Source organism: Carcharhinus amblyrhynchos, chromosome 14 (assembly GCF_965287045.1).
Source record: "Carcharhinus amblyrhynchos chromosome 14, sCarAmb.v2.hapA, whole genome shotgun sequence".
Classification (NCBI taxonomy): Eukaryota; Metazoa; Chordata; class Chondrichthyes; order Carcharhiniformes; family Carcharhinidae; genus Carcharhinus; species Carcharhinus amblyrhynchos.
Genome location: NC_137337.1, coordinates 2495067 through 2565659, shown reverse-complemented (window position 1 = coordinate 2565659; position 70593 = coordinate 2495067). Strand labels below are relative to the sequence as shown.

Genomic DNA, 70593 nt, shown 5'->3' with positions numbered 1-70593 from the left:
CGCCAGACCCCGCCCACCCAGCGCTCCACCAATCCCTGTGCACCGCCAGACCCCGCCCGCCCAGCGCTTCACCAATCCCTGCGCACCGCCAGACCCCGCCCACCCAGCGCTCCACCAATCTCCGCGCGCTGCCGGAACAGGCCGGCAGCTTTCGAAGTCCCGCCCCACCGGATGCGGCCAATCACTATCGAGCGTACTGCCCCGCCCACCCTAGGCCCCGCCCCATTGTCCAGGTGTTGTCCAGAGTTAGTGGGCAGGTTGGTCTGGGGATCGCTGGTGATTCCCTCCCTGCCCTCACTGACTGACCAGCTGGAGCACACACCGCCTTTGTGCTGCTTTGACAAAGCTGGAGGCTTTTGTGGTAGATGTGGAGGAGAGCAGTGTTGGCCAGGTCAATGGGACAGGTGATGCACCAACCTCATGCTGTGCCCCTTACCCCAGCTTCCACTCTCAGAGGCCAGTGTGCAGGGTGCACATGCTGATTCCCTGAGTGTGAGGGCAGCACGGTCGTTAGCACGGCTGCCCCACAGCACCAGGGACCTGGATTCGATTCCCGGGGCTTGGGTGGAGTTTGCGCATTCTTCCCGTGTCTGCGTGGTGCTCCGGTTTCCTCCCACAGTGCAAACATGTGGGTTAGGTGGACTGGCCATGATAAATTACCCCTTAGTGTCAGAGACTAGCAAGGTGAATATGTGGGGTAAAAGAGATAAGGCCTGGGTGGGATTGTGGTCGGTGCAGACTCGATGGGTTGAATGGCCTCCTTCTGCACTGTAGGGATTCTATGGATTCTGTCATTCAGCAAGGCCAGGAGAATGGATAGTGTGTGCCAGCTCACTGGAAGGTCTGTTGCAGGGGGATACTTTGTGGTAATGATTTTAACGGGGCAGCCAAACAGGACAAGGCTGAAACCCCTGACTCGAGGTCTGGCCTGTCAGGCAATCTATTGTCACAGAGCCTGGAGGAGCCTGGCCGAGGATTTCATAAGAACATAAGAAATAGGAGCAGGAGTAGGCCATCTAGCCCTTCGAGCCTGCCCCGCCATTCAATAAGATCATGGCTGATCTGTCGTGGCTCAGTTCCACTTTCCCGCCCTCTCCCCATAACCCTTAATCCCCTCTCTTATCAAAAACCCATCAACCCGCTTCTTAAAAATATTTAGCGAGGCAGCCTCCACCACTTCAACGGGCAGAGAATTCCAGAGATTCACCACCCTTTGAGTGAAGAAGTTCCTCCTCAACTCCGTTCTAAACCGCCTCCCCTTTATCTTGAGGCTGTGCCCTCTAGTCCTACTGTCTTTTTTGAGCGGGAAGAGTCTCTCTACCTCTATCCTATCCCATTCATCATCTTATACGTCTCAATGAGATCTCCCCTCATTCTTCTAAACTCTAGCGAGTTTGGAGAATGTCCTCTCCAGTGTGGAAATGGCAGCCAACAAACCGATAGAATTTACAGAGCCACCCCTGGTGCAGCAGCTCGTTGTAGATGCCCCTGCTTCCACTAACGTATGGGCAGAGTCCTCCCAACATCAGAATGCTGCACAGACAGAGATCATGGGATCTTTGCATGTTTCCTGATTAGTTCTCCCTGTAAACACTGTAAATCCACCCTGGAAAACCCCCATGCTCTTGCCCTGGCAGTCCCAGTGGGCTGTCCCATTCCAGCCACTATTGTTTCACATTGAGTTTCCCCAATGTTGTGGGATCTAATTCCATGGCCATTCTCCCCGTGTCTGTGTGGGTTTCCTCCTGATGTTCTGGTTTCCTCCCACACTCCAAACATATATCATGTGGAGTTGCCAGCTTTGGACTGGGCTGGGCACTGTGAGAAGTCTCACAACACCAAAATCCAACAGGTTTATTTGGAAACAGGTTCCATCAGGTGAGATTCACCTGATGAAGGAGCAGCGTTCCGAAAGCTCATGATACCAAATAAACCTGTTGGACTTTAACCTGGTGTTATGAGACGACTTACTGTACTGCAAAGATGTGCAGATTAAATGGATTGGCTATGCTAGATTGCCCTTTAGTGTCCAAATATGTGTCGGTTAGGGGGATTAGCAGGGTAAGTATGTTGGGTGAGGGGGTAAGCCTGGGTGAGAGTCAGTGCAGACTCGATGGGCTGAATGGCTTCCATCTGCTCTGTAGGATTTCTATGATTCTATATTCTAATTGGCAGTGAACTAAGGGATTTACTTGCAAAATGTATAAACAGTTTGATTGGATACCCAGGAAGTGCTGTCTAAGGTTATCAACTAATGGAATGGTGGTCTTAATATGTGAGGGATAATTACAAAGGGAAGGAGGAACATGCATTTATATAACACCTTTCATGATCTCAAGACACATATAAATAGGAGCAAGAATAGGCCATTCAGCCCCTCGAGCCTGCTCCTTCATGACTGATCTCACTGTGACCTCACCTCAGCATTTCGGTCTACCTGACAGCCTTTACTCCATTGTCAATCAAAACTCGAACTGAGCTTTGAATATATTCAGTGACTCTGCCTCCACTGTTCCCTTGGGGACAGATTTCCACAGACTAACAGTCACTGTTGTAATGCAGGAAATTTGCAACGACCGATTGTGCACATCAGGTTCCCACAATCGTGCGAGTTGACCAAATTATCCGTCCTTTATGTTCCAGTTTCCTGACATGTTAACACTCTCTCTGAGTATTTCCAGTGGGAGGAAGCCGGAGCACTTGGAGGAAACCCACGCAGACATGGGGAGAAGATGCAGACTCCACACAGACAGTGACCCAAAGCCGAAATTTATTATTCATGGGTGTTACTGGCTGGCCGGCATTTATTGCCCATCCCTAGTCGCCCAGGGGCAGTTGAGAGTCAACCACCTTGCTGTGGCTCTGGAGTCACATGTAGGCCAAACCGGGTAAGGACAGCAGATTTCCTTCCCTAAAAGACATTAATGACCCAGATGGCTTTTTCCAACAATCGACAATGATTTCATGGTCATCAGCAGATTCTTATTTCCAGATTTAAAAAAAAATTGAATTAAAATTCCACCATCTGCCGTCAGGGGATTTGAACCCAGGTTCCCAGAACATTAGCTGAATTAATAATCTAGCGATAATACCCCTTGGCCATCACTTAGGTCATCAATACTTTTAGCAGAGAGGTCAATAATCGGGGACATAGATTGAATGTAACTGGTAGAAGGTCGAGAGGTAAATTAAGGAGAACTTTTTTTACCTCAAAATAAAGCCAATGGTGAGAATCTGGAACTCAAAGACAAAGGCAAGAACCGTCATCACTTGAAGATATGCTTGGATCCGCACTTGAAGAGTCATAATCTACAGGCTAATGATTGAGGCTGGTAAGTGGATTAGGTTGCTTAGCTGTAATTTGGCTTGCACACATTTGATGGATTGAATGGCCTCCTTTGGGTTGTAACTCTCTATAATTGTACCAATAATTGTACATCTCTGTGGTTGTCTAAGGTTTCAGAATTGTTTACATTGGACCTCGCTCGTTGAGTTCTTTGTGATGATATTGCCTCACCCTTCACCCAGCAGAATAAAATGGAAGTAAAACCTGTTTATTTAGAACAGTCAGTTCAGGCAAGCCTGGACTTGGCAGACGTGATAAGGGGCAGTATCCTCTTGTAAATACTGATACACAGGTTAACACACTCTCTGCATTGGGTAACCAATAAAACCTCCGGAATCTCCAACTAAAGTGTCACCAGCCAATTAAACGAATCTGTAAGCTCTCAGTAGTCACAGTTATCGGCCTGGGGAAGGCAGAAGATCATTGATTCCACAAGGCCAGAAAATGCACAACTCCACCCGCAGAGATCATTGGCAGCAGCCGGGTCTCACTCAAATTCCACATGCCCCCACGCAATCAGAACATTGCACAACACTCACATTGTTAACATACACCTTACACAACAAGTTGAGGAAAGTTAATTAATTGCAACATTTTTATATTTGAGGCTCCTGTTTGTGGACCAAGCTGGATTGTGTAAATATTCCCTCAGGGCTTTTCTCCTCCCTAACCAAAGCAGAGGGACGCAGAGTAAAAGTGGCAGCAGACAAAGCGGGGGGGCCCGTGAGGAGAATTTGTCCTTTACGCAGTGAGTTATGCTGAGCTGCAGCGAGCTGTCTGGAAGAACGGAGGAAGCAGATTCAGCACCCACCTTCCAAAGGCAATTGGACAAACTTGTGGATTAGGAACAGGAGAAGGCCACTCGGCCCATCGAGGCTGCTTCGCCAACCAATAAGATCATGGCTGATCTGGCCTCAACTCCTCATTCCCACCTACCCCCCAATAACCCTTTCACCCTCCCTTGTTAATCAAGGGGAGCAACGCAATGGTAACAGTGGTCAGCACTGCTGCTTCACAGCACCAAGGACCTGGGTTCAATTCCCGGCTTGGGTTACTGTCTGTGCGGAGTCTGCATGTTCTCCTCGTGTCTGTGTGGGTTTTCTCCCACAGCCTGAAAAACACATTGGTTAGGCTGCATTGGCCACGCAAAATTTTCCCTCAGTGTACCCCAACAGGCTCCAGAGTGTGGCGACTAGGGGATTTTCAGTGTAATTTCATTGCAGCATTAATGTAACTTGTGACACTAATAAATAAACTTAAAACTTAATCAAGAATCTATTTAGCATAAAAATATTAATTGACCTTGCCTCCACCACACTCTGGGGAAGAAAATTCCAAAGCTCAACACACAGAAAACCATTTGCAGAGTCATAGAATCCCTACAGTGCAGAAGGAGGCCATTCAGCCCATCGAGTTTGCACCGACAACAATCCCACCCAGGCCCTATCCCCGTAATCCCACAGATTTACCCTGTTAATCCCCTGACACTAAGGGGCAATTTAGCATGGCCAACCCACTGAACCCACACATCTTTGGAGTGTGGGAGGAAACCAGAGCACCCGGAGGAAACCCACACAGACACGGGGAGAATGTGTAAACTCCACACAGGTAGTGTATCAAACCTGGAATCGAACCCGGGTCCCTGGGTTGAACCCAGGTTCCTCGCAAGAAGAAAAAGCAATTACTGGGACTAAGTGGATTGTTGTGCTGATGACAGCAGCCCAGGAGGTCTGAGCCATATGTGCTTCTACTAGAAAGAAGGCCTGCATTTCCCTAGCGCCTTTCACAATCTTAGGGCATTCCCAAAACTCTTCAAAGCCACTGGATTACTTTAAGGTGCAGTCAGTGTGATCCAATGTTTTGTTTGAAAACATCCCGGGAAGCGCATTAAAGGCTCTGTATAAATGCAAGTTGTTGTTGTCGTCATGCAAAGTAAATAAAGTCACCACAGTCCCCGATGACCACAGGTTGACTACTAGTGATTTAATTTCAAGCAAGGGACAAGGCAGAGCCTCAGCTAGTATGGGAATTGAACCCACACTGTCGGCATTGCTCTGCATCACGAACCAGCCATCCAGCCAACTGAGCTAAACTGACCCACCAGGTAAGATTGTGCCAATAGTTTTGAGCTGTGGGGTTGAGGTTGTAATTTCAAATGGCATGAGAACAAATCAGAGAGGAAGATGCAAACCGAGAGAAAATCAGGCAGAAAATGTCTTTCTCGGAGGGTGTGGAGAGTCTGCAGAAGGATCTAGATAGGCTGGGCGAATGGACCAGGAACTGGCAAATGGAATTTAATGTTGGCAAGTGCGAGGTGGTCCACTTTGGTAGGAATAATGGTAGGAAGGACTATTACTTACGTGGCGAAAAACTGCAGCAGGCGACGGTGCAGAGGGACCTGGGGGTCCTTGTGCATGAGTCGCAAAAACCCAGCCTGCAGGTGCAGCAGGTGGTCAGGAAGGCGAATGGGATGCTGGCCTTCATAGCAAGGGGGATTGAATATAAAAGTAGGGAGGTCTTGCTGCAGCTGTATAGGGCATTGGTGAGGCTGCAGCTGGTGTACTGTGTGCAGTTTTGGTCGCCGTACTTACGCAAGGATATTTTGGCCTTGGAGGGAGTGCAGAGGAGGTTTACTAGGCTGATACTGGAGTTGAGAACATAAGAACATAAGAAATAGGAGCAGGAGTAGGCCATCTAGCCCTTCGAGCCTGCCCTGCCATTCAATAAGATCATGGCTGATCTGTCGCTGCTCAGTTCCACTTTCCCGCCCTCTCCCCATAACCCTTAATCCCCTCTCTTATCAAGCTATGAAGAGAGGCTGAATAAACTAGGCTTGTACTTGTTAGAGTTTAGAAGAATGAGGGGAGATCTCATTGAGACATATAAGATGATGAATGGGATGGATAGGATAGAGGTGGAGAGACTCTTCCCGCTCAGAAAGGACAGTAGGACTAGGGGGCACAGTCTCAGGATAAAGGGGGGCGGTTTAGAACGGAGTTGAGGAGGAACTTCTTCACTCAAAGGGTGGTGAATCTCTGGAATTCTCTGCCCGTTGAAGTGGTGGAGGCTGCCTCGCTAAATATTTTTAAGAAGCGGGTTGATGGGTTTTTGATAAGAGAGGGGATTAAGGGTTATGGGGAGAGGGCGGGAATGTGGAACTGAGCCACGACAGATCAGCCATGATTTTATTGAATGGCGGGGCAGGCTCGAAAGGCTAGATGGCCTACTCCTGCTCCTATTTCTTATGTTCTTACGTTCTTATGTTCTAAGATTTTTTAAATAGAAGGGTTGAAATTTCAAGGGAAACGGTTGGGAAAGGAGGGTGCAGAGAGGGGGAGGAAGGAAGTGACTCAAAGGGGAAGTAGGTTTCGAGGCTCATATCACTTTTTCCCCTTTGGGAATAGTCTTATTTGTTAATCAGATGTGAGTGCCCCTAGCCCATCCCCAGTTGCCCCTTGAGAAGGTAGTGATGAGTTCTTGAACCGCGCGAGTCCATGTGGTGTATGTAGGTACACCCACAGTGCTATTAGGGAGGGGGATCCAGGATTTTGATCCAGCAACAGTGAAGGAACGGCGATATATTTCTAAGTCAGGATGGTGAATGGTCTGCCTTTGGTGGTGTTCCAAGTATCTTCTATCATAGCTCTCAGCTACAACACGCTTGTAAAAATGCATGTTGCCACAATAACCCAGACCCTCTGAGTGACCTGTAATCACATGTACACACACAGTGATGATACTGTGCCTTTAAGAAAAGTATTTGTGTCATGTATTTTGTGCAGGATTTTTTTAACAGGCAGATCTAGGTATTGGTGCCACTTTGTCTGTATGTTGCTATTTTTGTTCTTTACAAATTCCAAAACAGCAACTGACTTGATCTTTCTCTGTGAGTCTAGTCCTGTCCAGTCACATGACTTCTGCTGTCACAACTTAATCAAGCCCCACTCTGAAAAACCCCAGGGGAAAATACTAAAACAACAATCCTGCATTAGCTCTGATTAAAACAAACACGTTTGCAATTAAGATCAATAATGCAGCGGCATATATTGCAGTTGTTACTGCCACTGCATAATCAGAGCTAATGCAGGGTTGTTGTTTTAGTATTTTCCCCTGGGGTTTTTCAGAGTGGGGCTTGATTAAGTTGTGACAGCAGAAGTCATGTGACTGGACAGGACTAGACTCACAGAGAAAGATCAAGTCAGTTGCTGTTTTGGAATTTGTAAAGAACAGAAATAGTTCTGTGTCTCTTTGAATTCTGGAGACTGGGATCTGCCAGAAACTAGGTCTCTTTTTGTGAAATTCTGCTGCTTGAAGGTAGATATTTTTCTGGAAACTGTTGTATCGGAATAAGAAGGCAGGTGTCTGTCTGGATCTCTGTCCAGAGGGTTTAAAAGGCTGGAACTCCAGCATCAATGTGAGCATATCTGTTTTTTGGTGCTAATTGGTATTAAAGTAGGATTTAAATCTATGGGGATATTGTTTAAATTGGAACTATGGAGATAGCCAGCTGTTAAGAATTATACTTTGTTATGTTTAAATATTTTGATTGGTAAAAGTTGTGCTAATTATTACTTTGATTTGATTTGATTTATTATTGTCACATGTATTAACATATAGTGAAAAGTATTGTTTCCTGTGCGCTATACAGACAAAGCATATTGTTCATAGAGAAGAAAAGGAGAGAGTTCAGAATGTAGTGTTACAGTCAGAGCTAGGGTTTAGAGAAAGATCAACTTAGTGCGAGGTAGGGCCATTCAAAAGTCTGACAGCAGCAGGGAAGAAGCTGTTCTTGAGTCGGTTGGTACATGTCCTCAGAGTTTTGTATCTTTTTCCTGATGGAAGAAGGTGGAAGAGAGAATGTCCGGGGTGCGTGGGGTCCCTAATTATGCTGGCTGCTTTTCCAAGGCAGCGGGAAGTGTAGACAGAGTCAATGGATGGGAGGCTGGTTTGTGTGATGGATTGGGCTATATTCATGACCTTTTGTAGTTCCTTGCGGTCTTGGGCAGAGCAGGAGCCCAGACCAAGCTGTGATACAACCAGAAAGAATGCTTTCTATGGGGCATCTGTAAAAGTTAGTGAGAGTCATAGCTGACATGTCAAATTTCCTTAGTCTTCTGAGAAAGTCGAGGCTTTGGTGGGGCTTTCTTAACTATAGTATCGGCAGTGGGGAGACCAGGACAGGTTGTTGGTGATACAGAGACCTAAAAACTTGAAGCTTTTGACCCTTTCTATTTCATCCCTGTTGTTGTAGATAGGGGCATGTTCTTCACTATGCTTCCTGAAGTCGATGATCATCTCCTTCATTTTTGTTGACATCGAAGGAGAGATTATTGTTGCCGTACCAGTTCACCTGATTCTCCATCTCATTCCTTTACTCTGTCTGGTCATTGTTTGAGATCCAACCCACTACAGTATTGTCATCAGCAAACTTGAAAATTGAATTGGGGGGGAATTTGGCCGCACAGTCATAGGTGTATAAAGAGTATAGTAGGGGGCTGAGGATACAGCCTTGTGGGGCACCGGTGTTGAGGATTATCGTGGAGGAAGTGTTGCCTCCCTTACTGATTGTGGTCTGTGAGTTAGGAAGTTCAGGATCCAGTCATAGAGGGAGATGCCGAGTCGCAGGCCACGGAGTTTGGAGATGAATTTCATGGAAATAAATGGTGTCGAAGGCTGAGCTCTCGTCAATAAATAGGAGTCTGACATAGGTGTCCTTGGGTTGAGTGTAGGGCCAGGGAAATGGCGAGTGCAATGGATCTGTTGCGGCGGTAGGCAATCTGTAATAGATCCAGGCAGCCCGGGAGGTTGGAATTGATTCGTGCCATGACTAACCTTTCAAAGCACTTCCAAATGATGGATGTCAGAGCCACCAACCGATAGTCATTAAGGCACGCTGCTTGGTTTTTCTTAGGTACTGGGATGATGGTCATCTTCTTGAAGCAGATAGGGATCTTGCAGTTTGGTAACGAGAGGTTGAAGATGTCTGTGAATACTCCCGCCAGCTGATCCGAGCAGGATCTGAGTACACGTCCAGGTACCCCATCCGGGCCAGTCACTTTCCATGGATTGACCTTCTAGAAAGCTGCTCTGAATTTGCAATGGTGACCTCAGATACAGGTTCATTCAGAGCTTCCAGGGTGGGAGGGTGTGCTCTCTCTGACCTCTTATCAAAACAGGTGTAGAACGCATTGAGCTTATCAGAGAGGGGTGTGTTGGAGCCGGCAATTTTGCATGCCTTCATCTTGTAGCGTGTTATGTCTTGTAGACCTTGCCATAGTCGGCAGTGGTTCGTGTGGCTAGCCTGGGACTCTAGCTTGGTCTGGTTCTATCTTTCAGCATCTTTGATGGATCTCCTTAAATCGTATCTGGATTTCTTGTATAGGTCAGGATTACGTGACTTGAATGCTTCAGACCTGGACTTCAGCAAGCAGTGGATTTCCCTGTTCATCCAATGGTTTCTGGTTGAGGAACACATAGATTTGCTTCTTTAGCACACTGCCTTCTACACACTTACTAATGAAGTCAGTTACTGTAGTGGCGTTACTCTTTCAGGCTGGCCACAGAGTTTTTAAATACTGACCAGTCCACTGACTCCGAGCAGCCCTGTAGGAGATCACCTGATTCCTCAGACCAACATTGCACGACTCTCTTTGATGGATTCTCCCACTTCAGTTTTCACTTGTAAGCCAGGAGCAGGAGCACAGCCTTGTGGGTGGGCGATACAGTGGTAGGTATGTTTGATATTTGTGTAGCAGTGGGTCTAGGATGTTTGGGCCCCTGGTGGAACAGGAGACTGGTGATAACTTGATAGGTCGCTCTTGAGCTTGGCCTGTTCGAAATCCCCAGCCACGATGAACAAGGCCTCGGGATGTTTCATCTCAAGGCTGTTGGTAGTGGTGTGTATTTCATCCAGTGCAATCTTCACGTCCACATGGGGTGGGGTGTAATCTGCCGTCAGGATAATGGCGATGAACTCCCGCGGAAGGTAGTAGAGGCAGCATTTTAGCGTCAGGTGTTCTAGGAGAGCAGAAAGTTGCCAGTGTTGCTATGTTTAGGTGAGGTGTTGATTAGGAAGCAGACCCCACCTCCCTTAGCCTTCCCTGAGGCCTCTGTATGGTCCATTTGCTGGATTGAGAAGCTCTCTGGGTTGTAGGACATAACGCTATTCTAACTGTATTCTTAAATAAAGTTTGTTTTAATAAAAGCTTCCTGGTTGGTCAATTGAATCACACGGGAGCTAAACACTCGGTGCTCACAGTGATGCCAAAATCAGAAAAAGTTTGAGTTGAGGCTCACCTCACAATCTACCTTAGAATTTCTGATCTGGTTCCGAACACACACACATCTCAGAGCAGACTCGATGGGCTGAATGGCCTGATTCTGCTCCTATATTTTATGAACCTCCTTCAGTACCCTGGTCACACTGACAGCCTCCTACCTCCTTACGTCATGATAGAAGAGGGATTGATAATTAAAGTAAGGAAAGAGTGTATAACTTTATAACAAGACAGAGTCACATTCGCACAGCTAGCTTCAATCTTCCTGCAACTTTCACTGAAGTGAGAGACTCCTGACTAATTTTCACTAAACATTCCTGAAGCATGGTTAACCACACTGGACTTTGTGATTTGATTTAATTTATTATTGTCACATGTATTAGGATACAGTGAAAAGTATTGTTTCTTGCCTTCTCTGCAGACAAAGCATACCGTTCATAGAGAAGTAAAGGAGAGGGTGCAGAATGTAGTGTTACAGTCATAGCGAGGGTGCAGAGAGAGATCAGCTTAGTGAGAGGTAGGTCCATTCGAAACCCTGACAGCCGTGAGTGGGACAGGTTGGAGTGCCAGCAACGGTGACATCAGGGTTAACGTAACTGGTTCCCAAGTGACTGACCCAGTCTCGCTTTCCAGTCATCGCGATGTGACCTCTAAACCAATCCGAGTGTGGAACTGAACTTCGGATGGTGTAGGGAGACTTTAGGGGTTGAGTGTTGGTCGGAAGCTCACTGACTGCCTCCATGCTGAAGCTTATCATAAAAATATAGCAGGGGCTCATTGGCCTACTCTGCATCAGAAGGTTGCTGCGGAGACTCTGAGTGTCCCTCTTAGGAACGATCGGTACCTTCAGCGCTACCGTTATGTTGAACCTCTCGGTAGAGTGTTCCCTGGAGATATGTTTCTTCTGCTTGGTGCATGGCCTGAATATTGAGCTAAAGGGTCTTCGTATCACCTTACCAGCATTGTCCATCTGTTACCCGATCAAAGCCCAGCGTCTTGTACCGCTGCCCTCCCCCATCAGGGAGACACTGCTCAGAATTCCTTATCTTCACCCTTGTAACTTCAGGTGGCTGGCAGAGAGGAGGGCTGCAGCTGGTCGAGGGACATGGAGTTGGGGGGAGGGTGTTAGCGTGGATAGAGGATTGGTTGTCAAATAGGAGGCAGAGAGTGGGGGTCAACGGGTGCTATTCGGATTGGCGGATGGTGACTAGTGGAGTGCCCCAGGGGTCGGTGCTGGGGCCTCAGCTATTTACCATTTATATAGATGATCTGGAGGAGGGAACCGAGTGTAGGGTGTCGAAATTTGCTGATGACACCAAGATAGGGGGAACGGCAAATTGTGCGGAGGGTGTGGAGAGTCTGCAGAAGGATCTAGATAGGCTGGGCGAATGGGCCAGGAAATGGCAAATGGAATTTAATGTTGGCAAGTGTGAGGTGGTCCACTTTGGTAGGAAGAATGGTAGGAAGGACTATTACTTACGGGGCGAAAAACTGCAGCAGGCGATGGTGCAGAGGGACCTCGGGGTCCTTGTGCATGAGTCGCAAAAACCCAGCCTGCAGGTGCAGCAGGTGGTCAGGAAGGCGAATGGGTTGCTGGCCTTCATAGCGAGGGGGATTGAATATAAAAGTAGGGAGGTCTTGCTGCAGCTGTATAGGGCATTGGTGAGGCCGCAGCTGGAGTACTGTGTGCAGTTTTGGGCGCCGTACTTACGCAAGGATATTTTGGCCTTGGAGGGAGTGCAGAGGAGGTTTACTAGGCTGATACCGGAGTTGAGGGGATTGAGCTATGAGGAGAGGCTGAATAAACTGGGCTTGTACTCGTTAGAGTTTAGAAGAATGAGGGGAGATCTCATTGAGACGTATAAGATGATGAATGGGATGGATAGGATAGAGGTGGAGAGACTCTTCCCGCTCAAAAAAGACAGTAGGACTAGGGGGCACAGCCTCAAGATAAAAGGGGGGGCGGTTTAGAACGGAGTTGAGGAGGAACTTCTTCACTCAAAGGGTGGTGAATCTCTGGAATTCTCTGCCCGTTGAAGTGGTGGAGGCTGCCTCGCTAAATATTTTTAAGAAGCGGGTTGATGGGTTTTTGATAAGAGAGGGGATTAAGGGTTATGGGGAGAAAGCGGGAAAGTGGAACTGAGCAGCGACAGATCAGCCATGATCTTATTGAATGGCGGGGCAGGCTCGAAGGGCTAGATGGCCTACTCCTGCTCCTATTTCTTATGTTCTTATGGTCTTATGGTCAGGTGGCCAGAACCAGGGACACTGGATCAGGCTCACAAACGATGCCATCCAACATCTTATAATGGTGGTGCGCGAACCCCGGGGGGGGGGCTTGGTGACTGGGGGATACCCAGGTGTGGTGGGTTCCTGTCTGAGTGCACCCGCCCCATCTGCCCCAGTCCGGAACCCCCTCCTCGGGTGCCAGCACCCTGCAATTTGAGTTACCTCATGCAAAAGCCCTCCCTACCCCTGAGCCCGTTGCGGAGGGCCTCCCTGTACGGGCTGCTGCTGCTGCAAACCCTCCACCCCCTCACCCCTCGCCCAGAAACATCCAGAACTGCCTGGCTGCGTCTGCTGGGGGTCCCTCGATGCGAGAGTGCTTCCCCCTCACCATCAGGGACTGGGTGGGGAGCGTGCAGCTGTCCAAGCTGACCATTGATAGATCCGGGCAGTGGGTGGTTGAGGGTGGTTGTCCATCCTGACTGTCTGTCCTCCTTCTGTGGATGTGTTTGCCGCCGGCTGTCTCTGGAATGGGAGCCCCCAGGTCTGTGATCTCCACCGGGGTCTTCCACACCCTGTGGGCACTGCAGGGGGGGACTGGGGGTGTTCCATCAGTCCCCCTTCCAATCCCATTTTGTGTGGATGTTTGAAGTTTCCATTGAGATTCTGTTCACTGTGACGCGGTATCCCTTTAAAGGGTGCCTCGCCCTCTCTGTTGATTTGGTTGCCACTGCAGAGGGTTGAGGTAGAGGCTGGGATTGAACCATTGTCAGGATAATTGCCCGGCTCTCCGGTGACAGTGTGTTTGTGCAGTTTCTGTAGTGACCAAAGGAGACACCTCCCCCTTTCTCTGTGTCTGCAACACCCTCAGGAAGACTCTGCACGGAGACTGTGTGACTGGCATTGCCGATAGCCAACAAACTCCCCCACACACAGCGGCTTTTACCAATGGAGCCGCTCAGGGGAGGGGCAGGGAGTGGGGGGGGTCAGGGTGGGATTGTGTGCCTGGGAGGAAGTGGGTACTTGCTAGGTTTGGAGTTCAGTTTCCAGGTGTTGGGCTCCGGCTAAATCCAACTTTCATTGGAATTTACATTTCCCTTCTGTAAAAGTGAAACTCGTGATGGCCAACACATACAGACCATTGGATTATTCATCCAGTGTAAAACTTATGGATGTGAGTACTGGCAGGAAGTTAATAAACCTTCTCTGTAACCAACGCCTTCATGTGGGGGGAAGCTCTGGCTTGCAGTGTGCTGCATGGGAAGATCCCAGAGGTGTTGCTGCCCATTGCCATTCACACCAGCTGTCAGTGGTTGAGTTTGTCTTTCTTCCGTTCACAGCTTGAGGAACAACTGAAGGTCTATCAGGAGGAGCTGCTGAAGAAAGACGAGGCGATCAGGACACTGACCCGGCTGAGGTGAGAGTCCGGGAACTCCCAGAGAAACAGCCCCTGTCCACCATTACACTCCCAGGCCCCCACCCCACCTCCCCCTCCCTCCCCACCCTCTGTTCGGTCTTCCAGGCGGAAACTGTGGTTTCTGGGAAGGTTGTTCCACGCGCAGCTGGGATTCAGAGCTGAGGTGGTCCCAGATCCCACACTCAAGCTGGTGTCTCTCAGTCAGGGCTCGGTTGGTGTCACAGCTCAGTCAGGCCACGCTCCTCGAAGCTGGAGTAGTTCAGAGGAGTCTGGAGGTGAGTTAATCACCACAGGATTCCCAGCCTCTGGCCTGCTCATGGAGCCACTGTGTTTATAAGGCTGGGTCCAGTTCAGTTACTGGTCAATGATAACCCCCAGCAGGATTCAGTAAGGATAATGATAATGAATCCCAGGAGAAGATGGTTGGATTCTCTCTTGTTGGAGATGGTTATTCCCTGGTACTTGTGTAGCATGAATACCACTTGTCAGCCCAAGTCTGAATGTTGTCCAGGTCTCGCTGCACGTGGACACGGTTAGCCTACGAAGAGAGACTAAATAGACTGGGTCTGTACTCGTTGGAGTTCAGAAGGATAAGGGGGGATCTTATAGAGACGTATAAGATGATGAAGGGGATGGATAGGGTAGAGGTAGAGAGATTCTTCCCGCTTAGAAAGTATAGCAGGACTAGAGGGCACAGCCTCAAGATAAGGGGGGGGGGCAGTTTAGAACGGAGTTGAGGAGGAACTTCTTCACTCAAAGGGTGGTGAATCTCTGGAATTCTCTGCCCGTTGAAGTGGTGGAGGCTACCTCACTAAATATATTTAAGACGCGGGTTGATGGGTTTTTGATAAGCGAGGGGATTAAGGGTTATGGGGAGAGGGCGGGAATGTGGAACTGAACCACTTCAGATCAGCCATGATCTTATTGAATGGCGGGGCAGGCTCGAAGGGCTAGATGGCCTACTCCTGCTCCTATTTCTTATGTTCTTATGACATATCGGAGGAGTTGTGAATGGTGCTGGACATTGTGTGTTCATTGAGAACTTCTCCAGTAATGATCCTGGAAGGAAGGTTATCAATGAAATGAAAACAGAAAATGCCAGAAATACTTGGCAGATGTGAACCTTGGAGAGTGAAGCAGAGTTAAAAGTTTCAGATCTATTTCTCCAGATGTTCTGATTAATGAGTTAGCAGGAGGAGGAGTAATCCTGGGAGATGTCTTGTTGATATAGTCTCTATAGTGGAACCACAATCCTGGGATTATCCTTCAGTGTCCTCTGGGTGTGAACGTTAATGATTTGTCTGTTTCCCTTCACAGGGGGATTGAGGATTCCACCTCAGGAATGACAGGTTCACCAAAGGTACGTGTCCCTCAGCGACATCACTATCCACCCATAATGAGCTGTGGTCACACAATGTTATAGGTGTCTCTCCCTCTCTACTAGAGAGGAGGCCATTCAGCCCCTCGAGGGGGATAGAATATAAAAGCAGGGAGGTCTTGCTGCAACTGTACAGGGCACTGGTGAGGCTGCAGTTGGAGTACTGTGTGCAGTTTTGGTCACCGCATTTGCGGAAGGATATTTTGGCCTTGGAGGGAGTGCAGAGGAGGTTCACGAGACTGATACCGGAGTTGAGGGGGTTGGACTATGAAGAGAGACTAAATGGACTGGGTCTGTACTCGTTGGAGTTTAGAAGGCTGAGGGGGGATCTTATAGAGACGTATAGGAAAATGAAGGGGATGGATAGGGTAGAGGTAGAGAGATTCTTCCCGCTTAGAAAGGATAGCAGGACTAGGGGGCACAGCCTCAAGATAAAGGGGGGGGCGGTTTAGAACGGAGTTGAGGAGGAACTTCTTCACTCAAAGGGTGGTGAATCTCTGGAATTCTCTGCCCGTTGAAGTGGTGGAGGCTACCTCGCTGAATATATTTAAGATGCGGGTAGATAGGTTTCTGATAGACAAGGGGATTAATGGTTATGGGGAGAAAGCGGGAATGTGGAACTGAGCCACTTCAGATCAGCCATGATCTTATTGAATGGCGGGGCAGGCTCGAAGGGCTAGATGGCCTACTCCTGCTCCTGTTTCTTATGTTCTTATGAGTCTGCTCTCCCATTTAATAAGATTGTGGCTGATCTAATAGTGACCTCCAATCTGTCTCCCACCCACCCCCAGATAACCTTTCACCCCCTGGGTCACCAAGAACCTATCCACCTCCACCTTAAAAATATTCAAAGACTCTGCTACCACCGTCTTTTCAGAAAGAGTTTCAAAGTTACAACCCACAGAGATTTTATTTTGTCTCATCTCCATTTTTAATGGACAAACTCTTATTTTTAAACAGTTCACCCCAGTTCTAAATTCTCCCACAAGTAGAAACGTCCTCCCCACATCCACCCTGTCAGTACCCCGCAGGATCAGATATGTTTCAATCAATTTACCTCTTATGCCTCTAAACTCCAGTGGATACAACCCCAGCTTTCCCCATAGAACAACCTGTCCATTCCAGGTATTAATCTGATAAACAATCTCTGGACTGCTTCCAAAGCACTTACATCCTTCTTTAAATAAGGTGACCAAAACTGTACACAGTGCTCCAGATGTGGTCTCATGAACCTCCTGTGCAACTGAAGCATTACCTCTCTACTTTTGTATTCAATTCCCCCCACAATAAATGATAACATTCTATTAACTTTCCTAATTACTTGCTGTACCTGCATATCAGCTTTTTGAGACTCATGCAGCAGGACACCCAGATCCCTCTGCATCTCACAGCTGTGTAATATCCATTTAGATAAGCTTCTATTTTATTCTTCCGGCCCAAAATGGACAATTTCACATTTTCCTATATTATTATCTGTTTGCTAAATCTTTAACCACCCTGCAATACCATTTTGTAGCCTCCTTTTGTCCTCTTCACAACTTGCTTTCCTATTTATCTTTGTGTTGTCAGCAAATTTAATAACTATCCCTTCAACCATACTGTTATACAAATTGTAAACAGTTGAGATCTCAGTACTGATCCCTGCGATACACCACTAGTCTCATCCTGCCAACCAAAAAAACCCATTTACGTCTACTCTCTGCTTCCTGTTAACCAGCCAATCTTCTACCCGTGCCAATATGTTACCCTCTACACCATGAGCTTTTATTTTCTGCAATAGCCTTTGATGTGGCACCTTACTAAATGCCTTCTGGAAATCTAACTCCAGTACATCCACCGATTCCCCTTTATCCACAGCACATGTGACTCCTTCAAAGAACTCCCAACAAGTTGGTTAAACGTGATATTCCTTTCACAAAACCATGTTGACTCTGCCTGATTACCTTGAACTATCTCAAGTGCCCGGCTGTAATATCATTAATAATGGCTTCTAACATTTTCCCTTTGACAGATATTAGGCTAATGTTCTGTAGTTGTAGAAAATATATTATTAAACTAGAAAGAGTGCAGAAAAGATTTGCTATGATGCTACCGGGACTTGATGGATTGAGTTATAAGGAGGTGCTGAATAGACTGGGACTTTTTTCTCTGGAGCGCAGGAGGCTGAGGGCTGACCTTATAGAGGTCTATAAAATAATGAGGGGCACAGATCAGCTAGATAGTCAATATCTTTTAGACTCTAAAACTAGAGGGTAGAGGTTTAAGGTGAGAGGGGAGCGATACAAATGTGTCCAGAGGGGCAATTTTTTCACACAGAGGGTGGTGAGTGTCTGGAACGAGCTGCCAGAGGTAGCAGTAGGAGGGGGTGTAATTTTACCTTTTAAAAAGCATTTGGTCACATGGGTACGATGGGTCTAGAGGGATATAGGCCAAATGTGGGCAATTGGGACTAGCTTCAGGGTTTGAAAAAAAAGGGCAGCATGGACAAGTTGGGCTGAAGGGCCTGTTTCCCTGCTGTAAACCTCTGTGACTATGACTCTAGTTTTCTGCTTTCTGTCTCTCCCTTTTTGAATAAAGTTACATTTGCTATCTTCCAATCTAATGGAACCTTTCCAGAATCACAGGGATTTTAGAAAATTAAAACCAATCCATCGATTATCTCACTATTCACTGCTGAATCCCACTGCAAATCCCATTTGAATCCCACTGCAAATCCCTGTGAATCCCTTTGTGTGCAGTTACTGTGGATCAGTAAACTGGGATAAGCCCAGGACAGACACTGAAGGGATGTGGGGAAGGCCCATCCTATTTATACAGTAAATGGTAGAACCCTTAGGAGTATTGACAGGCAGAGGGATCTGGGCGTACATGTCCACCGATCACTGAAAGTGGCAATGCAGGTGGAGAAGGTGGTCAAGAAGGCATGGGGTATGCTTACCTTCATCGGCCAGGGGCACTGAGTTCAAAAATTGGCAGGTCACTCCGCAGCTGTACGGAACCTTAGTTAGGCCTCATTTAGAATATTGTGCATAATTCTAATCGCCTCAGTACTAGAAGGATGTGGAGGCTTTGGCGAGGGTACAGAAGGGGTTTACCAGGATGTTGCCTGGTCTGAGGGGTATTAGCCATGAGGAGAGGTTGGAGAAACTTGGTTTGTTCTCGCTGGAACAACGGAAGCTGAGGGGTGACCTGATGGAGGGTTTCACGATTATGAGGGGTGTGGACGGAGTGGATAGTCAGATACTCTTTCCTAGGGTAGAAAAGTCAAGTACGAGAGGACGTAAGTTTAAGGTGTGTGGGGAAAAGTTTAGAGGAGATGTGCGAGACAGGTTTTTTACACAGGGGGTGGTGAGTGCCTGGACCGCGCTGCCCCGGGAGGGGGCGAGTGCAGGTACGATAGTGACATTTAAGGGGTAACTAGGCGGATACATGAATAGGATGGGAATGGAAGGATACGGACTCTATAAGTACGTACGGTTTTAGTTTAAGAAGGCGCCATGATCAGCACAGGCCTGGAGGGCTGAATGGCCTGTTCCTGTGCTGTCTTTGGTCTTTGGATCAGTTTCTTTAGATTCGGATCTCGGCCAGAGTGTAAAATGCTCCGTTATCCAACCACACGCTCTGCTGAATGTTTCTCTGATTGGTGGTTTACGAGTGCAGCAAGTTCCAAACGATCAGGCAGTGAGCGCCACAGGCTCAGTGTGGGAGCCTCAGACACACGGGCTCAGTGTGGGAGCCCCAGACACATGGGCTCAGTGTGGGAGCCTCAGACACACGGGCTCAGTGTGGGAGCTCCAGACACACGGGCTCAGTGTGGGAGCCTCAGACACACGGGCTCAGTGTGGGAGCTCCAGACACACGGGCTCAGTGTGGGAGCCTCAGACACACGGGCTCAGTGTGGGAGCCTCAGACACACGGGCTCAGTGTGGGAGCCCCAGACACACGGGCTCAGTGTGGGAGCTCCAGACACACGGGCTCAGTGTGGGAGCCCCAGACACACGGGCTCAGTGTGGGAGCCTCAGACACACGGGCTCAGTGTGGGAGCTCCAGACACACGGGCTCAGTGTGGGAGCCTCAGACACACGGGCTCAGTGTGGGAGCCTCAGACACACGGGCTCAGTGTGGGAGCCCCAGACACACGGGCTCAGTGTGGGAGCCTCAGACACACGGGCTCAGTGTGGGAGCCTCAGACACACGGGCTCAGTGTGGGAGCCCCAGACACACGGGCTCAGTGTGGGAGCCTCAGACACACGGGCTCAGTGTGGGAGCCTCAGACACACGGGCTCAGTGTGGGAGCCCCAGACACACGGGCTCAGTGTGGGAGCCTCAGACACACGGGCTCAGTGTGGGAGCCCCAGACACACGGGCTCAGTGTGGGAGCCTCAGACACACGGGCTCAGTGTGGGAGCCTCAGACACACGGGCTCAGTGTGGGAGCCCCAGACACACGGGCTCAGTGTGGGAGCCCCAGACACACGGGCTCAGTGTGGGAGCCTCAGACACACGGGCTCAGTGTGGGAGCCCCAGACACATGGGCTCAGTGTGGGAGCCCCAGACACACGGGCTCAGTGTGGGAGCCTCAGACACATGGGCTCAGTGTGGGAGCCTCAGACACACGGGCTCAGTGTGGGAGCCTCAGACACACGGGCTCAGTGTGGGAGCCCCAGACACATGGGCTCAGTGTGGGAGCCTGAGACACACGGGCTCAGTGTGGGAGCCTCAGACACACGGGCTCAGTGTGGGAGCCTCAGACACACGGGCTCAGTGTGGGAGCCCCAGACACACGGGCTCAGTGTGGGAGCCTGAGACACACGGGCTCAGTGTGGGAGCCTCAGACACACGGGCTCAGTGTGGGAGCCTCAGACACACGGGCTCAGTGTGGGAGCCTCAGACACACGGGCTCAGTGTGGGAGCCTCAGACACACGGGCTCAGTGTGGGAGCCTCAGACACACGGGCTCAGTGTGGGAGCCCCAGACACACGGGCTCAGTGTGGGAGCCTCAGACACACGGGCTCAGTGTGGGAGCCTCAGACACACGGGCTCAGTGTGGGAGCCTCAGACACACGGGCTCAGTGTGGGAGCCTCAGACACACGGGCTCAGTGTGGGAGCCTCAGACACACGGGCTCAGTGTGGGAGCCCCAGACACATGGGCTCAGTGTGGGAGCCTGAGACACACGGGCTCAGTGTGGGAGCCCCAGACACACGGGCTCAGTGTGGGAGCCTCAGACACACGGGCTCAGTGTGGGAGCCCCAGACACACGGGCTCAGTGTGGGAGCCTGAGACACACGGGCTCAGTGTGGGAGCCTCAGACACACGGGCTCAGTGTGGGAGCTCCAGACACACGGGCTCAGTGTGGGAGCCCCAGACACACGGGCTCAGTGTGGGAGCCTCAGACACACGGGCTCAGTGTGGGAGCCTCAGACACACGGGCTCAGTGTGGGAGCCTCAGACACACGGGCTCAGTGTGGGAGCCTCAGACACACGGGCTCAGTGTGGGAGCCCCAGACACACGGGCTCAGTGTGGGAGCCTCAGACACACGGGCTCAGTGTGGGAGCCTCAGACACACGGGCTCAGTGTGGGAGCCTCAGACACACGGGCTCAGTGTGGGAGCCTCAGACACACGGGCTCAGTGTGGGAGCCTCAGACACACGGGCTCAGTGTGGGAGCCTCAGACACACGGGCTCAGTGTGGGAGCCCCAGACACACGGGCTCAGTGTGGGAGCTCCAGACACACGGGCTCAGTGTGGGAGCCTCAGACACACGGGCTCAGTGTGGGAGCCCCAGACACACGGGCTCAGTGTGGGAGCTCCAGACACACGGGCTCAGTGTGGGAGCCCCAGACACACGGGCTCAGTGTGGGAGCTCCAGACACACGGGCTCAGTGTGGGAGCCTCAGACACACGGGCTCAGTGTGGGAGCCTCAGACACACGGGCTCAGTGTGGGAGCCTCAGACACACGGGCTCAGTGTGGGAGCCCCAGACACACGGGCTCAATGTGGGAGCTCCAGACACGGGCTCAGTGTGGGAGCCTCAGACACGGGCTCAGTGTGGGAGCTCCAGACACACGGGCTCAGTGTGGGAGCCTCAGACACACGGGCTCAGTGTGGGAGCCTCAGACACACGGGCTCAGTGTGGGAGCTCCAGACACACGGGCTCAGTGTGGGAGCATCAGACACACGGGCTCAGTGTGGGAGCCCCAGACACACGGGCTCAGTGTGGGAGCTCCAGACACACGGGCTCAGTGTGGGAGCCCCAGACACACGGGCTCAGTGTGGGAGCCCCAGACACACGGGCTCAGTGTGGGAGCTCCAGACACACGGGCTCAGTGTGGGAGCCCCAGACACACGGGCTCAGTGTGGGAGCTCCAGACACACGGGCTCAGTGTGGGAGCCTCAGACACACGGGCTCAGTGTGGGAGCTCCAGACACACGGGCTCAGTGTGGGAGCCCCAGACACACGGGCTCAGTGTGGGAGCCCCAGACACACGGGCTCAGTGTGGGAGCCCCAGACACACGGGCTCAGTGTGGGAGCCTCAGACACACGGGCTCAGTGTGGGAGCCCCAGACACACGGGCTCAATGTGGGAGCTCCAGACACGGGCTCAGTGTGGGAGCCCCAGACACACGGGCTCAGTGTGGGAGCTCCAGACACACGGGCTCAGTGTGGGAGCCCCAGACACACGGGCTCAGTGTGGGAGCCTCAGACACACGGGCTCAGTGTGGGAGCCTCAGACACACGGGCTCAGTGTGGGAGCCTCAGACACACGGGCTCAGTGTGGGAGCCTCAGACACACGGGCTCAGTGTGGGAGCCCCAGACACACGGGCTCAATGTGGGAGCTCCAGACACGGGCTCAGTGTGGGAGCTCCAGACACGGGCTCAGTGTGGGAGCCCCAGACACACGGGCTCAGTGTGGGAGCTCCAGACACACGGGCTCAGTGTGGGAGCCCCAGACACACGGGCTCAGTGTGGGAGCCTCAGACACACGGGCTCAGTGTGGGAGCCTCAGACACACGGGCTCAGTGTGGGAGCCTCAGACACACAGGCTCAGTGTGGGAGCTCCAGACACACGGGCTCAGTGTGGGAGCCTCAGACACACGGGCTCAGTGTGGGAGCCCCAGACACACGGGCTCAGTGTGGGAGCCTCAGACACACGGGCTCAGTGTGGGAGCCTCAGACACACGGGCTCAGTGTGGGAGCTCCAGACACACGGGCTCAGTGTGGGAGCCTCAGACACACGGGCTCAGTGTGGGAGCCCCAGACACACGGGCTCAGTGTGGGAGCCTCAGACACACGGGCTCAGTGTGGGAGCCTCAGACACACGGGCTCAGTGTGGGAGCCTCAGACACACGGGCTCAGTGTGGGAGCCCCAGACACACGGGCTCAGTGTGGGAGCCTGAGACACACGGGCTCAGTGTGGGAGCCTCAGACACACGGGCTCAGTGTGGGAGCCCCAGACACACGGGCTCAGTGTGGGAGCCCCAGACACACAGGCTCAGTGTGGGAGCCTCAGACACACGGGCTCAGTGTGGGAGCCTCAGACACACGGGCTCAGTGTGGGAGCCTCAGACACACGGGCTCAGTGTGGGAGCCCCAGACACACGGGCTCAGTGTGGGAGCTCCAGACACACGGGCTCAGTGTGGGAGCCCCAGACACACGGGCTCAGTGTGGGAGCCTCAGACACACGGGCTCAGTGTGGGAGCCCCAGACACACGGGCTCAGTGTGGGAGCCCCAGACACACGGGCTCAGTGTGGGAGCCTCAGACACACGGGCTCAGTGTGGGAGCCTCAGACACACGGGCTCAGTGTGGGAGCCCCAGACACACGGGCTCAGTGTGGGAGCCTCAGACACACGGGCTCAGTGTGGGAGCCCCAGACACACGGGCTCAGTGTGGGAGCCCCAGACACACGGGCTCAGTGTGGGAGCCCCAGACACACGGGCTCAGTGTGGGAGCCTCAGACACACGGGCTCAGTGTGGGAGCCTCAGACACACGGGCTCAGTGTGGGAGCCTCAGACACACGGGCTCAGTGTGGGAGCCTCAGACACACGGGCTCAGTGTGGGAGCCTCAGACACACGGGCTCAGTGTGGGAGCCCCAGACACACGGGCTCAGTGTGGGAGCCTCAGACACACGGGCTCAGTGTGGGAGCCTCAGACACACGGGCTCAGTGTGGGAGCCCCAGACACACGGGCTCAGTGTGGGAGCCTCAGACACACGGGCTCAGTGTGGGAGCCCCAGACACACGGGCTCAGTGTGGGAGCCCCAGACACACGGGCTCAGTGTGGGAGCCCCAGACACACGGGCTCAGTGTGGGAGCCTCAGACACACGGGCTCAGTGTGGGAGCCTCAGACACACGGGCTCAGTGTGGGAGCCTCAGACACACGGGCTCAGTGTGGGAGCCTCAGACACACGGGCTCAGTGTGGGAGCCCCAGACACACGGGCTCAGTGTGGGAGCCCCAGACACACGGGCTCAGTGTGGGAGCCTCAGACACACGGGCTCAGTGTGGGAGCCTCAGACACACGGGCTCAGTGTGGGAGCCCCAGACACACGGGCTCAGTGTGGGAGCTCCAGACACATGGGCTCAGTGTGGGAGCCTCAGACACACGGGCTCAGTGTGGGAGCCTCAGACACACGGGCTCAGTGTGGGAGCCCCAGACACACGGGCTCAGTGTGGGAGCCTCAGACACACGGGCTCAGTGTGGGAGCCTCAGACACACGGGCTCAGTGTGGGAGCCCCAGACACACGGGCTCAGTGTGGGAGCTCCAGACACATGGGCTCAGTGTGGGAGCTCCAGACACATGGGCTCAGTGTGGGAGCTCCAGACACACGGGCTCAGTGTGGGAGCTCCAGACACATGGGCTCAGTGTGGGAGCTCCAGACACACGGGCTCAGTGTGGGAGCCCCAGACACACGGGCTCAGTGTGGGAGCTCCAGACACACGGGCTCAGTGTGGGAGCTCCAGACACACGGGCTCAATGTGGGAGCCTCAGACACACGGGCTCAGTGTGGGAGCTCCAGACACACGGGCTCAGTGTGGGAGCCTCAGACACACGGGCTCAGTGTGGGAGCTCCAGACACACGGGCTCAGTGTGGGAGCTCCAGACACACGGGCTCAGTGTGGGAGCCCCAGACACACGGGCTCAGTGTGGGAGCTCCAGACACACGGGCTCAGTGTGGGAGCCTCAGACACACGGGCTCAGTGTGGGAGCTCCAGACACACGGGCTCAGTGTGGGAGCTCCAGACACACGGGCTCAGTGTGGGAGCCTCAGACACACGGGCTCAGTGTGGGAGCTCCAGACACACGGGCTCAGTGTGGGAGCCTCAGACACACGGGCTCAGTGTGGGAGCCTCAGACACGGGCTCAGTGTGGGAGCCTCAGACACACGGGCTCAGTGTGGGAGCTCCAGACACACGGGCTCAGTGTGGGAGCCTCAGACACGGGCTCAGTGTGGGAGCCTCAGACACACGGGCTCAGTGTGGGAGCCCCAGACACACGGGCTCAGTGTGGGAGCTCCAGACACACGGGCTCAGTGTGGGAGCCCCAGACACACGGGCTCAGTGTGGGAGCTCCAGACACACGGGCTCAGTGTGGGAGCTCCAGACACGGGCTCAGTGTGGGAGCCCCAGACACACGGGCTCAGTGTGGGAGCCTCAGACACACGGGCTCAGTGTGGGAGCCCCAGACACACGGGCTCAGTGTGGGAGCTCCAGACACACGGGCTCAGTGTGGGAGCCTCAGACACACGGGCTCAGTGTGGGAGCCTCAGACACACGGGCTCAGTGTGGGAGCCCCAGACACACGGGCTCAGTGTGGGAGCCCCAGACACACGGGCTCAGTGTGGGAGCCTCAGACACACGGGCTCAGTGTGGGAGCCCCAGACACACGGGCTCAGTGTGGGAGCCCCAGACACACGGGCTCAGTGTGGGAGCCCCAGACACACGGGCTCAGTGTGGGAGCCTCAGACACATGGGCTCAGTGTGGGAGCCTCAGACACACGGGCTCAGTGTGGGAGCCTCAGACACACGGGCTCAGTGTGGGAGCCCCAGACACACGGGCTCAGTGTGGGAGCTCCAGACACACGGGCTCAGTGTGGGAGCCCCAGACACACGGGCTCAGTGTGGGAGCCTCAGACACACGGGCTCAGTGTGGGAGCCCCAGACACATGGGCTCAGTGTGGGAGCCTCAGACACACGGGCTCAGTGTGGGAGCCTCAGACACACGGGCTCAGTGTGGGAGCTCCAGACACACGGGCTCAGTGTGGGAGCTCCAGACACACGGGCTCAGTGTGGGAGCTCCAGACACACGGGCTCAGTGTGGGAGCCTCAGACACACGGGCTCAGTGTGGGAGCCTCAGACACACGGGCTCAGTGTGGGAGCCTCAGACACACAGGTGTGAATGCTGGTGGGTCACTGATAGCAGCTGGCACAAGGTCGATGCCACTATTTCCCCATGCCTCATTAAATCCTGCCTCACATCCGCTCAGATTCCTCACACAAAGAACCACCCAGAATGGGAGCTCTGACAATCCCACTTCATCATCAGCATTCCACACCGTATGTCCTGAATCCATCTGCATCCTGGCATTCAGTGCACCGTCTGTATGAGGAGAGCAACAAGAGGCAAAATCCAAAGGTCAGGAATGGCCAGAACACAACACAGTCTGAAGCAGAAACTGAACAAACTGAGTTGAAGTAAATCCCAATTTGGAGCAGTTTTCAAGTCTCACCACCAGGAGACGCTGTATCATCATACATATATCCCATACATGCAGCAGACACCATATCAAACTACACTGTCCCCCCGTCAGACACTCCCAGGACAGGTACAGCACGGGGTTAGATACAGAGTAAAGCTCCCTCTACACTGTCCCCCCGTCAGACACTCCCAGGACAGGTACAGCACGGGGTTAGATACAGAGTAAAGCTCCCTCTACACTGTCCCCCCGTCAGACACTCCCAGGACAGGTACAGCACGGGGTTAGATACAGAGTAAAGCTCCCTCTACACTGTCCCCATCAAACACTCCCAGGACAGGTACAGCACGGAGTTAGATACAGAGTAAAGCTCCCTCTACACTGTCCCCCCGTCAGACACTCCCAGGACAGGTACAGCACGGAGTTAGATACAGAGTAAAGCTCCCTCTACACTGTCCCCCCGTCAGACACTCCCAGGACAGGTACAGCACAGGGTTAGATACAGAGTAAAGCTCCCTCTACACTGTCCCCATCAAACACTCCCAGGACAGGTACAGCACGGGGTTAGATACAGAGTAAAGCTCCCTCTACACTGTCCCCATCAAACACTCCCAGGACAGGTACAGCACGGGGTTAGATACAGAGTAAAGCTCCCTCTACACTGTCTCCCATCAAACACTCCCAGGACAGGTACAGCACGGGGTTAGATACAGAGTAAAGCTCCCTCTACACTGTCCCCCCGTCAGACACTCCCAGGACAGGTACAGCACGGGGTTAGATACAGAGTAAAGCTCCCTCTACACTGTCCCCATCAAACACTCCCAGGACAGGTACAGCACAGGGTTAGATACAGAGTAAAGCTCCCTCTACACTGTCCCCATCAAACACTCCCAGGACAGGTACAGCACGGGGTTAGATACAGAGTAAAGCTCCCTCTACACTGTCTCCCATCAAACACTCCCAGGACAGGTACAGCACGGGGTTAGATACAGAGTAAAGCTCCCTCTACACTGTCCCCATCAAACACTCCCAGGACAGGTACAGCACGGGGTTAGATACAGAGTAAAGCTCCCTCTACACTGTCCCCCCATCAAACACTCCCAGGACAGGTACAGCACAGGGTTAGATACAGAGTAAAGCTCCCTCTACACTGTCTCCCATCAAACACTCCCAGGACAGGTACAGCACGGGGTTAGATACAGAGTAAAGCTCCCTCTACACTGTCCCCATCAAACACTCCCAGGACAGGTACAGCACGGGGTTAGATACAGAGTAAAGCTCCCTCTACACTGTCGCCATCAAACACTCCCAGGACAGGTACAGCATGGGGTTAGATACAGAGTAAAGCTCCCTCTACACTGTCCCCATCAAACACTCCCAGGACAGGTACAGCACGGGGTTAGATACAGAGTAAAGCTCCCTCTACACTGTCCCCATCAGACACTCCCAGGACAGGTACAGCACAGGGTTAGATACAGAGTAAAGCTCCCTCTACACTGTCCCCCCATCAAACACTCCCAGGACAGGTACAGCATGGGGTTAGATACAGAGTAAAGCTCCCTCTACACTGTCCCCATCAAACACTCCCAGGACAGGTACAGCACGGGGTTAGATACAGAGTAAAGCTCCCTCTACACTGTCCCCCATCAAACACTCCCAGGACAGGTACAGCACGGGGTTAGATACAGAGTAAAGCTCCCTCTACACTGTCCCCATCAAACACTCCCAGGACAGGTACAGCACGGGGTTAGATACAGAGTAAAGCTCCCTCTACACTGTCCCCCATCAAACACTCCCAGGACAGGTACAGCACGGGGTTAGATACAGAGTAAAGCTCCCTCTACACTGTCCCCATCAAACACTCCCAGGACAGGTACAGCACGGGGTTAGATACAGAGTAAAGCTCCCTCTACACTGTCCCCCCCATCAAACACTCCCAGGACAGGTACAGCACGGGGTTAGATACAGAGTAAAGCTCCCTCTACACTGTCCCCCATCAAACACTCCCAGGACAGGTACAGCACGGGGTTAGATACAGAGTAAAGCTCCCTCTACACTGTCCCCCATCAGACACTCCCAGGATATATAACAAGCTCTGGAAGTTGTTCTTCAATCTTTACAGGCCTCACCCTAATGAAAATGGACAATTCATTGAAGTTCCCCAAGATAAAAAGAGTGTATTTCTGCAGCAGCTCGGGAGGTCAGAGCCAATGGAGCAGGCTGTAAAGTGTAGATTCTGCCAGTATTGAGCGATTGTCAGGCTGGTAATGACTCTGATTCAATGTCCTGTGCAGGTCACAGAGCCTCGAGGTAGACTGACAGTGAAAGAGGCTTCATTGCTGCGTCTGAGGGAACAGGAGAGGTACAAGGAGTTTGATACTCATCAACACTCGCTCATCCAGTCCCTGAACCAGAGCCTGAGGAACACCCAGGAGCTGCCAGGCACTTTGACCAGACCACGATCCCCAGCAAACTGCGGCATCCATCACCTCCAGGATGAGAACAAGGAGCTGAGAGAGAGGATCTCTGAACTGGAGGAAAGACTCAGGTGCTGACTCTCACTGGGGTACAGGGTTCCCCTCCTCTCCTGAAGGTGCCGACTCTCACTGGGGTACGGGGTCTCCCTCCTCTCCTGAAGGTGCTGACTCTCACTGGGGTACAGGGTCCCCCTCCTCTCCTGAAGGTGCTGACTCTCACTGGGATACAGGGTCCCCCTCCTCTCCTGAATGTGCTGACTCTCACTGGGGTACAGGGTCCCCCTTCTCTCCTGAATGTGCTGACTCTCACTGGGGTACAGGGTCCCCCTCCTCTCCTGAAGGTGCTGACTCTCACTGGGGTACAGGGTCCCCCTTCTCTCCTGAATGTGCTGACTCTCACTGGGGTACAGGGTCCCCCTCCTCTTCTGAAGTGCTGACTCTCACTGGGGTACAGGGTCTCCCTCCTCTCCTGAAGGTGCTGACTCTCACTGGGGTACAGGGTCCCCCTCCTCTCCTGAAGGTGCTGACTCTCACTGGGGTACAGGATCTCCCTCCTTTAAGTTTAAATTTTAAGTTTAATTTTATTTATTAGTAGGCTTACATTAACACTATAGTGAATTTACTGTGATTGTCCCCTACACTCCGGCGCCTGTTTGGGTACATCGAGGGAGAATTTAGCACGGCCAGTGCAGCCTAACCAGCACATTTTTGGAATGTGGAAGGAAATCGGAGCACCCGGAGAAAACCCACACAGACACAGGGAGAATGTGCAAACTGCACACAGTGTCCCTGGTGCTGTGAGGCAGCAGTGCTAACCACTGTGCCATCATGCCGCCCGCCCCCCCCCCCCGAAATTGGAGTCACAGGTGGACAGGATGGTGAAGAAGGCATTCGGCATGCTTGGTTTCATCAGTCAGAACACTGAATGCAGGAGTTGGGACGTCTTGTTGAAGTTGTACAAGACATTAGTAAGGCCACACTTGGAATACTGTGTCCAGTTCTGGTCACCCTATTATAGAGAGGATATTATTAAACTAGAAAGAGTGCAGAAAAGATTTACTAGGATGCTACTGGGACTTGATGGATTGAGTTATAAGGAGAGGCTGGATAGATGGGACTTTTTTCTCTGGAGCGTAGGAGGCTGAGGGGTGATCTTATAGAGGTCTATAAAATAATGAGGGGCACAGATCAGCGAGATAGTCAATATCTTTTCCCAAAGGTAGGAGAGATACCTCTGCTGCCTCTCACAGGGCTTTGATATCGAGGTCAGGGTGTTGGGATCAGTGAGGTTCAGGCATGCCCCACAATGTGACACGGTTGCCGGTTACTCCCACAGGCTGCACCTGAGAGAGAGGGAGCAGAGTGAGCAGATGGCAGCGAGTATGGAGAAGAGATTGAGCACAGGCATCGAGAAACTTGCCCGTGGCCTGAACGCTGACACCGAGGGCCAGCGAGATCCGCTTGACTACCTGGCCAGCAAGGTAAGATGGGGAGCTCAGTGCAGTGATATGAGGTGTGTCAGCCTCTCTGAGAGTGATCACTGTCAGGAATAGGAGGAGGCCATCCAGCCCCTCAGTTCTGTCGCATTGGAACAAGTCAAGGGAACACGGCAGCTGTAGTGGGGGAGGTAGTTGGTCTTCCTTCATGACTTCTTCGGGATGGAGTGGGATTTTCAAGCTAGCATAGTGCTACTCCCTGGATTGAGATGCTGCCTCCCCCCTCCCCCCTCCCCCCCGCCCCCCCCACCATCATTCCCTGCTTCCCACTGCTTGGGGGTCCCAAATGGAAACGCCCCCCCCACCCCACTAGCAGCTACAGACCCCCTTCCTTGTGGCGGTGATTTGATTTTCATCCTAATGAAAAATTCCAAGCAGACCACAAAATACCAGGAAAACCTGACCACATTCTGTCTCTCCTCACTGTCCACCTACCCACCGTCACCATCCCTCTGTCCCCTCTCACCATCTCCCCCCCCACCACTCCCCACACCCACCCCTGGGTGTGAAATCCAGCTGCTGCCAACCCTGAGGCCCTGGGCGTGTGTCAAAAACTTGCTGAAAGTCAATAAACCACAATTAAGATGTTTGGTTTGTTGGATTCTGAGATTCACGTTGCTTTAACAACAACAACTTGCATTTCTATAGTGCCGTTAATGTGGTAAAACGTCCTGGGGTTCTTTATGCGGGTGACTGTAATCTCACTGGGGTGGGACTGCACACAGTGTGAGTGTCTCTGCTCTCAGTACTTCGCCAATGATCTCTTCCTGATTCTGTCTCTGTGGCTGCTTCCTGTGCCCGGACCTGTCTTGTTTTGAACGAATGGCGTGGATGTTCTCCGTGTCTAGGCCTCCGAGCTGTTCCAGGAACATCTCCTGTGGGAGGCAAGGATAGCCACGCTGGAGGAAACGTTGGCCAGTCAGGAGCTGGAGTTCAGGGCTGGCCGGCAAACCCTGATGAAGCTTGTCTCGGACGCGGGTAAAGCCCAGCAGACAGCAGCCTCCTACAGTCAGGACATGAAAACCACCAGAAAGGTACACAACACTTTACAATAACCCTTCTACACACAATTACTGAGTGGACAGCAGAAACAGGCCATTTGGCCAACAGATCTACATCAGTGCTGATATTCTACACCACCCTCATCCACAATCTACCATCAACACTTCCTCCTAATCCCACCTCTTATCCTGTGTCCCTTATATGGATCTCTATTATTCACCTTAACTATTCCTCGAGGTAACAAACTCCACATTCTCCACACTCTCTGGCTAAGGAATTCTCCTGAATCCCTGGTTGGCTTTACCAGTGACTGTCTAATGAGGTCCCGCACCAACCGACACAGGAACAGCTTCTTCCCTGCTGCTGTCAGACTTTTGAATGGACCTACCTTGCATTAGGCTGATCTTTCTCTACACCCTCGCTATGACTGTAACACTACATTCTGCGCTCTCTCCTTCCCTTCTCTATGAACGGTATGCTCTGTCTATTTAGTGTGCAAGAAACAATACTTTTCACTGTACACTAATACATGTGACAATAATAAATCAAATTATATTTGTGTCCCCTGGTTTTTGACTCCCTCAAATCTTCACACTATCTGCACTGTCAAATTCTTATATTGTCTTAATGACCTCGCCCTCCGTCTTCTCGTTTCTGGAGAAACCCCCCCTCCAGTCTGTTCAGTTTTTCCTGATTGATCTGACCCCCCCGATTCTAGTGTTATAACCTCGGGCTGGAATGTCCTGTCCGTTCCCACCAGTGGGCTTTCCCCATCCCGCTGCAGTGAATGGAGATTAGGCTCCAAGATCTCTGTCTTCACTGCAGCGAGAAGGCAGTGTGAACGGGCAGAAAGATCGGAATGTGGCCGTCTCTGGCTGGGCCACCATTTATTGCCCATTCCTAGTTACCCTTTAGAAGGTGGTAGTGAGCTGCCTTGTATCTGAATGGCTTGTTTGGCCATTTCAGTGGGCATTTAAGAGTCCATCACATTGAACAAAGAACAGGAACAGGCCCTTCGGCCCATCAAGTCTGTGCCGACACAGATGCCTCTCTAATCTAACATTTTCTTGTCTCTATCTGGTCCATATCCCTCTATTCCCTGCCCATTCATGTATCTATCCAGATGCCTCAGAGAATCTGCTTCCACCACCACCTCCAGCAGCACGTTCCAGGCATTCCCCACCCTCTGTGTAAAAAATTTCCCTTACATCTCTATTAAACTTTCCCTGTCTCACTCTCAACCACATTGCTGTGGATCTGGAGTAGGCCAGGTCGGGTAAGGGAGGCAGATTTCCTTCCCTCGAGGAAATTCATCAACCAGATGGGTTTTTCCGACAATCAACAATGGACACCAGGTGATTCTTAATCCCAGATTTTTTATATTGAATTAGAATCCCACCATCTGCCGTGGTGGGATTCGAACCCGGGACTCTGGATTATTAGACCAGCGACAGTGTCACCAGAATGCACTGGGTTTGTATTTTCACATGCCATTTTATCCCTGTGATGAGTCAATAGAGATTGCCTTTTTGGAGCATGTTTCAAAGCTGAGAAACACATTTATTTAACGAACAATAACTAAACAATACCAAATAGTTCGATATTTACCATGTAAATCTTTCCAAATACCATCAAGATGAAAATCACCTCAGAAATAAGCCAAACTTTTGTAAGGCACTTTCATATATTTCTTTTGCTTAAATTTCTTACCAATGCCCAGAGGAGATAAAGATGAGGAGAGGGCCCATTAACTCTCGGAGATCCAGACTGACTGATTCCTTCCCTCAGAGAGTGTCAAACAAACTCTCTAGTTCAGACAGAGAAGGCGTCCTGTTACATCCAAGACCCTATTACTGCTTCCCCCTGCTCCTCAGATGGTTCTGTGTCTGAATTTCGGATGTTAATAGACCTTCACAACATAAGAACATAAGAAATAGGAGCAGGAGTAGGCCATCTAGCCCTTCGAGCCTGCCCCGCCATTCAATAAGATCATGGCTGATCTGAAGTGGATCAGTTCCACTTTCCCACTTTCTCCCCATAACCCTTAATTCCCTTGTCTATCAAAAACCCATCAACCCGCGTCTTAAATATATTTAGTGAGGTAGCCTCCACCACTTCAATGGGCAGAGAATTCCAGAGATTCACCACCCTTTGAGTGAAGAAGTTCCTCCTCAACTCCGTTCTAAACCGCCCCCCCTTTATCTTGAGGCTGTGCCCCCTAGTCCTACTGTCCTTTCTGAGCGGGAAGAATCTCTCTACCTCTATCCTATCCATCCCCTTCATCATCTTATACGTCTCTATAAGATCCCCCCTCATCCTTCTAAACTCCAACAAGTATAGACCCAGTCTATTCAATCTCTCCTGATAGTCTAACCCCCTCATCTCTGGTATCAGCCTAGTGAACCTTCTATCAGCCTAGAACACAGTAGGAGATTTGTCTCCTGCTGATTGTGTTGGCGATCTGGAAGAATGATCCAATTAGACCCCATCCGTGCTACATTTTTCTTTCTCAGACACACAACCTATCCCTTTTGAAACTCTATTGTGGATTCTGCTTCCTTCGCTGCTTGTACTCCGCTTATCCCAACAATTCCCTGTGTCAGGAATAGTTCGACTGCTCCTGTGCTGCGATGGAACTTCTCTCAGCCTCTCCCTTCACCCCTTTGCTAATGATCTCATCTCCATAAAGAAAGACTGCATTTATGTAGCAGCCTCTCATGACCTCCACAGCCAGCACAGTAAGGTGCAGTTACTGTAGGATGGTCAGTCTATTGGATCCATGTTCTTTGCTGCTGAGGTGATCACATTGAAACGTACAAGATCCTGAAGGGGTTTGACAGGGTCAATACTGAGAGGTACTGGGGTACCTGGAACCCAGAGGTGCAGTCTCAGGATAAGGGGCTGATTATTTAGGATTGAGATGGAAGAAATTTATCCACTTGGAGGATTGTGAATCTTTGGGATTCCATAACCCAGAAGGATATTTAAGACTCCAGGAGTAAGGTACAGAGGGAGCAGGCAAGAAAGTGGGATTGGAGCCAAAGACCAGCCATGATTGGACTGAACTGTGAGCAGGCTTGATGGGCTGAATGGTCTACTCCTGCTCCTGTTTTGTACATTCTGATAATGTTGGAAATTCAGAGCCAGTTTGTGCACAGCAGGATTCCACAAGCAACAAAGTGATAATGACCGGATAATCGAGTGTTTCTTTTAACCATTGTTGTTGAGGGATGAATGATAATCTGGAGACAGGAATAACTCCCTTCTTCAAATACTGTCCACCTGATAGAGGCCACGGTGGCACAGTGGATAGCGCTGCTGCCTCACAGCGCCAGAAACCCGGGTTCGATTCCCGGCTCGGGTCACTGTCTGTGAGGAGGCTGCACATTCTCCCCGTGTCTGCGTGGGTTTCCTCTGAGTGCTCCGGTTTCCTCCCACACTCCAAAGACGTGCGGGTTAGGTGGATTGGCCGTACTAAATTGCTCCTTACTGTCAGGGGGACTAGCAGGGTAAATATGTGAGGTTACAGGAATAGGGCCTGAATGGGATTTTAGCCAGTGCAGACTCGATGGGCTGAATGGCCTTCTTCTGCACTGTAAGATCCTATCTCACACTGAGTGTGTGTGTGAGTCTGGGCTGTAGAGTTGAGCTGAGCCATGAGTGACACTCGTTCTTTGTTTGTTTAGGAGAGGGATGAAGCTTTGCTCCTGAAGAAGAAGGTGGAACAGGAAAACGCACTGCTCCGTGAGAGGCTGGGGGACTGCCAGCGGGCATTGGGCACCGCGTGCCAGGCACAGGCTCGCAACGAGAAACAAGTGAGTGACCTGGATGACCGGCTGCGCAGCTCCACCTACCAGACACGAGCTGCCAACGCCTTACACCAGAGCTTCATTGACCAGCTGGCTACCTTACTGAGCAATGGACTCGTCAGTGTACCTGCCACCCAGGAAGGCATCAAAAACAAAGTGCAGGAACTCTCTGCCAATCACCAGACACAAATATTTGTGAGTATCAACAGGTCAACATAGAATCACAGACAGGAGGGACAGAGCAGGAGAGGCCCTTCTGCCCATCATACCTGCTTCAACTCTTTAGGAGACCAATTAGTCTCATTGCTCATCGCTCTTCGGCCTTTTGGCTAAGATCAAGTGTAGTATCTAGAACGTAGAACACTACAGCACAAACAGGCCCTTCGGCCCACAAGTTGCGCCGATTCCATAGAAGCTAATGGAATGTTATTCGTTATTGGGAAGGGAATTGATTGCAAAAGTGGGGAGGGTTTGCTTCAGTTAGATAGGGCACTCGTGAGACCACATCTGGAGAACATAGAACATAGAACACTACAGCACAAACAGGCCCTTCGGCCCACAAGTTGCGCCGATCATATCCATACCTACCAGGCCTATCTATAACCCTCAATCCCATTAAATCCCATGTATTCATCCAGAAGTCTCCACCACCACCGACGGCAGCCAATTCCACTCACTCACCACCCTCTGAGTGAAAAACTTTCCCCTGACATCTCCTCTGTACCTGCTCCCCAGCACTTTAAACCTGTGTCCTCTCGTAGCGACCATTTCAACCCTGGGAAATAGTCTCTGAGAATCCACCCTATCTATACCTCTCAACATTTTATAAACCTCTATCAGGTCGCCTCTCAACCTTCGCCTCTCCAGGGAGAAGAGTCCCAGCTCCCTCAACCTATCTTCATAAGGCATGCCTCCCAATCCAGGCAACATCCTTGTAAATCTCCTCTGCACCCTCTCAATAGCTTCCACATCCATCCTGTAGTGAGGCGACTAGAACTGCGCACAGTACTCCAAGTGGGGTCTGACAAGGGTCTTATAAATGCAGGACTGTTCTTATCAGTGCTGCACTTGGTTGAAGTCATTAGGTTACATTTCACCTTCATTTGAAGCAATTTTTAAAAGCGGCATCTGGGTCTTTTGGCTAAGATGCAAATGAGATCAAGCCTTGGAGGAGGAGCTATGCCTCCTCCAATCAGCTTGGATCCTGTAGATCAAGCCCAAGGCAGGAGCCCTGTCTGGTCAGCTAGGATTGGGAATTGGGTGGTGGCAGGATCCTCTGATCCTGGGGTGGTTAAAGAAATTCCGCTCCCACGGCAGGGCTCCCCATCAGTGGGACTGGAAGATCCCACTGGCAAGAGCAGCCTGAAAATTCCGGCTCCAAAGTAGAAACTAGGAGCAGGAGGAGGCCATTCGGCCCTTCGAGCATTTTCCACCGTTCATTTTGATCATGGCTGATCATCGAATTCAATATCCTGGTCTCCCCCTCCCTCCCATATCCCTTGATCCCTTTAGCCCCAAGAGTTGTATATAATTTCTTTGTGAAATCAGACAATGTTTTGGCCTCAGCTACTTTCTGTGGGAGTGAATTCCACACATTCCCCACCCTCTGGGTGAAGAAATTTCTCCTCACCTCAGTTCTAAAAGGTTTATCCCTTATCCTCAAACTCTGACCCCCTAGTTCTGGACTCCCCCACTATCGGGCGCATCCACACTCTCACTCGTCAAGGACTCTGTCCACTCAATGGTATGAGGAGTTTCACCCTCATCTTAACAATTTTATCATGAAGAGAACTTTAGGATATTTCTCCACCCTCACTTTTCTGCTGGACACTGTGGCCCTCAACAGATAACAGACACCGTGGAGTGAATTGCCTGTTCTGTCTGTCCACTATGGGAATCGAGCGGGCGAGAGGCAGACCATGGAAAGGTCCATTGACCTGAGGTGGGATCTTCCGGTTTCGGGGCGAGGGTGGCTGAAAGAACCCCCCCCTGTGCCTCGTGAACGACCAGAATGAAGCTGCTGGGGTGAGTTTACAGGTGCTGTTGTCTCAGTGGGCTGAGTCTGATCACCCTGCAGGCCGCTGGATCCTCTCAGGACACCAGGACTAACCAGCCAGGCCATCCTCTCTCTGACAGGAGGCAGTGTTTGTAATAGACTGTGCTGAGTGGGCAGCCTCCAGTGGAGTGATTCCTCCAGCAGCTCCTTGTGGGCCAGAACTTTGCTCTTTGCTGTCTTTCCAAAACCCAGATGATGGGATGGCCTCAAAACACAGAGAGCGTACGTGACAACACATCCAGAACATTCCATACCAACACGTGTAAGTATTACCAATGTTGGTTAAGCTTTAGCACTATTTGAAAACTCTTAAAAATACCAGAAGTGCTGGGTTAATGCCTGCAAGAGGCAAATTGCCAGGTAACCATGGAAACCACACAACATCATCACTACAATAGACACTTCCTACAAACTTAACAGCAAGTGACCCAATCCGAATGAATCTAACATGGTCCACACCACTCAGAAATCAAATTAATACTTCCATTGCTCATCAACTTACAGATCAAATCAGAGAACAGTACAACGCAGGAACAGGCCCTTCGGCCCTCCAAACCTCTGCCAGTCATGATGCCCCTAACTAAAACCCTTCTGCCCTCAGTCTGTGTCCCTCTATTCCCCACTATTCACGTAACCATCCAGCTGGCGCTTAAAGATCAATTCAGGGGGGCGGGTGGGGCAGATTTATATCGAATAACAGATACCCGGGAGTGAGTTACAGACTGGAGTCTAATCGAGAGGTTCGGGATGGTTTATATATAGAATAACAGATACCCGGGAGTGAGTTACAGACTGGAATCTAATCGAGGGGTTCGGGGTGGTTTATATACAGAATAACAGATACCCGGGAGTGAGTTACAAACTGGAATCTAATTGAGGGGTTCAGGGTGGTTTATATATACAATAACAGATACTTGAGTTACAGACTGGAATCTAATCGAGGGGTTCGGGGTGGTTTATATATAGAATAACATGTACCCAGGAGTGAGTTACAGACTGGAATCTAATCGAGGGGTTCAGGGTGGTTTATATATAGAATAACAGATACCCGGGAGTGAGTTACAGACTGGAACCTAATCGAGGGGTTCGGGATGGTTTATACATAGAATAACAGATACCCGGGAGTGAGTTACAGACTGGAATCTAATCAAGGGGTTCGGGATGGTTTATATATAGGATAACAGATACCCGGGAGTGAGTTACAGACTGGAATCTAATCGAGGGGTTCGGGGTGGTTTATATATAGAATAACAGATACTTGAGTTACAGACTGGAATCTAATCGAGGGGTTCGGGATTGTTTATATATAGAATAACAGATACCCGGGAGTGAGTTACAGACTGGAATCTAATCGAGGGGTTCGGGGTGGTTTATATATAGAATAACAGATACTTGGGAGTGAGTTACAGACTGGAATCTAATTGAGGGGTTCGGGGTGGTTTATATATAGAATAACATGTACCCAGGAGTGAGTTACAGACTGGAATCTAATCGAGGGGTTCGGGATGGTTTATATATAGAATAACAGATACCCGGGAGTGAGTTACAGACTGGAATCTAATCGAGGGGTTCGGGGTGGTTTATATATAGAGTAACAGATACCCAGGAGTGAGTTACAGAGTGGAATCTAATCGAGAGGTTCGGGGTGGTTCATATATAGAATAACAGATAGCCGGGAGTGAGTTACAGACTGGAATCTAATCGAGGGGTTCGGGGTGGTTTATATATAGAATAACAGATACCCAGGAGTGAGTTACAGACTGGAATCTAATCGAGGGGTTCGGGATGGTTTATATATAGAATAACAGATACCCGGGAGTGAGTTACAGACTGGAATCTAATCGAGGGGTTCGGGGTGGTTTATATATAGAATAATAGATACCCGGGAGTGAGTTACAGACTGGAATCTAATCGAGGGGTTCGGGATGGTTTATATATAGAATAACAGATACCCGGGAGTGAGTTACAGACTGGAATCTAATCGAGGGGTTCGGGGTGGTTTATATACAGAATAACAGATACCCGGGAGTGAGTTACAGACTGGAATCTAATCGAGGGGTTCGGGATGGTTTATATACAGAATAACAGATACCCGGGAGTGAGTTACAGACTGGAATCTAATCGAGGGGTTCGGGGTGGTTTATATACAGAATAACAGATACCCGGGAGTGAGTTACAGACTGGAATCTAATCGAGGGGTTCGGTTGTTCTCTTTATTCCAGTCTTTATCCTGTGCCACATTCTGCTTTGTTATCACATCCAACCCACATTTATCTCCAATTGGTAAATGACACAAATTAAATTAAGGTTCTTCTCGCGGCTATTTAAATATTGCCAAGGCCACCTCTGCACCCTCTCAGTGTAATCCCTTCCCCTCCCTACCACTTCCACACTCTGCACTCCTCTAATTCTGGCCTTTGATGCTACCCTGAATGTACTCACTCCATGTTGGCGGCCTTTCCTTCTGTTGCCTGGAACCTAAGCCCTGGCAATCCCTCCTTAAACCTCCTGTGTGTTTTTCCTCTATTTAAAACGCTTCTTAAAACCCATGTCCTTGCTTAAGGTTTTGGTTACCTGTCCTCTTGTCTGTCTCATGTCAGATTGTATTTGATAATGTTCCTGAGAAATGCCTGGGGAATGTTTTACCGTGTTCAAGGCGCTTCATAAACACTAGTGATTTTTATTGAAAGAGAATGAAGGATCTCGAGGGACAGATGGCCGAGGTGAACAAACAGTTGGAGCAGCAGAGTGAGATCTACCACCAGACGCTGGGCCACGCTCGAAAGGTGGAGGAAAAGCTGAGCGAACGGGAGGAGACCCTCAGGCACCTTGAAGGACAGCTCACCGTCCAGGACCTGCTGAAAGGCGGCCACCAGTTCGAACGTCAGAAGGTCAGCTTCTGCCAGGCTTTCCTCATAATGTTGTTTATTCATGGGTGGGACGCGGGTGTCACTGGCTGGGTCAACATTTATTACCCATCCCTAGTTGCCCCTCGAGAAGGTGGTGGTGAGCTGCCTTCTTGAATCGCTGCAGTCTCTGAGATGTATATACACCCACATTGCTGTTAGGGAGGGAATTCCAGGATTTTGATCCAGAGTCAGTGAACATAGAACATTACAGCGCAGAACAGGCCCTTCGGCCCACGATGTTGCGCCGACCAGTTAAAAAGCAATGACCCACTAACTTAAACCAATCCCTTTTCGTCCATAAACCTATCCACGGATCTCTTAAACGCCCCCAAACTAGGCGCATTTACAACTGCAGCAGGCAGGGCATTCCAATCCCTCACCACCCTCTGGGTAAAGAACCTACCCCTGACATCCGTCCTATAACTACCCCCCCTTAGTTTAAAGCTATGCCCCCTCGTGCTAGCTTTCTCCATCAGAGGAAAAAGGCTATCACTATCCACCCTATCTAAACCTCTAATCATCTTATATGTTTCAATAAGGTCCCCTCTTAGCCACCTTCTTTCTAACGAAAACAACCCCAAATCCCTCAGTCTCTCCTCATAGGACCTCCCCTCCATACCAGGCAACATCCTTGTAAACCTCCTCTGCACCCTCTCCAAAGCCTCCACATCCTTCCTATAATGTGGGGACCAGAACTGCACACAATACTCCAAGTGCGGCCGCACCAGAGTTGTGTCCAGTTGCAACATGACGCTGCGGCTCCTAAATTCAATCCCCCTACCAATAAACGCCAAGACACCGTATACCTTCTTAACAACCTTATCTACTTGATTCCCAACTTTCAGGGATCTATGTACACATACACCTAGATCCCTCTGTGCATCCACACTATTCAGAGTCCTACCGTTAGCCCTATACTCTACACATCTGTTATTCCTGCCAAAGTGAATTACCTCACACTTTTCCACATTAAACTCCATCCGCCACCTCTCGGCCCAGCTCTGCAACATGTCCAAGTCTCCCTGTAAACTATGACACCCCTCCTCACTATCTACCACACCTCCGACTTTGGTGTCATCAGCAAATTTACTAATCCACCCAACTATACCCTCATCCAGATCATTTATAAAAATTACAAACAGCAGTGGCCCCAAAACAGATCCCTGAGGCACACCACTCGTAACTGAACTCCATGTCGAATATTTACCATCAACCACCACCCTCTGTCTCCTATCTGCTAGCCAGTTCCTGATCCAATTACCTAAATCACCCTCAATCCCATACATCTGCATTTTCTGCAGAAGGCTTCCATGGTGAACCTTATCAAACGCCTTACTAAAGTCCATATATACCACGTCAACTGCCTTACCCCCATCCACCTCTTTGGTCACTTTCTCAAAAAACTCAATAAGTTTAGTAAGGCACGACCTACCCTCCACAAAACCATGCTGACTATCTCCAATCAATTCATTACTCTCCAAATAACTATAAATCCTATCCCTAATAATTTTTTCTAAAACCTTACCCACAACAGAAGTAAGACTCACCGGTCTATAATTCCCGGGGAAGTCTCTGTTCCCCTTCTTAAACAATGGGACAACATTTGCTATCCTCCAATCTTCTGGCACTATACCTGTGACCAACGACGACCTGAAGATCAGAGCCAGAGGCTCTGCAATCGCCTCTCTTGCCTCCCAGAGAATCCTAGGGTAAATCCCGTCCGGCCCAGGGGACTTATCTATTTTCAAACCCTCAAGAATATCTAGCACATCCTCCTTATCAACTGCAATACTGTCCAGTTTACAGCCTTGTAACCCAGTGTTCTCCACAGCTACATTTATGTCCCCCTGCGTGAACACCGAAGAGAAATATTGGTTCAATGCCTCTCCAATCTCTTCCGGTTCCACACATAACTTCCCACTGCTGTCTCTAACTGGCCCCAATCTTGCCCTAACCAACCTTCTGTTTTTGACATACCTATAGAATGCCTTAGGATTCTCCTTAATCCTATCAGCCAAAGTCTTCTCATGTCCTCTTTTAGCCCTTCTTAACTCGCTCTTTAACTCCCTCCTAGCCAATCTAAAGCTTTCTAGTGCACTACCTGAGCCCTCAAGTCTCATCCAGACATAAGCCTCCTTTTTCTTTTTAACCAGCGAACCAACTTTCTTAGTGCACCACGGTTCCCTAGCTCGACCAATACCTCCTTGCCTGACAGGGACATACATATCAAGGACTCGCAATAGCTGCTCCTTGAAAAAACTCCACATTTCGGACGTTCCGAGACCCTGTAGTCTCCTAGTCCAACCTATGCTTCCTAATTCTCTCCTAATAGCCTCATAATTACCCTTCCCCCAGCTAAAACTACTGACCCGAGGTTCATGCCTATCCCTTTCCATTACTAAGGTGAACGTAACCGAATTGTGGTCACTATCACCAAAATGCACCCCAGCTTCCAAGTCTAGCACCTGGTCTGGCTCATTTCCCAGCACCAAATCCAATATAGCCTCACCTCTAGTTGGCCTATCAACATACTGAGTCAAAAAACCTTCCTGCACGCTTTGTGCAAAAACTGACCCCTCTAATGAGCTAGAGCTATAGCTATTCCAATCAATATTAGTAAAGTTAAAGTCCCCCATAACAATTACCCTATTACTTTCACTCCTATCCAGGATCGTCTCCGCAATCCTTTCCTCAACCTCTCTAGAACTTTTAGGAGGTCTATAAAAGACTCCCAACAGGGTGACCTCTCCTCTCCTATTTCTAATCTCCGCCCATACTACCTCAACAGACAAGTCCTCATCAAACTTCCTCTCTGACACTGTGATACAATCCTTGACTAATAATGCTACCCCTCCCCCCCTTCTACCTCCTTCTCTACTCCGACTGAAGCATTTGAACCCCGGAACCTGAAGGAACAGTGATATATTTCCAAGTCAGGATGGTGAGTGGCTTGGAGAGGAACTTGAAGGCGGTGGTGTTCCCATGTGCCTGCTGCCCTTGTCCTTCCAGATGGAAGTGGTTGTGGGTTTGGAAGGTGCTGCCTAAGGATCTTTGGTGAGTTGCTGCAGTGCATCTTGTAGATAGAAGCAGCGGTGTGTACTGAGTGTCGGCGGTGGAGGGAGTGGGTGTTTGTAGATGTGGTGCCAACCCAGTGGGACTGCGTTGTCCTGGATGGTGTCCAGTGTTGAGTTCTGGGCACCGCTCCTGAGGAAGGATATATTGGATTTGGATGGAAGGGGTACAGAGTGGGATTCACCAGAGCCTGAAGGAATAAATGATGAGCACAGCTCGAATTGACTAGACTTTTATTCCTTTGAGTTAAGGGGTGATCTAATTGAGATGTTTAACGTTATTAAAGGATTTGATAGGAGAGATAGAGTGAAATTATTTCCCCGGGGTTTTTTTCTGTTCGTTTCCCTGATGTGGGTGTCTCTGACAAGTCAGTATTTATTGCCTGTTCCTATTTGCTCTTGAGAAGGTTTTAGTGAACCACTTTCTTCAGCCTCTGCTGTCTGGGTGGATTATAACTTTCTTTTGTGCAGTTTTTTTTATTCACTGCTGTTTCCTCAGTCACCCCAGAAAGCAGCAAATATCAACCCCATTGCTGTGGGGTCACGTGTAGGTCAGACTGAGCAAGGATGGCAGATTTCCTTCCTGAAAGGGGAAAGCTGGTTAAGAAAATAATTCACCATTACTGAAACCAACTTTTCATTCTGGATTTATTCTGTGAATTGGATTTAAACTCCTACCTGCTGTGGTTCCAGTTACCAGCGAGTCCCACAGCTGAAGACAAGCTGAGGGTTTTTCCACGAGTCAGAGGGCTGGATTTTCCAGACCCGTCTTCTGGCAGGATCTTCCAGTCATGCCAAAGTCCATGGGCATTTTGCCACCATGTCAAGACTGGAAAATCTCAGCTATGGACTGCCACAGTGCAGAAAGTGACCATTCAGCCATTATGTCCTTGTCCAGCTCTCTGACTGATCTCTCTGATTCCCATTCCTCCGCTCGTTCTCCACAGTCCTGAAAATACTCCCTTTTAGCTATTTATCCAATTCACCTTTCATAATACTGTCATGGAGATGTCACCATTGGATTGGGGTGGGCACAGTCAGAAACCCCACAACACCCGATTAAAGTCCAACAGCTTTATTTGGAATCATGAGCTTCCAAAGGACCTGATGGCTGGGAAGGTGTGTTCCTAACACAATTAAACAGGTAGAGGACCAGCCTGCAGAACCTTCCAGCACACACCGGGGCAGGAAGAGTGGGAGAGATTGCTGGATAGCCACATGTTGGAGCCTCTACCATCACCATCCAGAGCTCCAGACTGCAACACTGAATCATAGTTACACAGAGAATTCTAAGAACAGTGATCGTAACCAGATGATATTCTGGTGGGTTCGATGGTGCCCATGATACCAGGAAGAATTCCCTGGCTGGGGATGATCTTTTACATCCTTTTAAAGGACCTTTGGTTCAACATTTTATCCAAAAAAAACCTCTGACAGTGCAACATTCCTCAAGCTGGTGATTCAGTGTCATTCTGACTCCGAGGTGTTTGCAAGTTTCTCGTTATGTACGGAGATACCGGCGTTGGACTGGGGTAAACACAATAAGAAGTCTCACAACACCAGGTTAAAGTCCAAGAGGTTTATTTGATAGCAAACACCACTAGCTTTCGGAACACTGTTCCTTCGTCAGGTGAGTGGAGAGTTCTGATCAGAGAAGGGCGTATAAAGTCACACACAGTTTACAGAATACTGATTTAGAATGTAGGACTAGGGGGCACAGCCTTAAGATAAAGGGGGGGCAGTTTAGAACGGAGTTGAGGAGGAACTTCTTCACTCAAAGGGTGGTGAATCTCTGGAATTCTCTGCCCGTTGAAGTGGTGGAGGCTGCCTCGCTAAATATGTTTAAGACGCGGGTTGATAGGTTTTTGATAGACAGGGGAATTAAGGGTTATGGGGAGAGGGCAGGAATGTGGAACTGAGCCACGACAGATCAGCCATGATCTTATTGAATGGCGGGGCAGGCTCGAAGGGCTAGATGGCCTACTCCTGCTCCTATTTCTTATGTTCTTAATGTGAGTCTTTACAGCTAACCTGCTATTCAAGTCTTAATGATGCAGACAATGTGAGTGGAGATAGCATTAAGAGATGTGTATTGTCTCCAGACAGTACAGTAAGTGAGGTTTTGCAAGCCCAGGCAAGTCATGGGGGTTACAGATAGTGCGACATGAACCCAAGATCCCGGTTGAGGCCATCCTCATGTGTGCGGAACTTGGCTATCAGTCTCTGCTCAGCGACTCTTCTGTGTTGTGAAGGCCGCCTTGGAGAACGTTTGCCCGAAGATCAGAGACCGAATGCCCGTGACCGCTGAAGTGATCGCCAACAGGATTGGGTGCCAGGGAGTTGAGTTGATTGGAGAGTACTGAGATGACACAGATTGTTGTGCTGAGCTGGGTACAGGATTGGTACGGGGTGAGTTGTACCAGACTGGTGCACAATACTCTACAGTCAGGTAGACGATGGCAAGAGCTGTGGTTCTTAAGGATTGGGCACCTATATCCCAGGAAGAGGCAGCAAGTTTGCTGAGAAGTATGTTTTGCTGCTGCCTTGCTCAAATAATTTTTTGTGTGTCAGTTTTGCAAAGTTGGTGTTTGTAAAATTATGTGTTAAAAATTTTTTTTGTGCTTAGAGTTTTTTAAAAAATGCAAGTACACAGAGAACCCAAAGTGAAACATTTCTATCGCGCAGCCAAACAATAGTGTTGCCAAGACAACAGGCTGTTTTTGAATTTTAGCCAGTTTAATTTCAGTACTTAGCTACCAGCAACCTATTAGATTTGAAATTGATGCTTTGATAACCTGAGGACCAACCATATTGTAGGAAATTTCAAGATGTCATCAGGGGTATAAGGGGATGGGGGGCAGTGACACAAACTGGGAAAGTAGCTGCCTCCTGTCACCACTCATATTTCTCAGAGATAGAGAGAGACTTGCTGGCTCTCATTCCTGCATTTATGTCTTAAAAGAAAGCCTCATCTTAATAGTGAAGAGAGCAGAGAAGAAAAAACACAGAATATTCTAGAAAATAAAAACTGGTTGTAATTCAGAGAGTGACTAAAAATTCTATTTTTTTGTCAGTGGGAGTTGTATTTATTTGTTAGAATTGCGTTTTATTTGGTTTGTTAATAGATTAGTTCACCTGTTCATTGTTTCTGAGATTATGAGATGAGGTGTTCCTCTTTGAATGGTTCAGTGTTAGATTCCCAGCGAAAGGAGCCACCTCTGCTTCATAATAGTCAGTGCTCGGTCAAGGCTAACACCAAGATAAACAGGATGTTGTTCGTGATTCAGTCTCTGGCCATTCATGGAGATGTTGAGTTCTTGCTTAGTGCTGACATTATTGAGGGGGAATATAGTTGAAACTGTTCATAAAATCATAGGATCCTACAGTACAGAAGGAGGCTATTCAGTCCATTGAGTCTGTCCCCATAACCCCATGCATTTACCCTAGCTAGTCTCCCTGACATTAAAGGGTCAATTTAGCATGGTCAATCCATCTAACCTGCCCATCTTTGGTGTGTGGGAGGAAACCAGAGCACCGGAGGAAACCCACACAGACACAGGGAGAATGTGCAGACTCTACACAGACCAGCCAGGAATTGAACCCAGGTCCCTGGTGCTGTGAGGCAGCAGTGCTAACCATTGTGCCACTGTGCTGTTGCTGGACTGAAGGTGCCATGTCTTACTGTAGTTGGCTAGATTTGCAACATCATCGTTTAATGTTGCCTAAAGTTTAGAAAATGTGCAAGACCGAGAGACACAGCTAATACCGTCAGCAGCGATGAACTTCCGAGACAGAGCTGGAGGTGGATTATTTTTTCATTAAAATAGTTATTCAAATCCCTGAAGTGTAATCTAATGATTGACTTTATCATCCCCACAGTAAAAGCACAGCTTTTTGTTATCTTGACTTAATTTGTGTTTTGACTTTTTTGACTCTGTTACAAACTCTCTGGGAAAGACTGGGAGCTAAAAGTCAGATATGAAAAGAGCCACGCTCGGTTCTGGGGGCACAGTTTGCAGCTGAGTGACCCCCTCTGTGCTGCAAGATTCTGGTGAGATCCTCTCGTTCTGTTGCAGACAGTGAAGGTGATCCCAGCTCAAATATCAATAGCTGTCTGATTCTTATCAAAGTACAAGCATTACAGGAGTGACTCTCAGACACAGAATTACTCACCGCCTCCGTGCACTAAGCAATGTTTTCCTTTTAAAATTAATTCCCGGAATATCATATTGAAATCCTGTTTTTAAAACTAACTAATCCACTTGCTCTTTCACTGTGTTGAAGCTTCATGCCTTTTAATTGCCTCCACTGTAAACAACTCAGGAACTATATCTGAAAGGTCATTACATTGATTGGGGATTGACAATCCAGGGACTACAAAAGCTTTCAGTTTGAATTCTCAACTTCTGTGCCTTTGAGAATGAATTTGTCTCTTGTGCAGCTCCATTCACCCCCTCTGGACAACTCAAAGCATTTCTGGGGTACCCTGGCACACAGTGTTATTAACACTTGCAGTAATTGGGAGGGTGGGGAGGAGGGAGGGCTTCTCCAGCCCCATCAGGTGGCTGGTCGGAATCGCGATGCCCTACAATTAGTGGGTTGGATAGCCCATTCATCGATCTCCCACCAGGCACCCATCACACCAGCGGGAACTGCACCAGGCGGGCTTGGGTGCTGGGAATGAACCTGGCATATTGGACCATGTGTGGGGTTGGGGGGGCGGGGGCGGTCCAGGAGGTAGGTCCAGGAGTCATTTGCCTCTCCGCCACTCCCAGGCTGTGGAGAGAGGGACCCCAAGGTTGACGAGGGTTGTGTGCTCAGGCTAGGGGCAAGGAATTGACCTTGCCATCCTTCCCCAGGATGAGGGTCTCCTGGCTGGATTGCCCCTTCTAGCCATCGCAAAACTGAAGCTCACCCCTAGCATGGTGATTTCAGGCAGCTTTCTGCTCAACATCTGCATTCCTGTCTGTCTTCTGTGAGAACTTTGAAGTGGCCTAGTCACTTTAATCTCCATGCCCTCGGTCACCCTGCGGGGAGCTGGTTTAGTGACAGAAGCCAGATGTGGTGGTGAAGGGTGTGGAATATTCATTGTGGGCTCTTAATGGACTCGCTCTTGTCTGGGATGCTGTGGCTTACAAACATCTCTTTTAGCACCTTAAATGGAGTTGTATTTATTTAATTTGATTTATTATTTCATATGTATTAACATACAGTGAAAAGTATTGTTACTTGCACGCTACACAGATAAACCATACTGTACATAGAGAAGGCAATGAGAGAGGGCAGACTGTAGTGTTACAGTCATATCTAGGGTGTAGAGAAAGATCAACTTAATGTGAGGTAGGTACATTCAAAAGTCTGACAGCAGCAGGGAAGAAGCTGTTCTTGAGTCGGTTTGTATGTGACTTTAGAGTTTTGTATCTTTTTCTTGATGGAAGCAGGTAGAAGAGAGAACATCCGGGGTGCAAGGGGTCTTTAATTATGTTGGCTGCTTTTCCGAGGCAATGGAAAGTGTAGACAGAGTCAGTGGATGGGAGGCTGGTTCATGTGATGGATTGGGCTACATTCATGACCCTTTGTAATTTCTTGTGGACTTGGGCAGAGCAGGAGCCCAGACGAAGCTGTGATACAACCAGAAAGAATGCTTTCTATGGTACATCTGTAAAAGTTGGTGAGAGTCGTAGCTGACATGCCAAATTTCCTTAGTCTTCTGAGAAAGTAAAGGCGTTGGAGGGGCTTTCTTAACTATAGTGTCGGCACGGGGGGACCAGGACAGGTTGTTGGTGATCTGGACACCTGGAAACCTGAAGCCCTCAGCCATTTCTACTGTTTCTATTTAGTTGCTTCACCTCAACCCTGTAATGCTTGTACTTTGATAAGAATCAGACAGCTATTGATATTTGAGCTGGGATCACCTTCACTGTCTGCAACAGAACGAGAGGATCTCACCAGAATCTTGCAGCACAGAGGGGGCCACTCAGCTGCAACTCAACTCAAATATTTGAGTGTAAGGAACACTTTACTGTAGATGGTGGACAGGTCAATACACAGCCTCTCCCAGGGTCTGGTTGGGATGAGAGGTTCTCTCTGGTCCAGTCTGTGCAACACACACATCTACTAACTTACCATTGTGTCTTCAACAACCTTGGAAATTCCTCAGCTGACACGGGCTGGGCCCAGGCTCTGCCCTTGCTGATACCCAGATGGCACTGGTGTGTTTGATGATGGATCTCTGCCCACGGGGAGCCTGGGATGACCAGTTGTTCATTGTCGACCAGGAGGCCAGCTATAATCACAAAGCGCTTCTGTTGCTCGTGCCGAGTTTGTGTGGTATGTCCTCCATCTGGTCTTTGTCGAAGCTGCCCACTTCTGTCAGCGGAGGTGGGCACACTCCCTCTTCACACCAACTCACTCCCTATTCGCACCGATAGTGGATGTGTTGGAGTTCAGCTTGGGTCACTGGCAGGTGTCAGGAACAGACCAGCCAGGAGCTGTCTGTACAATTCAGTCAACACACATCTCTGTTTCACATCACACTGACCCAGGGTCTGGACCATGTGCCCCTATTGGAATTCAGAAGAATGATGGTGGGGGAGATCTTATAGAAACCTGTAAGATTATGAAGGGAATAGATAAGATAGAAACAGGGAAGTTGTTTCCACTCGTGGGTGAAACTAGAACTAGGGGGCATCGCCTCAAAATAAGGGGAAGCAGATTTAGGACTGAGTTGAGGAGGAACTTCTTCACACAAAGGGTTGTGAATCTGTGGAATTCCCTGTCCAGTGAAGCAGTTGAGGCTACAGCATTGAATGTTTTTAAGGCAAGGATAGATAAATTTTTGAACAGTAAAGGAATTAAGGGTTATGGTGAGCAGGCGGGTAAGTGCAGCTGAGTCCGTGAAAAGATCAGCCATGATCTTATTGAATGGTGGAGCAGACTCGAGGGGCCAGATGGCTGATTCCTAATTCTTATCATAGAATCCCTACAGTGCAGAAAGAGGCCATTTGGCCCATCATATCTGTGCTGACAACAATCCCTCCCAGGCCCTATTCCCATAACCTCACATATTTACCCTGACGCTAAGGGGCAATTTAGCATGGCCAGTTAATCTAACCCGCACATCTTTGGACTGTGGGAGGAAACAGGAGCACCTGGTGGAAACCCACGCAGGCACGGGGAGAATGTGCAAACTCCACATAGACAATGACCTGAGGCTGGGATTGAACGCAGGTCCCTGGCGCTGTGAGGCAGCAGTGCTAATCACTGTGCCATCGTGCTACACCGTGTCTGCTTATGAGACAGATTGAGTAGACACTTGTGTCTAATAAATGAAAATCAGCAGCAATTTATTAAAGGCAAATAGTCCCTTGCTGTAGTGCATCATTCTGTTATATAGGCCATAACAGTAATTTCAGAAGTATTTCATTGTCTGTAAAAGAGCAAGGCTGTTACTCAAAAACCAATAAAGAATGGAAAACAAAACAGATTGATGGATTTCTATGAAACACCTTCTGAAAATTAATTTTTCCTCTTTTTAGTCATTTCAATCTCTTCGATTCTGTCTATATTTTTCAGATTAAATTGAAAGTCTAATTTATCTTGACCACAATATTCCACGCAGTGACTTCTGATGGATGTGTCAAACTTCCATTTCCTCAAAGATATTAGCTTTCTTTTTTGCATCAAAACAGCCTCAAAACAAAGCCCCGATGTCCTTCCTTTCAGTCTGGCCAACCCATCCAATTTTAGACTGTGGGAGGAAACCAGAGCGCTGAGAGGGAACCCATGCAGACATGGGGAGAATGTGCAGACTCCGTACAAACAGTAATCTGAGGCCAGGAATCAAACCTGGGTCCCTGGCGGTGTGAGGTAGCGGCACTAGCCACCGTGCCACTGTTGTCTCTGTGTGTTTTGGTAACTGGGGTTCAGTTCTAGAGCAGTATTTACTAAGAAGCAGAGGATTTCGGATAATCTCCTGCAGCAACATAGTTAGACCACGTTGCACATTTCTCCGTTTTACAATAAGGGTGAAGAGTCGCTGGGGGAGCTCAGCTGTCAAAGGGTGAGGCAGAGGAAGAACTGGGGTTTATAAATGTAAGATTGTCTCGAATGAAGAGGGAGTTCAGCGACAGGTGCATCTGGGGAATGGTGACAATGTGGACCTCGCTCCCTCAAGGATGGTGGATAGCATCCCAGGGTGAGGGGAAGCGGGAAAGGAAGTGAAGGTTTTATAGACAGAGTGAGATAAAGAAGGTTGAGGACTCTGGTATGAAGTATAAACACCACCAGGGAGCTGCTGTAAGTACTGGAATACCCCATCGGACTGAAACACTGCCCTCACACTTCATTTATCCATCTCAGTCATGTTGTATTTAGACACTAACATGAAAGCAAAAGGCTACAGATGCTGGAGTTCGGAATTAAAACCAGGAAATCTTGATGAGAAGCCATTGCGGTGAAACATGACTGTATATTTCTGTCTTCACACACACTGCTACGTGTTTCCAGTATTGACATGCTGTGTTGCTTTTCTTTCAGCACCGGAGGTTCCTGCAGCAGTTGGCTGAGGCAATGAAGGTGGAGCAGGACCTGTTGGCCGATGATTGGGAGTCTCAGAGCCAGAGGCTGGTGGCCAGAGCTCGGCAGCTCACACAGCAGGAGGCTGAGGCGCCCACTGATAACCAGGAGCTCCTACATAGTCTACAGAGGAAGGTGAGTGCTGCTCCCAACCTTGGGCCTGGGGCTCTCATGGCAGGATGAAGTTTTGGAAAGTGTAGAACATTGTGAGATCTTGAGACCTTGGCCCAGCTGCAGTGTTCCAGTGAAGCTCAACACAAACTGGAGGAACAGGATCTCATCTTCCGGCTCAGCACTTTACAGCCTTCCCGTCTCAACATCAAATTCAACAACTTCTTTGCCATTTGGCCATTCACACCTCTTATTCTCTCTGTGGCCAACTATTAACTGGTTTCCCTGGTTCCTGTGGCTGTGTCTCATTTTTCATTCCCTCCCCCTGCAGTGTAAATATCTCCCCCTTTCTCTGCCTTTCAGCTTTGACAAAGGGTCGCCTGCACTCGAAACGTCAGCTCTTTTCTCTCCTTACAGATGCTGCCAGACCCGCTGAGATTTTCCAGCATTTTCTCTTTGGGTTTCAGATTCCAGAATCCGCAGTAATTGGCTTTGGCCCAGTGTAGAGGGAGCTTTACTCTGTATCTAACCCCGTGCTGTACCTGTCCTGGGAGTGTTTGATGGGGGGACAGTGTAGAAGGAGCTTTACTCTGTATCTAACCCCGTGCTGTACCTGTCCTGGGAGTGTTTGATGGGGACAGTGTAGAGGGAGCTTTACTCTGTATCTAACCCCGTGCTGTACCTGTCCTGGGGGTGTTTGATGGGGACAGTGTAGAGGGAGCTTTACTCTGTATCTAACCCTGTGCTGTACCTGTCCTGGGAGTGTTTGATGGGGACAGTGTAGAGGGAGCTTTACTCTGTATCTATCCCTGTGCTGTACCTGTCCTGGGAGTGTTTGATGGGGGACAGTGTAGAGGGAGCTTTACTCTGTATCTAACCCCGTGCTGTACCTGTCCTGGGAGTGTTTGATGGGGGGACAGTGTAGAGGGAGCTTTACTCTGTATCTAACCCCGTGCTGTCCCTGTCCTGGGAGTGTTTGATGGGGGGACAGTGTAGAGGGAGCTTTACTCTGTATCTAACCCCGTGCTGTACCTGTCCTGGGAGTGTTTGATGGGGGACAGTGTAGAGGGAGCTTTACTCTGTATCTAACCCTGTGCTGTACCTGTCCTGGGAGTGTTTGATGGGGACAGTGTAGAGGGAGCTTTACTCTGTATCTAACCCTGTCCTGGGAGTGTTTGATGGGGGGACAGTGTAGAGGGAGCTTTACTCTGTACCTAACCCCGTGCTGTACCTGTCCTGGGAGTGTTTGATGGGGACAGTGTAGAGGGGGCTTTACTCTGTATCTAACCCCGTGCTGTACCTGTCCTGGGAGTGTTTGATGGGGGACAGTGTAGAGGGAGCTTTACTCTGTATCTAACCCCGTGCTGTACCTGTCCTGGGAGTGTTTGATGGGGACAGTGTAGAGGGGGCTTTACTCTGTATCTAACCCCGTGCTGTACCTGTCCTGGGAGTGTTTGATGGGGGACAGTGTAGAGGGAGCTTTACTCTGTATCTAACCCCGTGCTGTACCTGTCCTGGGAGTGTTTGATGGGGGGACAGTGTAGAGGGAGCTTTACTCTGTATCTAACCCTGTGCTGTACCTGTCCTGGGAGTGTTTGATGGGGGACAGTGTAGAGGGAGCTTTACTCTGTATCTAACCCCGTGCTGTACCTGTCCTGGGAGTGTTTGATGGGGGATAGTGTAGAGGGAGCTTTACTCGGTATCTAACCCCGGGCTGTACCTGTCCTGGGAGTGTTTGATGGGGACAGTGTAGAGGGAGCTTTACTCTGTATCTAACCCCGTGCTGTACCTGTCCTGGGAGTGTTTGATGGGGGATAGTGTAGAGGGAGCTTTACTCTGTATCTAACCCCGTGCTGTACCTGTCCTGGGAGTGTTTGATGGCGACAGTGTAGAGGGAGCTTTACTTTGTATCTAACCCCGTGCTGTACCTGTCCTGGGAGTGTTTGATGTGGGGACAGTGTAGAGGGAGCTTTACTCTGTATCTAACCCCGTGCTGTACCTGTCCTGGGAGTGTTTGATGGGGGGACAGTGTAGAGGGAGCTTTACTCTGTATCTAACCCCGTGCTGTACCTGTCCTGGGAGTGTTTGATGTGGGGACAGTGTAGAGGGAGCTTTACTCTGTATCTAACCCCGTGCTGTACCTGTCCTGGGAGTGTTTGATGGGGGGACAGTGTAGAGGGAGCTTTACTCTGTATCTAACCCCCTCACTGTACTGGTTGTAGAAGGAGTTCTTGGTGAATCTCCTGGTGATATCAGGCATCCTGCTGCTCTGATCCAGAAACCTGTCTGTTCATTGTCCAGTGGACGACAGTAAGCGGCAATTTTGGTAATTTGTAAGACCTAAGCACGGCTTTCACCATGACAGGCTAATCTAAGCGAGGCCTTGCCAGAGCAGAAAGATGTGAGCTCGCGTCCTGGCCCCACAGCAGGTGGCTGCCTTAGAAAGAGTGAAAGTCAGTCAATTAGTTTGCTCATTTTCTGCAGACAGCGGGTTGACAATGGATAATCCATTTGGTAAAGATGCTGGAGCCTCTTAGTCAGATTCAATCTTCTCCTTAGCAATTACTTTGTTCCCCAAGAACATTGAGTACTTTCCAAATAATCATTTTTCCCCTCTAAGCACCGTGGCACAATCTCTCATTTTCAAATCTTACTGTGTGGTTTGTCAGGAATAACTCCTGATCAGAATGGAGTCCTTTTTGACCGTCTGCCTGACGTTCTGTGCTGAGAGCAGGGAGGGGGTGGTGGGTGGGTGTGGGGTGGGGGGGGACATTGCCTCCTGAAAGGGTCACACTCAGTACAACAGCTGCAGCTGTGATATTTAATACTCTATTGACCACAGAGGGAAATGTCAGGACAGGTCCTGGGTAATTGGTGGGGCGCAGGGCGGCCCTCACTGATACAAGGCCCTGCTCCCTCAATGCATATTAATCAGGGGTATTGAGTCACTGCTCGTTGAGGTAAGTAACACATTTTGAATGTTGTTCTTGCTGGTTTTCTATAATAACTCCCATCTTTAGGTGTCCAGGTGTGAATAACAGGAGTTTTACCTCACGTAAAGATGGAAGGTTGAAGAGACTTGTTTACAATCTGTTCCTGTGTGAGGGGCCCCGAGTGTGAGGGGCCCCGAGTGTGAGGGGCCCCGAGTGTGAGGGGCCCCGAGTGTGAGGGGCCCCGTGTGTGAGGGGCCCCGAGTGTGAGGGGCCCCGAGTGTGAGAATCTTCTCCCTGAATCCGGTACCTGTTAAAGGCTGTAAACTGCTTGGAAGGAACGTCTGGTCTGAATAATTCCACCCCTGATGGAGCTGCCTTGTCCATAAGGATATAGGTGACAGACACTCACCTCCTGACTGCCCAAAACCTGTCCACCATCCACCAGGCACAGCCGCGAGTGTGATGGAATACTCTCCCCCTGGATGGGGGCAGCTCCAACAACACTCAGAAACTCAACACCATCCAGAACAAAGCAGCCCCACTTGACTGGTCCCCCCGTTCACCATCTTAACCACCCTCCCCCTCCACCACCCATGGACTGTGTTCAGTATTTAGGCAGCACCTTCCAAACCCACAACCACTGCCACCCAGAAGGTCAAGAGTAGCAAACACCCGGAACACCACCATGTGTCGGTTCCCCTCCAAGACACTCACCGTCCCGATTTGCTGCTCCCTCACTGTCACTGGGTCAAAATCCTGGGATTCCCCCCCTAACCTACACCACATGGACTGCAGCAGGTCCAAGAAGGCAGCTCGCCACCACCTCCTCCAGGGGCAATTAAGAATGGGTAATAAATGCTGGTTTAAACAGCGATACCCCATGTCCCGTGAAAAAATTTTAAAAATTAACATGAGTAAATGTGATTCAGTTGATTTGTCTATGTGGAGGATATAAAATGCTTGAAGAACCGGTTATTCTGAACAGCTCGGGTTCTGTGGCTTTGTAAATATTGTGATTGTCTCAGTCACATCATCAGCTTTCTGTCTGACAGGTAACTTCTCAAAGAGAAAAGTTGGCTAGCAGCAAACATCAGATCGACTTCCTGACTGCCAAACTGAAGCAGTTAGAGGCCAGGATACCAGACCTGGAGAGTGGGGAGAAGGACAAAACCCTGTCGAAACTCCAGCAGCAAGTACAGAGGCTGCAGCAGGAGCTGAGGGAGGCAAAGATCGCAAACCGCAACCTGACAGCAAAGTGTGCTGAGATCACGACACTTAAAGTGAGTGTCATCGATACACGGAGTAGGGATCCAGCGCGGATGCTGTGAGGAATGGGGATCCTCCGGGGAGTGAGGATCCTGCGGGGAGGGTGGAGGGATTCTGTAGGGAATGGAAATTCTGCAGGGAGTGGGGATCCTACTGGATTTTGTGGATCAGATTCCCAACATGATCCCACACATATTCATAAACACACATCAGAGATCATGGGATCAAATCCCACTCTCCAGACCTGAACACAGATATTTCCAACACAGCTCTGATGGAGTGCTGAACTGCTGGAGGTGCTGTCTTTCCAGCTAAATAGGAAACTGAGGCCCATCGGCCCATCGGTGTGTGAACAATCCCAAGGCCGTTAGCCTGAAGAGCCGGTGAGTTCTCCCCAGTACCTGGCTCAATATCTGTCAACATCAGTAACTCTGGCTGCTCTGACCATTCTCACATTGCTGAGTGTGGGATCTTGCTGTGTTTACTACATTAAAACAGCGAGGATATGTTAGGATGTTGGTGGTTTATTGGTAATGTCACAGGACCAGTGATCCAGAGGCCAGGCCCTGGAAACCCAGACACGGAGTGTTCAATCCCAGAATGGTCACTGGCGGAATGTAGAATTCAATTATAAAGCTGGAATTGAAGTTATTCCCAGTGACGGCAATCATTTGTTGTCAGGGAAACCCATCTGATTCACTGGAATCACCTGGAATGATCTACATGTGACTCCCAACCCACAGTGTTACGGTTGACTCTTAACTGCCCCCTGAAGTGGCTGAGTGAGACCCTCACTTCCAGGGTAATTAGGGATGGGTAATAAATGTTGGCCTTGCCAATGATGCCTATATCCCATGAAGGATTTGTGTTAGAATACCCATGTGTACACGCATGCGTGCGGATCTGTGTACACACACTGAAAGAAACACTCACCAGGGACTCAGAACTGGTCCACCAAACGAGGTTCAGAGTGAGGGAGTACAGAGCGGAGACTGAGCTGTCAGTGCAACCTTTATAACCCCTGTGATTCAGTGAGTGGGCGGGAGGGGGGTTATTTATCCACCGGACCCTTGGAGGGAAGGATGGTTTACAAATAGATCCTCTCAGCTGGTAATCTTCCCAAAGGCAGCAACCCGGGAACAGAGCAGGACCATCGAGAGGTTGAGCGAATCCCTGGAAAAACTGGAGGCAATAAAGGAGAAGGCGGCTGAGAAGGTGGTAACCCTGAGATCGGAGCTGGACCAGGCAGAGCACGGGGCCTGGGAGAGGAACGAGCAGACACACAACACACTGACAGCCCTGGGGAATGAGCTCCGCTCCACAAAGCGAGTGCTGCAGGAGGTGGCACGAAGAGAGAGACAGGTGAGTTTGTGAGGGGCCATTGGCGTTATTTTCATTTCCGCCACAGTTGACCATTTCAGTGCTCTCCAGGTCGGCCTGACCAGCCCCTGTTTATGTTCAGCCTCTACTCACTCCTGATGTGGCAAAGCTTCAATTCAAAAATTCTTATTCTTGTTTTTAAACCTCTTCATCCTCTCTCTGCCTCTCATCTCCTTTAAGAACATTGAATACAGGAGTTGGGACGTCTTGTTGAACATAAGAACATAAGAAGTAGGAGCAGGAGTCGGCCATCTAGCCCTTCGAGCCTGCCCCGCCATTCAATAAGGTCATGGCTGATCTGAAGTGGATCAGTTCCACTTTCCCGCTTTCTCCCCATAACCCTTAATCCCCTTGCCTACCAAAAACCTATCCACCCGTGTCTTAAATATATTTAGCGAGGCAGCCTCCACCACTTCAACGGGCAGAGAATTCCAGAGATTCACCACCCTTGTTGAAGTTGTACAAGACATTGGTAAGGCTACACTTGGAATACTGTGTACAGTTCTAGTCACCCTATTATAGAGAGGATATTATTAAACTAGAAAGAGTGCAGAAAAGATTTACTAGGATGTTACCGGGACTTGATGGTTTGAGATATAAGGAGAGGCTGAATAGACTGGGACTTTTTTCTCTGGAGTGTAGGAGGCTGAGGGGTGACCTTATAGAGGTCTATAAAATAATGAGGGGCACAGATCAGCTAGATAGTCAATATCTTTTCCCCAAAGGTAGGGGAGTCTAAAACTAGAGGGCATAGGTTTAAGGTGAGAGGGGTGAGATACAAAAGGATCCAGAGGGGCAATTTTCTCACACAGAGGGTGGTGAGTGTCTGGAACGAGCTGCCAGAGGTAGTAGTAGAGGCGGGTACAATTTTATCTTTTAAAAAGCATTTAGACAGTTACATGGGTACGATGGGTATAGAGGGATATGGGCCAAATGCGGGCAACTGGGATTAGCTTAGGGGTTTAAAAAAAGGGCGGCATGGACAAGTTGGGCCGAAGGGCCTGTTTCCCTGCTGCAAACCTCTATGATTCTAAGATACTCCTTACAACCTAGCTTCCTGACAGAGCCCCAAGGCTTAGATTAAATATCACTGGATGAGCGATCCAGAGGTGGAGACTAATGCTCTGGGGGAGACACCGGTTCAAGTCCCACTATGGCAGCTGGTGGAATTTGAATTCAGTTCATAAATCTGGAATGGAAGGCCAGTCTCAGTGAAACTATCATCGATTGTTGTAAAAACAACAATGTCCTTTAGGGAAGGAAATCTGCCATCCTTACCCAGCCTGGCCTACATGTGACTCCAGAACCACAGCATTGTGGCTGTCTCATACCTGAAGCTGCTGAATTCAAGGGAAATCGGGAATGGCAACAAACGCTGGCTCAAAAGTCTGTAACATTCACTTTCTTTTCAAAAACATGGAGGAACAGAGTCCCAGGACTGTGATTAGTTCTACCAAGGAAAAACTAAATTATGATACAATACTTCCTTACTCCCCCCTTAGTTTAACAAATACACACATATTTTAAGATTAACATGGATCACAAAATGCATCTTAAGCTACAACCATCTCAGTAACACAAAGTCCCTTCAAGCACACAGATTGGCAGTGATCAAATACACTCTCCATCCTGAACCTTAAATAAATGTCTGTGGATTTCTCCCTCAGAATCTCCACAGATGACTGTCACATGAGAGATTCCAAACTCCACTCCCAAAAATACTCCTTAAAATCTTCTTTCACAATAATGCTTTCCATTAGTGGCTTGCATCCTGAAATCCAGTCCAGATTTTCCTAAAGATTCTTAAACAAAGTTTCTACTCCACTTCTAACAGCAAATCCAGTATCCAGGTTTTACACCACCCCCCTTGTCTTGATTTTATACAAACCGTTCACAATTATTTTAACTATCGATCCTAGAAATGGCATCAAACGTTTGATTTACCCCTGAAGCCTGCTTTCCCACATGGATACTGAAATTGTCTCTTCAACTCTGAACGCTTTGCTTACTCCTCCTTCAACTCTTTTGAACAATATCGTGGTCTCTGTTTTTTTAATTTCAGTTGTCTTAAGACATTCGTTCTGTCCCAATTCCCTGGTTATCTGGAATGTAACTGTTTATTTTGGAAGACTGTCTCTTTGCTGCTCCCAGCCTGTTCAATCTTTATTCTGAAGTTGAGAGATGCGCACTCTCTGGTGTCCTGTCCCCAACCGCAAACGACTCCACCTAAACTAAGACCAAGGACCTTAAAAGTGCCTCCAGTTGCTAAGCAACACCTGCACAGGAGAAACACAGTTGGAACTGGTCAAACCCTCACACATCCAAACACCCTTGTCTAGCACAGATTTAACTCTAGGTTTTTAATCCTTCCTTCCACAGAACAAACTCCCCATAAAACTGTACCTTATTTCTAATGCTTATTAATACAAACATAAATCTCTCAAAATAACCTTTGTTTTCCTAACATGCTTTCTGTCTCCCTCCATTTAATAGCTATCAGATCATACATCTTTATTTTTATTTGCCCTATCAGTTCATCCGTTTTGTTTTGAATTTTGCGCACATTCAGATAGAGCGCCTTTAGTTTTATCCCTTTATTTTTGTCATCTCTAGCCCTAGATGCTGGTTTGTTCTTAGACCTTGTATTCCCTGTCCTTTCCTGTCATTTTCTGTTTCCCATTCTAACCCTTTTCTCTCTTGCCTAATTCTACTGTTTGATTTGACCCAAATTTGATCCCTTACCCCCACTCTTTAGTTTAAGTTCCTCTCTACTTCCCTAGTTTATGCAGCTCCGAGAACATTGGTCCCTATATGATTCAGGAAGATCATCCCTAGAATATGACCCCACTATCTCCTGTACTAGTGCCAGTGTCCCACAACCGAACCCACTTCTCCCACCTCTGAGCCATGTAGTCATCTCTCTGAGGTTATTTGGACTCTGCCAATTTTCATGTAGCTCAGGTAATAGTCCAGAGAATGTCACCTTTGAGGTCCTGCTTCTTAATTTGCTGCCCTAACTCCCTCGTACTGACAATGCAGAACCTCTTTCCTTGTCCTACCAATGTCATTGGTACCAACATAGACCATGGCGAATGGATCCTCCCCCCTCCCACAAGTTCTCCTCCAGCCCTGAGCAGATGTCCTGAACTCTGGCAGCAGGTACGCAACACAACTGTCTGGACCCTCGCTCATCCCTGCAAAGAGCAGGCATAGGGGGCACAGTGGTTAGCACTGCTGCCTCACAGCGCCAGGGACCTGGGTTCGATTCCCAGCTTGGGTCACTGTCTGGGTGGAGTTTGCACGTTCTCCCCGTGTCTGCATGGGTTTCCTCCGGGTGTTCCGGTTTCCCCCCATAGTCTGAAAGATGTGCTGGTTAGGGTGCATTGACCGTACTAAATTCTCCCTCGGTGTACCCGAACAGGCACCAGGATGTGGCAACGAGGGGATTTTCATGGTAACTTCATTGCAGTGTGAATGTAAGCCTACTGGTGGTTAACAAATAAACTTTAAAAATCTTCAAACAATGCCCAGTTATATTACATTCCTTTTTGCTCCCCACCCCATCTGAGTGGCTTTCTGTACCACAGTGCCATGGTCAGTCAGCTCATCGACCCTACAGCCTCCCCCCTCTCCAAGCAAGCTGAGAAAACCCTCTCAGCTGCCAGGCAGAGGCTTGTTCCCTCCTGTCCTCTGGGTCTCCTTACCCTCCTCACTCACAGCCACACCGTCCTGTCCCTGACCACTGACCAAATCAGAACACCCTACCCTAAGGGGAGTGACTATCTCTGGGTCTAGCGTTCCTGGGTAACTACCCCGCTTCCTGACTGTGTCACAGTGGCTGCAGTTCCTTCTTCAGTGCCCTGTTCCTTGAGCCACAGACACTCACTCCAGATGTCTTTGCTGTGGATCTCAGTGGCGTCCAGGAGTTCCCACATGTTGCAGCCTTGATATATCTGTCACCTGTCCCACCATCCTTAATGTGCTTTAAATAACGACTTATATATTTCACTCAGTTATTTATTTTCCTTTGTTACATATTTAATTAACCATCGGTTCCTGTAATATTTTAAACCTTGGGAATAAAGTAGACCTTACCCCCCACTAAATACTCATTAAACAGCTAACTTTTGATTTGATTTGATTTATTATGTATTTAGACACCAGTGATACAGTTTATTGCGCGCTATACAGACAAAGCATACTGTTCATAGAGAAGGAAAGGAGAGGGTGCAGAATGTGGTGTTACAGTCATAGCTAGGGTGTAGAGAAAGATCAACTCCATGCAAGCTTCTTTCCGTGTTGGAATTAAAACAAAGAACAAAGAAAATTACAGCACAGCAAAGGCCCTTTGGCCCTCTGTTGCACTGACAAATTGCGAGTTATGAAGAGTAGTTGGACCAAACGACCACAGTGGGACGAGGTGAAAGACATCACCACCTTCTGTTAAGAAGTGCCAGCCTTGCCCGTGCCGCTTATCTCTGAGAATGAGTTAGAAACAGCAATGACCTCTGATCTTCGGCCAAGTCTGATGTCTGTTTTGTTTTGCAGTTGGTGGATTTCCGGGAGTTTGTAACAAGGACTTTGGGATTTGACACAAACAGCATGGCGGTTCCTGATGAGAAGGTCTGCCATCAGTTGAAGAGCCTCGTGGAAGCCCAGAGAAGCCGCAGCCCAAAACTATTCCACTCGGACAGCTCACTGCAAGGGAACAGCGACAGAATCGCAGTCAGATACCTGGGGTCCCAGCCCACACACAACTTTCCTTCCAACTGGGGCCAGCGCAGGCATTAACACAGCTCTCTGCTCAGGGAGTACAACAGGACACCCCTATTTCATTCCCACATAGATTGCAGCCTCTGTATCCCCCACCAGCCTCTGTACCCCCCCACCAGCCTCTGTACCCCTCCCAGCCTTTGTACCCCCCCAACCTCTGCACCCTTCCCAGCCTCTGTACCCCCAGTACTCCCTCTCACACAAACAGTCCCTGATATATTGGTGCGTGTCTATGGATATCACATGTGACCGGATTATTCCAAGCATCCTTGTGAGTTCATGTTAATGTTGGAAAAGCCAACAATAATTGACCAAAGTCCATTTAACTCACCTTCCACCAAAATCATATCATCTGATACAATGATAGTGACCAGAAGATCATTGCAAAGAGGAACAGCAGCAATCTGGGACCTTTCAGCCTCTCAGTCAGATCACGGTTGGTCTGACTGTGGCCTTAACTCCACCTGTCTGACCCCCACCCCCTCCTGCCCCCAATAACCCCCTCCCCCAATAACCAAATAAGAAGGGTTTTTTCACTTTGGTTTGGGCATCACGATCAGCAGGGGCTTGGGGGAGCCGAAGGGCCTGTCCCTGCGCTGTTCTTTGATTGGATAGACACATGTTTCCTCTTACGGGAGAGTCCAAAACTCGTGGCTATAAATATAAATCATCACGGATAAATCCAACAGGGAATTCAGGAGAAACTTCTTTACCAGAGCGGAGAATGTGGAACTTGGAAGAGGAACACCTGAGGTGAATGGATAAACTACATTTCAGGGAATAGACCCAGGAGGGAGAACGAGAGGCTGTGTGGATTGTCTGGGGAGATGTAGAGGAGGCTTGTGTGAGTGTAAATACCAGTACAGAGCAGCTGGGCTGAATGGCCTGTTTTGGTGCTATAAATTTGGGGTAACTCTGTGTGAGGAAGCTTGTGTCTTGCAATTCTCAATTGCAATTCTTGTAATTCTCAATTGATTTTTCTTCAATTTGTCAAAGACTAATTGTATCAACTGCTTTTTTTAAAAAAAATATTTTGTTTACTTTAAAAATGTATTTGGGCAAGTTTGAATAAAACCTATGTGACTTCCTGAAACCATTAATAGAATCACAGAGTGGATACAACACAGAAGGAGGCCATTCTGTCCATCCTGCCAGGGCAATTCACCTTGTGTCACCCCCTGCCTTCTCCCCCAGGCCCCTGAAAATATATCTTCCTTAGCAAATTATCCAGTTCTCCTTTGAAAGCCTCAAATTCACTCTCACACCCCCAGGTCAGAGTATTCCAGATGTGGCAGACATGTGTGTCTGTGCATGTGTGTTTCTGTGTGTATGTCTGTATATCTGCCTACACGTGTGTGTGGCTGTGTGTCTATGCGTGTGTGTGTATATACACTATGTATATGAGTGTATGTATGTGTATGCATGTTTGGAGAGGGTTTGATATCAGGGACAAAGAGGGTACGGGGGGGGTGGGGGGGGGGGGGGTGCGGGGGGAGGGCTGTCCGACCGGTTTGCACACAATCTTCAGCAATGTTGAGATTGAGAAACTCACCAACCTGATGTCTTCTTCATGGACAGGAGCAGAAACTGCAGCATTTTAATTCCCATGGATAATAAATACTGGCCTTGCCACTGAGACCCACATCCCAAAATTCAGAAAAGATTCCACACTTTACATTTCCCACCCTCCCCAATTTCAGTAAAATAAATCCAATTTAAAATGAGCGTAAACAACCAGAAACCCACAGAACTGACAAACTCACAACACAGATTACTCTCAGGAAGGAACGTGGTAAAGTTACAATTCATTTTTCCAGCAGTTAGGTAGAGAATGTTAAAGAACCAGAACTCAGGGAAGCTTTTCCAATTTTAATGTAACAAATGTCAGAAAAGGCCATTACCTAACGAGAACAGACACAAGTGTTCTCCATGAGTGTAAATGAGCAGAGAAGCTGACAATGAATGGTAATTAAACTCCTTGGAATGGCATCTTCTGTTATTAGATTATCTGTAGAACATTGAGATCAAATACAGGGCAGAATGTTTATGTTGGAACTCAGTTTTAACGTTTATTTATTAGTGTCACAAGTGGACTTACATTAACACTGTAATGAAGTTACTGTGAAAATCCCCCAGTCGCCACACTCTGATGCCTGTTTGGGTAACACTGAGGGGGAATTTAACCAATACACTTAACCACGTCTTTCGGACTGTGGGAGGAAACCGGAGCACCTGGAAGAAACCCACGCAGACACGGGGAGAGTGTGCAAACTCCACACAGACAGTGACCCGAGCCAGGAGTCGAATCGGGGTCCCTGGCACTATGAGGCAGTAGTGCTAACCACTGTGCCACCGTGCCGCTGGGACTGAACCCGGGTCCCTGGCACTGTGAGACAGCAGTGCTAACCCACTGTGCCACCATGCCGCTAAGACTGAACCCGGGTCCCTGGCACTGTGAGGCAGTAGTGCTAACCACTGTGCTACCGTGTTGCTGGGACTGAACCCGGGTCCCTGGTGCTGTGAGGCAGCAGTGCTAACCACTGTGCCACTCTGCCATCCGATGAGGCTCAGTGACAGGATCACTGTCGTGGGTGAGGAAAGGGTTGAGAAATGGGTGTAAAAGATCGAGGAGTCTCAGGCATATTGTGCTAAATTATGATGCAGAGTGCGTACCACTTATAGGATACACTGCAGGAACTCAAATCTCCTTGGGCAGCACCTCCCAAACTAAGGATAGCTACCATCTGGAAGGACAAGAGCAGCAGATAAATGGGAACACCACCCCCTGGAGATTCCCCCTCAAACTATCTCCATCCTGACTTGGAAATATATCACTGTTCCTTCACTGTCACTGGGTCAAAATCCTGGAACTCCCTGCCTAACAGCACTGAGGGTGTGCCTACACCCCCAGGAACTGCAGCAGTTCAAGAAGGCAGCTCACCCCACACCTTCTCAAGGGGTAATTAGAGATGGACAATAAATCCTGCCCAGCCAGCGACATTCAAATTGTACAAACAAATCTCATACTCTGAAAGAGTAAATATACCTAGCTGTGTCTCTGGCTCATAAACTGGATGCTGGGTATTGATGCTTTTCTTTATAAATCTTATAATCACATTCTCTTATAAACCACATTATGGCCACCCCAGCATCTGCCATCATTTTATAGCGTTTCAGATGAAGAACAGAGATAACACACAAATCCAACTTTGTTTTGGACACGGGGCCAGCATACCACTTTGTTTTGTCAGCCTGTGTTTGGGGAATTCAGTGACAGTAAACATGGCAGAAGCTGACTGAGATCATACACAAAGAGAAGGATCCTGGGTGCTGGTGACCCAGGGGACATTGGCAATTGACCGCTGCCTTTACACCGCTGTTATAATCAGTATGTGGAGATGCTGGCATTGGACTGGGATAAACACAGTCAGAAGTCTCACAGCGTCAGGTTAAAGTCCAACAGGTTTATTTGGTAGCACAAGCCACAAGCTTTCGGAGCGCTGCTCCTTCATCAGGTGAGTGGGAGTTCTGTTCACAAACAGGGCATATAAAGACACAAACCCAATTTACAAAATAATGGTTGGAATGTGAGTCTTTACAGATAATCAAGTCTTAAAGGTACAGACAATGTGAGTGGAGAGAGGGTTAAGCACAGGTTAAAGAGATGTGTATGTCATCCCAGTTGAGGCTGTCCTCATGTGTGCAGAACTTGGCTATCAGTTTCTGCTCAGCAACTCTGCGTTTCCTGTGTCTTGGAGAACGTTTACCCGAAGGTCAGAGGCTGAATGCCGTGACTGCTGAAGTGTTCTCCAACAGGAAGGGAACAGTCTTGCCTGGTGATTGTTGAGCGATGTTCATTCATCCGTTGTCGTAGCGTCTGCATGGTCTCCCCAATGTACCATGCTTTGGGACATCCTTTCCTGCAGCGTATCAAGTAGACAACATTGGCGGAGTTGTAAGAGTATGTATCGTGTACCTGGTGGATGGTATTCTCACGTGTGATGATGGTATCCATGTCGATGATCCAGCATGTCTTGCAGAGGTTGCTGTGACAGGGTTGTGTGATGTCGTAGTCACTGTTCTCCTGAAGACTGGGTAGTTTGCTGTGGACAATGGTCTGTTTGAGGTTGTGCGATTGTTTGAAGGCAAGAAGTGGAGGTGTGAGGATGGCCCTGGTGAGATGTTCGTCTTCATCAATGATATGTTGAAGACTCCAGAGAAGATGTCGTAGCTTCTCTGCTCTGGATGACAAAGTGTCCCGTGTTTATCTCCTGAGGAGGTCGGTGCGGTTTTTCGCTGTGGTGCGTCGGAACTGTCGATCGATGAGTCGAGCGCCATATCCTGTTCTTATGAGGACATCTTCCAGTATCTGGAGGTGTCTGTCACGATCCTCCTCATGTGAGTAGATCCTGTGTATACGGAGGGCTTGTCCGTATACACAGGCCATTTCTGAGACTTGGATAGAGCAGGGTCAGGAATGGATGTTGCAGGTTCCGGGGTACAAATGCTTTAGTCGGAGTAGAGAAGAAGGTAGAAGGGGGGGTGGGGTAGCATTGCTAGTCAAGGACTGTATCACAGTGTCGGAGAGAAAGTTTGATGAGGACTTGTCAGTTGAGGTAGTATGGGCGGAGATTAGAAATAGGAGAGGAGAGGTCACCCTGTTGGGAGTCTTTTATAGACCTCCTAAAAGTTCTAGAGAGGTTGAGGAAAGGATTGCGGAGACAATCCTGGTTAGGAGTGAAAGTAATAGGGTAATTGTTATGGGGGACTTTAACTTTACGAATATTGATTGGAGTTGCTATAGTTCTAGCTCACTAGAGGGGTCAGTGTTTGTACAAAGCGTGCAGGAAGGTTTTTTGTCTCAGTATGTAGACAGGCCAACTAGAGGTGAGGCTATATTGGATTTGGTGCTGGGAAATGAGCCAGACCAGGTGCTAGACTTGGAAGTTGGTGTGCATTTTGGTGATAGTGACCACAATTCGGTTACGTTCACCTTAGTGATGGGAAGAGATAGGCATGAACCTCGGGTCAGCAATTTTAGCTGGGGTAAGGGCGATTATGAGGCTATCAGGAGTGAATTAGGAAGCATGGATTGGATTAGGGGATTACAGGGACTGGGAACGTCTGAAATGTGGAGTTTTTTCAGGGAGCAGCTACTGCGAGTCCTTGATAGGTATGTCCCTGTCAGGCATGGTGGATTTGGTAGATCTAGGGAACCGTGGTGCACTAAAAGAGTTGAGTCGATGGTTAAAAAGAAAAAGGAGGCTTATGTTCGGATGAGATTGGAGGGCTCAGATAGTGCACTAGAAAGCTTTAGATTGGCTAGGAGGGAGTTGAAGAGTGAGTTGAGAAGGGCTAAAAGAGGACATGAGAAGACTTTGGCTGATAGGATTAAGGAGAATCCTAAGGCGTTCTATAGGTATGTCAAGAACAGAAGGTTGGTCAGGGCAAGATTAGGGCCAGTTACAGACAGCAGGGGGAAGTTGTGTGTGGAACCGGAGGAGATTGGAGAAGTATTGAACCAATATTTCTCTTCGGTGTTCAAGCAGGGGGACATGAATATAGCTGAGGAGGACATTGGGTTGCAGGGGTGTAAAATAGACAGTATTACGGTTGATAAAGAGGATGTGCTGGAAATTCTTGAGGGGCTGAAAATAGATAAGTCCCCTGGTCCGGATGGGATCTACCCTAGGATTCTCTGGGAGGCTAGAGAGGTGATTGCAGAGCCTCTGGCTCAGATCTTCAGGTCGTCATTGGTCTCTGGTGTAGTACCGGAGGATTGGAGGATAGCGAATGTTGTCCCATTGTTTAAGAAGGGGAACAGAGACTTTGCCGGGAATTATAGACCGGTGAGTCTTACTTCTGTTGTGGGCAAGGTTTTAGAAAAAATTATTAGGGATAGGATTTATAGTTATTTGGAGTGTAATGAATTGATTAGAAATAGTCAACATGGTTTTGTAGCGGGTAGGTCGTGCCTTACTAACCTTATTGAGTTTTTTGAGAAGGTGACCAAAGAGGTGGATGGGGGTAAGGCAGTTGACGTGGTATACATGGATTTTAGTAAGGCGTTCGATAAGGTTCACCATGGTAGGCTTCTGCAGAAAATGCAGATGTATGGGATTGTGGGTAATCTAGGAAGTTGGATCAGGAATTGGCTATCAGATAGGAGACAGAGGGTGGTGGTGGATGGTAAATATTCATCATGGAGTACAGTTACGAGTGGTGTGCCTCAGGGATCTGTTTTGGGGCCACTGTTGTTTGTAATTTTTATTAATGATCTGGATGAGGGTATAGTTGGGTGGATTAGTAAATTTGCTGATGACACCAAAATTGGAGGTGTGGTAGATTGTGAGGAAGGGTGTCATAGTCTGCAGGGAGACTTAGATAGGTTGCAGAGCTGGGCCGAGAGGTGGCGGATGGAATTTAATGCGGAGAAGTGTGAGGTAATTCACTTTGGTAGGAGCAACAGATGTGTCGAGTATAGGGCTAACGGGAGGACTTTGAATAGTGTGGATGAACAGAGGGATCTAGGTGTGTGTGTACATAGATCCCTGAAAGTTGGGAATCAAGTAGATAAGGTTGTTAAGAAGGCGTACGGTGTCTTGGCGTTTATTGGTAGGGGGATTGAATTTAGGAGTCGCAGTGTAATGTTGCAACTGTACACTACTCTAGTGCGGCCACACTTGGAGTACTGTGTGCAGTTCTGGTCCCCGCATTACAAGAAGGATGTGGAGGCTTTGGAGAGGGTGCAGAGGAGGTTTACTAGGATGGTGCCTGGTATGGTGGGGAGGTCCTATGAGGAGAGACTGAGGGATTTAGGGTTGTTTTCGTTGGAAAGAAGGCGGCTAAGAGGGGATCTTATTGAAACATATAAGATGATTAGAGGTTTAGATAGGGTGGATAGTGATAGCCTTTTTCCTCGGATGGAGAAAGCTAGCACGAGGGGGCATGGCTTTAAATTAAGGGGGGGTAGCTACAGGACGGATGTCAGGGGTAGGTTCTTTACCCAGCGGGTGGTGAAGGATTGGAATGCCCTGCCTGCTGCAGTTGTAAATGCGTCTAGTTTAGGGGCGTTTAAGAGATCTCTGGATAGGTTTATGGACGAAAAGGGATTGGTATAGGCTAGTGGGTCATTGTTTTTGTAACTGGTCGGCGCAACATCGTGGGCCGAAGGGCCTGTTCTGCGCTGTAATGTTCTATGTTCTATGTTGTTCTATGTAGGGGATGGCTTCTTTAATATGTTTAGGGTGGAAGCTGGGGAAGTGGAGCATCGTGAGGTTATCTGTGGGCTTGCGATATAGTGAAGTGCTGAGGTGACCATCCTTGATGGAGATGTGTGTGTCCAAGAATGCAACTGATTCCGGAGAGTAGTCCATGGTGAGTCTGATGGTGAGGTGGAACTTGTTGATGTCATCATATAGTTGTTTCAGTGATTGTTCACCATGAGTCCAAAGGAAGAAAATGTCATCAATGTATCTAGTGTATAGCATCGGTTGAAGGTCCTGTGCAGCAAAGAGCTCTTGTTTGACCTATGCATGAAGATGTTGGCATATTGAGGTGCGAATTTGGTCCCCATGCCCGGTCATGGGCATTTGGCCTCTGATCTCCAAGGGCATTTCTCCAAGGCGGCCTTCATGACACACGACAGCGCAGAATCACTGAGCAGAGACTGATAGCCAAGTTCCACACACGAGGATGGCCTCAACAGGGGTCTTGGGTTCATGTCACACTATCTGTAACCTCCATGACTTGCCTGGGCTTGCAAAATCTCACTAACTGTCCTGTCTGGAGACAATACACATCTCTTTAACCTGTGCTTAACCCTCTCTCCACTCACACTGTTGTACCTTTAAGACTTGATTACCTGTAAAGACTCGCATTCCCACCATTATTTTGTAAATTGGGTTTGTGTCTTTATATGCCCTGTTTGTGAACAGAACTCCCACTCACCTGGTGAAGGAGCAGTGCTCCAAAAGCTCGTGCTACCAAATAAACCTGTTGTGAGACTCCTGACTGTATTATAATCAGTGGCAGACCCGACTGTGTTTGTTAGGAGGGAGGATGAAGGGTCCAGGTTAAAATCAGGATGCAGTTTCTCAGTGGGTAAGAAGTCAGCCTCAGTGTTAACACTCCCTGTGCAGTATTGATGGGACATCCCAGATGGATTCTTTGGAGTTTTCCTTCAGGTTTTCAGTGCTGCATCTTGTTGCCGCCTTTCAATTGGACACTAAATCCCCCGCACATCATCTCAGGTGAACATTGAAGATCGCGTGGCACTATTGGAAGCAGCTCTCCCCAGTATTCTATTTCTATCTAAAACCGACATCAGATGACAGATTACCGCATGGCAGTGTGGGATCTTGCTGTGCACAAATTGGTCGCTGCGA

At 49.3% G+C, this 70593-nt stretch overlaps 1 protein-coding gene across 1 annotated transcript; it reads left to right on the top strand.

Moving 5' to 3' along the window:
* Nucleotides 1–13969: 13969 nt before the first annotated feature.
* On the top strand, nt 13970–62224 carry LOC145352337 (coiled-coil domain-containing protein 170-like). The gene is made up of 12 exons (XM_080202093.1): nt 13970–14023; nt 14190–14266; nt 15584–15626; nt 28641–28894; nt 30160–30304; nt 31168–31353; nt 35008–35325; nt 39877–40077; nt 51705–51878; nt 55840–56071; nt 57183–57415; nt 61982–62224. The coding sequence occupies exons 1-12, from the start codon at nt 13970–13972 to the stop codon at nt 62222–62224; spliced, it is 2160 nt and encodes a 719-aa protein (XP_080058219.1).
* Nucleotides 62225–70593: the final 8369 nt, after the last annotated feature.

Bases quoted from the DNA above. Each gene is read 5' to 3' on its own strand.
- LOC145352337 (XM_080202093.1), top strand. From the start codon at position 13,970: ATGGCCAACACATACAGACCATTGGATTATTCATCCAGTGTAAAACTT. The intron at 14,024-14,189 runs GTGAGTACTGGC...TTCCGTTCACAG, and splicing joins CCAGTGTAAAACTTATGGAT to CTTGAGGAACAACTGAAGGT. The intron at 57,416-61,981 runs GTGAGTTTGTGA...TTTGTTTTGCAG, and splicing joins TGGCACGAAGAGAGAGACAG to TTGGTGGATTTCCGGGAGTT.